The sequence below is a fragment of the Phascolarctos cinereus genome, unplaced genomic scaffold (assembly GCF_003287225.1).
Source record: "Phascolarctos cinereus isolate Bilbo 61053 unplaced genomic scaffold, phaCin_HiC Scaffold_726;HRSCAF=1367, whole genome shotgun sequence".
Lineage (NCBI taxonomy): Eukaryota > Metazoa > Chordata > Mammalia > Diprotodontia > Phascolarctidae > Phascolarctos > Phascolarctos cinereus.
Window position 1 is genome coordinate 269,552,484 of NW_027556098.1, and position 72,089 is coordinate 269,624,572.

General features: G+C 41.1%; 1 protein-coding gene across 1 annotated transcript; it reads left to right on the forward strand.

Annotated features, from left to right (window-relative positions):
* Positions 1-13,639: 13,639 nt before the first annotated feature.
* On the forward strand, positions 13,640-42,676 carry ADAMTS8 (ADAM metallopeptidase with thrombospondin type 1 motif 8). Its single transcript, XM_020963811.2, is given in 10 exon segments — positions 13,640-14,978; positions 25,179-25,317; positions 25,320-25,417; positions 29,097-29,229; positions 31,390-31,557; positions 32,984-33,285; positions 35,437-35,620; positions 39,059-39,231; positions 39,345-39,523; positions 41,497-42,676. Coding segments are annotated over 10 exon segments (2,718 nt in total). The 5' UTR covers positions 13,640-14,204; the 3' UTR covers positions 42,065-42,676.
* The last annotated feature ends 29,413 nt before the right edge of the window (positions 42,677-72,089 follow it).

The following is a 72,089-nucleotide window of genomic DNA, read 5'->3' on the forward strand; positions in this document are numbered from 1 at the left end:
TCTATATTTTTATTTCATACATTTAATGGAACTTTATTCTGAGGAGTCCATAGACTTCACCAGACTGTTGAAGAGGGTCACGAACCAAAAACGAACAAAAAAAAAGATTAAGAATCTCTGTTCTGCCACAATCTCATCCTTTATTTGAATATTTTCAGTAATGGAGGAGTCAATACTTCCACAAAGTCTCCCTGTCCCCCCCAACAAACAAAAAAAAAAATCTCCCAACCTAGGGTCACAATGTTTGAAATTTCAGCATTAGAAGAATATTTAAGATTGTAAGATCATAGATTTAGAATTGAAAAAGATCTTAGAAGTCTATCTCCTCATTTTACAAATCAGGAAATTTAGACACAGAAGGGCCACATGACTTGCCCAATTCCATATAGTTGGCAGAATCTAAATTTGAATGTAGATCTTGTGACTCTGAATCCATCAATCTGGCTTCTTCTCCAAATCCTGCAAACACTGCTGGGAGGGTTAGGCATTAAACCAGGCTGTTAATGATTTATTAGATCCAGCCCAACACCCCTTCCCCAGGGAAAAGGGAAAAGGAGACAGAAATAGGAGTGGGAGTGGCACCCAAATCAAAATTTGCCTCCTTAATAACTTTCCCTCCAGTCAGCGCTACTCCAGAGGAGTTGGGTAAGTACAAAATTTTTCAAACGGTTCAAGGTGCCAGTGAGGAAACTCCCTCCATCAATACAGACTGGCACTATCCTGCAATTCGCCATTTTAATGAGTTGCCAAGGTCCTAAGAGGTTAATGGATTTGACCAATCTCAGAAACAGTACTTGAGTTAAGGTACTGAGGCTGGTTCTCTATCCATTATGAACTCATTGCCTCTTTTATGAACATTAAGTAGAGAGTAAGGAAAACCTGAATGTCATTCATGGACATTCTCCCACAGAAAGATATGATTTTGCAACAACATCATTAGTGCATTATAACTGAACCACTCCATTTTGTTGTCATTATTCAGTCATGTCCAACTCTCTGTGACCCCATTTGAGATTTTCTTGGCAAACATACTGAAGTGGTTTGCCATTTCCTTCTCCAGCTCATTTTACAGATGAGGAAACTGAGGTAAACAGGGTTTAGTGAGTTGCCCAGGGTCACACAGCTAGTAAATGTCTGAAGCCAGATTTGAACTCAAGTTTTCCTGATCCCAGGCCTGGCATTCTAACCACTGTGCCACCTAGCTGCCCCACTCCATACAGTCACTTTAAAAAAGGCTATCTTGGGGCAGCTAGGTGGCACAGTGGATAAAGCACCAACCCTGAAGTCAAGAGACCCTGAGTTCAAATCTAGCTTCAGACCAAACACTTGACACTTACTAGCTGTGTGACCCTGGGCAAGTCACTTAACTCCAATTGCCTTAAAAAAAAAAAAAGATATCTCTCTTAGCTCTTCTCAGTAATGCAAGGATCTAAGACATCTCCAAAAGTCTCACAATGGAAAATGCTATCCACATCCAGAGAAAGAACTATGGAGTCTGAATGCAGATCAAAGCATACTATTTGCTCTTTTTTTTCTGTTTTGTTTTGTTTCTTGTGGTTCCTCCTATTGGCTTTAATTCTTCTTTACAACATGACTAATGTGAAAATATGTTTAATGGGAATGTATATGTAGAGACTATATCAGATTGCATGCCATGTTGGGAAGGGAGGCGAGGAAGGAAGAGAGAGGGGGAGAAAATTTAAAACTCAAAAGCTTATGGAAGTGAATGTTGAAAATGAAAAATCAACTAATTATTTTTTTAATGATGTCTTTTAGCCTTAGTGCCCATTTATAACATTGTTATTATAGAATTAACATTGCCACCTTCTCCTACACACATAAACTTTACGTAGTTCCACCTAACATCATGTTTTCAAGGAATCAGTTAACAATGTGTGTTAGGAATGTGCTTAAACATGTACATATATACAATATCTGGAGATCAAACTTTCAGTTACTAATTCTGAACTGGTTGCTTAGCCACCTTGAATAAATTGGCTGTTCCAAGACTGAATTCCCCTAATTCATCTCATGTTCTGCCTCACTCACTTACCAGGATGGCACAAAGAGAAATGGATTGAGATGTACAAGTTGATCTAATTATAAGAAAACATATAGACAGACCTTCCTGACTCGAAGACCAACTCTCTACCCAGCTGGCCACACTGTCTCTTATACATATTTAGTCCAGACCTGTGATTTTTATCATTCAGGAAACTCCTAATGTGAACCAGTAAGGCCTTTGTAACTTGGTAATTCAGTGTCTTATGTTGTTGATATTATTGTTCAGTCATGTCCAACTCTTCCTCACTGCATTGGGGTTTTCTCAGCAGTTATACTGGAATAGTTTGCCATTTTCTTCTCCAATTCATTTTACAGATGAGGAAACTGAGGCAAACAAAGTTAAGTGATTTGCCCGGGAGGCCAGATCTGACTCCAGGCCCAGTGCTATCCACTTCACCTAGTGGCAGTGTCTCATAGTTTCCTAAAACTTGGCTGACATATGTTGTCCATCAATGAATCAGTAAGCATATATTAACTACTTATTTTGTGCCAGGCATCTATGCTGGGCACTGGGGGATATAAGGGCAAACCAATGAAATAATCCTTACCCTCAAGGAGCTTACAATTTAGTAAGAAATGTGGGCATAATAGATATATCCATAACATCTGGATATAAGATAAGGAGAAGGAACACTAACTGCTGGAAAGAATGAGTAAAGGCACCCCATTAAAGGTGGCACTGGAGCTGAGCTCTGAAGGAAGCTGGGAATTCTAAGAAGCAGATAGAAAGAAGGAGTTCATTCCAGGCATGGAAGATGATAGGCAAAACTATAAAACACTGTGTGTAAGGAAAGCCATGAGTCAGTTAGACCTGCCCTGCCTGTGGTCATTGAGTAACCTATGTCAGAGACAGAACTTGAAATCAGATCATCCTGACATCTAGAATATCCCTTTATCTCACATATTATACTGCCTGTCATACATATATATAGACAGGTAGGATAGATAGATAGATAGATAGATAGATAGATAGATAGATAGATAGATAGACAGAGAGAGAGATACAGAGATAGAAAGATAGATGGATGGAGAGAGAGACAGAGAGAGATAGATGGTTAGAAAGATGGGTGAATGGATGGATGAATGGATGGATGATGGATGGACAGACAGATAGATAGATAGAAAGATGGATAAGAGCTAAATAAACAAAGATTATATGGATAGAAATGATACAGACAAGGACATAGATATAGAGAAAGCAAAAAATGAGTTACTTTGGGGAGATGATAAAAGAGTACTAATTTTGGGAGGCAGCTAGATTTAGAACCAGAGATCCTGGGTTCAAATTCTGACTTCTATTTAGTATTACATGATTTCAGAAAAGTCTCATCATATCTCAGTCCTCAGGTCCTACCTATAAAATAAGGGGATTGTACTAAATCATCTCAAAAGTTCCTTTGCTTCAAATCTCTGAGCTTGCTCAGAGGTATTTCAAAACATTCTTTAACCAGAAACAAAGGTCTGTGGGACAAGACTCCCATCTGGTGGCTAGTACAAGTAATAAAAGTTTTGAAGAAATTTTTTTTCCTGGGGCTAATAACCTGAGGTGACTGAAATAATTTAGCCACAGGCTCTGTCTCTTTCGGTTTCTCCACCCTCCCCTGGTTTAAATTGTAAAAAGATGGTCTATAAAGGAGGAAGCAAGAGAAATGAGAGATGGAGGGAATGGAGAAGAGTAACTAGGAGAGAATATTGGAGCTTCACCTCCGTGCTAAAATGGGAGGGGATGTAGTTTTGAGGGTAGGAGAGAGCATGGACCTTGACTGGTCCTAAGCTGCTCATTCTCTCTTTGTGACTTCACCTGGTGTGTCTGGCTGATAACCAGCGTTGGGTTGTCTCCCTCTAACTCTTCTTTGACCTTCCAACCCCACCCTTTTTAGTCAAACTGTCCTCTGTCTACCAACCTTCTCCCTCCCCAAATGTTTTTGCCCTAGATGAAAGGATGCCTATGTTATGTTACATTCCTAGGTTAGGGTAGATGCTCATATTTGTGGAATACTTCACAGTTTCCCAAATACTTTCATCAGTTATTTTCTATGAGGTAGATATTTATAAGTATCATCATCTCATTTCAGAGATGAGGAAACAGACAGAAAGTAAACAACAGAGAAGTGGCTATGAATGTAGCAGAGCTAGGTTTTAAAGAGAGATCTCCAAAATATAAGCCCAGCACTCTTTCCATTACATCATTATGGCCCCTCAAATTAGAGGTTAATGATTCAGAAACCACTTGCTATGAGGATTGGCTGATAAGAAAAAGGATGAGCTTTTTAGTATACAGTGATCCAAAAGTCCTTAGTGCAGTCTTAAACTTTTATAATTCAAAACTTTCATAGGCTTTTATAAGTTAGAGTTGCACTAAGACTTTTGGGACACTCAGTACAGTTTCAAGCCACAGCTATCTGGGGCCTTCACTGTACACTATAGTGCACTATATACCTCATATACTTCATAATATACTATGTCACTATGGTAGCACTCCTTCATTCTTAGGAAATAACTACCTTTAAGAGAGATCAAGAAACATTTGTTGTTCAGTCTATTTTCTGTATCTGACCCTTTGTGACCCCATCTGGAGTTTTGGCAAAGATACTGAAGTGGTTTTCCATCTCCTTCTCCAGCTCATTTTACAGATGAAGAAACTGAGGCAAACAGAGTTAAGTGACTTGCTCAGGGTCAAATAGCTAATAAATGTCTGAGGCCAAATCAGAACACAAGAAGATGAGTCTTCCTGACTCCAGGCATAGCACTCTATCTATTGTGCCACCTAGCTGCCCAAAATAGGGAATATTTGTTATTCCCAGACTCTTGACACCTCTTCCATGAAGCCTTACCTGATCCCCCAGGTTTTTTTGTTCTCTGCTATTTTTTTTTAATTCCTCATTAGGATATAAGTGCTCTGAGGGGCAGAAAAAGTATAGTTTTGGGGTTTTGTTCTACAGTTACTAACAATTTCTTGTTGTTAAACCATTCAGTCGTGTCTGACTCTTCTCAACCCCATGAACCAAACTGTCCAAAGGATTTTCTTGGCAAAGACACGGGGGTAGTTTGCTATTTCCTTCTCCAGTGGATTAAGGCAAACAGAGGTTAAGTGACTTGCTTCAGGGTCACAGAACCAGTGTCTGAAGCCAAATTTGAACTCAGGTCTTCCTAACTACAGGTCCAGAATTCTATCTTTCTGATAGATAGAGCCATCTAGCTGTCTCTTCAACCTGTTAGTTGCTAGTCACAGAGGTTTTCAACATGGTGATCTAAACAATTCCCATGCATGCATCTGTAAGTGACAGGAATAGAGAAAAGACTTTTGTGTGTATGAATGCTGAATGTGGGAAACTCATTAAGTTTGGACCAAGGACACTTGGATTTGAGTCCGTTCTCTGATACTAGCTACCTTTGTGACTGTGGACAGGTCACTGCATCCTTCTAAGCCTTAGTTTCCTCATCTGTAAAATGAAGATAATAATATTTGCATTATGTTCCTCACAGAGTTGTTGTGAGGAAAGCATATAGAAACTTGAAAGTGCTATAGAAAGATGAGTTATTACAATGATTTAAAATTTCATTAGCAAATAAAATCAACCATCATTTTCAGCTCAATGCCCATGTCAATATCACAACAGATTTCTAAACTGATTCCCAAAGAACACTGAAGTTCTCTAAAGCAATGTAAATAATAATTTGATGACAAAATGTCTATCCTTATAATATTTATTCTTCTAAGGTATCAAATATGAAATTAGATATAAATAATCCTATTATGTGTGATCATATATGTTTAAATAAGTAGACTTAATTTTCTATATTTTACCCCCAAAATTTCCCAACCTCCTTCACATCTACCTATGATGGGAATAGCTCACACCTCCAGGTTGCCAGATTCTATCAATGAATTTCAAACCTAGAGATTTGTTTTGTGAACAAATTCATTTGAAATATACTGCTCTAGAAGTTCATCCTAAATCTAATGATTATTTAGTATTTTAATCAATAATTTGGCTAGTGGAATTGGAGAAAGCTCCATGTTTGAAGAATACCAAAGCATACAGATCAAGTTGAAATACTCAAGGTGAGTAGCCCTTTGAAAAAACAGGGTAACTAAATTTAAATTGAGCTCAACAATTTAGAAAAGTGATCAAATTTTACACAGTGAAATTTCCACGGATACAGGACCAATAAATAATTACATATATACAAGGTTGGAGGATGATTGAACAGAAGCAGGTACAAATAAAAAAGATCTGAGAATCAAAGATCATAAAATAAATGAATTAGACATTCAGTGCTTTAAAAGAGGAGGAAGGAAGAGGAGGATGAGGAGAAAGAGGAGGAGAAAAAGGAGGAGGAAGAGGAGGAGGAAGGAAACAGAAGAAGCAAAAGATGATGAAGAATTAGAAGCAGAAGAAGCAGAAGCAGCAGCAGCAGCAGCACAGCAGCAGCAGCAGCAGCAGCAGCAGAAGAAGAAGAAGAAGAGAAGAAGAGAAGAAGAAGAAGAAGAAGAAGAAGAAGAAGAAGCAGCTAGAAAAGGAGGAGGAGGAGGAGGAAGAAGACACTGAGGTATAACAACAGGAATGTGACATATAAGAACCAAGAAGTTCTCTGTCATTATATAGGACCATTTCCACAAGAGCCAGAACTGTAGAAAATGGGACTGAATAACAACAGAGGCGATCGAGATTAGAACTAAAAGAATTTCCTATTGTTATTTGAAGATTCAACCGCAGAATAGCATAGAGGTAACTGATTTTTTTTTTTTGCCACAACAACTATTAAGACCACCTTCTAAGTGACAGAAGAGTGGTGCTCAATCAGTAGCACTTAACATCTTTGAAATTATGGATCCTTGAAGTATTAAAGATATATTTGAAGCCTACCACAGACTCCTAAAAATGATATACAAATTCTTGACCTAGAGATCTTACAGAATCTTGTAGAATCTTCTAGTGTGTCTACCTTAAAGCAGAAGATTGGACTAGGCAGACTTTTAAGTTCCTTTCAATGACTCAATCCTTGATTTGCCCCAAAGAAAAGTTAATCCTCTATATTATTTCTCCTGCAGAAAAGCTTTCATTACACTCCCTAAGCATTTGTGAGGACCTGATTATATTAATATGCAGCCAGCATTAGGCAGCTCCCAGAGTCAGATACTTGTTTTTTCATGGAAATCAACAGTCCTACATGAAAGGAACTGAACAGCTCTATTTACAATAAACCCTTTCACCTCCATTATTCATGGTGGAAGGTAATAGGATGACTTAAAGTCTTGGAACCCAGCCTAAAGGTGAGCTGGGGTGAGATTATTAAATGTACACCACTTAAAGAGGATTTGTAGAAAAATCTCCCTCTCTCTCTCTCTCTCTCTCTCTCTCTCTCTCTCTCTCTCTCTCACACACACACACACACACACACACACACACACACACACACACACACACACACACCCAGAACAGTCTCATTAAGAAATCTTTATAATTTACACTTAAATGGAGTCAGTTTTAAATGAACAATGCTGTGTCTTTATACAATATTTGGGGGGTTGGGAGAAAATGCAATTACCATTTTTCCCCAAATTGTTGCCCAGCCCTTCTTCTAACCCCTGATAGTCATTACTATCACCAACACGGTGCAAGTGATGGTGGTAAGGTTTAGGAATCTGACAACATGCAATAATTTGCAGAGAGATATGAGAGGTGGGGGGAGAGGAAGAAAGAGACAGAGAGGAAAAAGGACTTGTAAGTACCACAGGTTTATAAACATTATAGAATTATATATTTTTATAATATTTAGTATAGTATGGATAGATAGTTAGATAGACAGCTTGCTTGTACATAGCTGTTTGCATGTTTTCTCCCTCATTAGACTGTTAGCTCTTTGAAAGAAGGGACTGGTGTTTGCCTTTCTTTGTAACCTCGGTACTTAACACAGAGCCTGACCATAGTAGGTGCTTAATAGATGCTTGCTGACTTTACTATAGGAAAAGCGTTAGACATATCATTAATGATATCTTAAATTTATATAGAACTTTATAGTTTTCAAATGTTTTTCCATAGGCATTATTTCACTTGATGCTCAGATCAAATATCTGTGAGGTATGTAGGATAGTTACGACTATCCTCATGGTAAAGAGCAGAAAACTAAAGTCTAGAGAGCAAAATGCCAACATCCCATAGTAAATTGGCAGAGCTGAGATTAAAACCTAGATTTTCTGCTTTCAAGTCCAGTACTCTTTCCTATAACACCTTGACTCTGTTAATACACAACAGTATTATATTCACAAATCTTTCCAGTGAGTAGATTAGACTAGATGTTCCCTAGAGTTTCTTCTAGTTCTAAATCATGTGAATCCCAGAAGTACACAGAAAGGAAAAAGGATTTTTAAAATTCTTATTCACTCCTTATCTTTCAAAACCCATGCTAATTTTCAGGGTAATTATGTATAACAGACATTCAACAATAGACTTTTTTTCAATTTTTTTCAATTTTTATTTATTTTTTTCAATTAACAAAAATCTATTTTCTTTCCCTCCCACCTCCTTCCTCCTCCATTGAGAAAAAAAAATCTCCCAACAAATATGCATAGTCAAGCAAAACAAATTCCTGCCATGCCCCCAAAACATACATCTCAATCTTCACATTGAGTCCATTACTTCTCAGTCAGGAAGGTGGCCAACATCATCGGGCTTCTGGAACTGTGATTGGTCAGTGCCTTTTTCTTAACTCTGAGTTAACTTTGTTGCCTATAGCTAAAAGGCAAATTTCTAGAAGGCATGCATCATCTCTTTCTCAGGTACCCTATATAAACAATACATTCAACAGCTATGAAGCTTCAGTAGTTTGGAATACTTCCACTAATGTCCTACCCCATCATGGCATGGAGGTGACCCTGAGTTTTCAAAGGCAGTTGCAGAGGAGTATGAACTCTGATAAAAAGGAAAGACTTCTGGTATAAGCCCAGAGGAAAACTATGTGCTTGGTGGTTAAATTGTCAACCTGAGCCTGGACAAGCTTATGACAAGAAAGCTGACCACCAGGCAACGGATTTCTTTTTTTTGGCCATAGCAGTTCATGAAGATGTCTACTAAGGCAAAGAGAAGCTGTTACCTTCATCAGCTGAGAGAGTACCCACTACGATGAATTCACAGATCTTTTAAAATATTAATGTAAATTTGGAATAATGGCAGTACAAGTCAGTTTGACTCAGTGAAAGCCTGAATAATTTTAAAAGAGCAGTTTTATAATTTCACATGGGAGACAATGGAGTATGATGGGAAAGTAACGAAGAGTCATAAGATCTGGCTTCTAGTCCCTGTTCAATTAACCTGTTTCAACTTTAGTTATTTTAAAAAATTAATTTAACAATCATCAAAAACATTACAATATACAAGAAATATTACAATATATGAAGAACAAAAAAGCAGAGTCTATATGAAATCTCAAACTTCTATAATGTATAATTTGTATATAAAGTGTCATATAATAAAATTAACATGGTAGTAACAAAATTGACTTGTTTGCACCTCCCTTCTGAACTTCTTTTTGTCTTCTTTGGTGTGTTTTAAAATGTTTTATTGATGCAATCTTCTTTTTTTTTTTTCATTTCTATCACTCCCCATTAACTCATCCCCAACAGAAGTCATCCATTGAAGCAAATAAGTTATGGTCAAGGGCTTGAGTTTCATAGAACTTTTCTGACTTGCAGCTGAAATCTCTTCTATGAATTTATTGCTTTTCTATTTGTATCCTCAATGTTTCATTCAGTGCTTTGCACATAACAAGTGCTCAAAAATGCCTTTTCACTCATTCATTCATTTGTATGATAGAGTTGTGGAGTTAGACTGGATCAGCAGTTCTCAAACTATGGTCTGAGAACCCGCTGGGTTCCTAAGACCCTTTCAGGGAGTCTACAAGGTCAAAACTATTTTCATAATAATACTAAGACATTTTAATTTCTAATATAGTATTGATAGATTGAAACTACATAAACAAAATTTCTTTGGGGGGTCCTCAATAATTTCAAGAATATAAAGGTATCCTGAGCCCTAAAAGTCCAGGAACCACTAAACTATATTCTCTAAGGTCCCCTTCATCAACAACAATCCATGAGTCTATAATACATAAAATAAACACTAAACTAAGAGATTAATAGAAACTATTAAGTAGCATTGTTGACTTGACTTCTACAAGCAATTCACTGTGTTGGATATTCCTATTAACAAGCCTGCATTGTATTATAATTCTTCACAAACACAAAAGTCTTTATGGGATTAATTACTGGGCAAAGATTTTATATGTTACTTATTTTAGATAAGATTCCTTTGCTTTTGAGCCAGATGCTAAAAATTAACTAAGAAGGCAATTATTTAAAACTTAAAAAAAACCTCAACAATAGTGTTGTGATAACAAATTTCAAATTTATTGACTTCAAATTAACAAGACTTTGTCATAATAGATGATGCTACATGTACTAGTTGTGGGGATAGAAATTATTACTGTGACAAGAAGAAAATCTATAATTGATATAGAACCTACACTAGAATATCTCTAGGTACTTTCATTTGTTTCCTCACTTCTCCTTCCTGCATGGTTTTATCCTTCTACCAGAATGTAAGCTTCTTTAGGACAGGGACATTTGGGCTTTTTTTATCCAACACAGGGAATTGCTTATAGAAATCAAATCAACAAGCATCTACTGCATGCCAGGCACTACGTTCATCACTGGGGAGATACATAGAAAGGCAAAAAAAAAACCACAACCCTGATCTCAAGGAAATCAAAGAATAATAGTAGTAAGTAGTAGTAGTAGTAGTAGTAGTAGTAGTAGTAGTAGTAGTAGTAGTAGTAGTAGTAGTAGTAGTAGTAGTAGTAGTAGTAGTAACAAAAAACAATAATAAACATTTGTTCAATTGAATTATATTAGTTCTACCTCTCTATCTTTCTTTCATTAGGAAGAGGTGGATTCATGCCCAGGCGTGCCTGAAGCTATTAACTGAGGCAAGCCTGACATCTTGTGGTTGACTTGGAAGTAGCAATTACCTCTACATTTTTTGGTTTTGTTTTCTTTTTTTCCCCAGGGACAAGTTTGCTGAAGCTCAAAGATGGGGCAGGCTTTGATATCATGATGGAGATGTTAGCTCACCAGAGCCATGGACTCAGCCAGCAATCTTCTCTTATTTTGTTTTTAAACGAGGAAAGAGGACAAATCTAAAATTTCCTAATATCTAAATTCTGAGGGAAAATCCAAAGAGACCTTCCATGGGAAAAGAAGGGAAAGTAGGTAGCTTCTTCCCTCAAAAGAGCTGAAAGCTCCATGGAGACTTGAAACTCTCACTGTCTTGTTTACAAGTCACCAATAATGGCCCCCTCTCCCCTTCACTGCCTACTATTTTTTTTTAAAAAGTGCAAATTGATGGAAATTGGATGGAGTGGGGTGAGGGGGAGGGAGTAGTAACAGAATCTGCTGCTCTAGCCCCTCTGGAGCCATAGTAGATTCAATAGCAATTTCAAAGGACAAGGAGAACCTGGAGAGGGAAGCTATAAAGTCCACTGGCTTTTAAAATGCAAGCATTTTACTCTTGAAGAAAAGGAGTCTGGGAAATGCTGAATGAGGGGCTTCCAGGAGCAAACGTTGATGTCAGAAACTTAGTAACAACCCAGAGCAAAGAATGATTACTCACTGTCCTTTTTCCCAGGTCAGCTTGTCCCCAGACCATTTAAACTGCTTGTGTAGATATGAGGTGTCTTGCTCATTTTGTTCCTCACAAATTCATAGAGTTCTCAGGCTTGGAAGGGAACTGTTGGAATCATTTCCATCCATCTTATTGTATCCCAGCAAATTTCCCCTAAAGCATCCTAGACACGCATGAGTTGTTTCTACCCTCAAAAGATCTCCGAAAAATCTCCCAGGTTTAAGAGTCCTCAATACTGTGTTGGAAAGTTCTTCCAAATGTCTAACTGGATGAGAACTGGGCTTGGACCCAGAAGACTGAGTTCTAATGTTGCTTCTACTACTTCCTAACTAATTTGACCAGGGCAAGTTCCCTGTCCATTCCATTTTCTCAACTGTCAGATAAGTGAGTTAGACTAGCAATCTTCTAAGGTCACTTCTAGCTCTAAGGTTGCCTGATTTTTTGAAGGAGTAAGCCCTAAGATTAGATGATTGCTATATAATTTCTCTTGAATATCAAGGAAAGGTCTGACCCTAGAAAGAGGTGATCGCTTTAAAATTTTTCTCTGAAGCCCAAGGGAGGATCTGACACTGGATTCAGCTGCCGCAAATGTGTTTTTGTTGTTGTTGTGATAGTGTTCTCTTTGAATTTAACAAGCCCTGAGAGCCTCATATGAGCTACAAACAATACTGGCTACCGCATGGAATCAACTGCTAATGAGAAGCAGAAATGACCTCAAGCCTCGGCTTTCCCTGGTCTGGGGGGGGGGGGCGGGAATGAAAGGAGGGGAATGCAGAGACAGAAGGGGGCTTCTGGCTTCTCCATTTTTCCTAAGTGTTGACCCCTAATGGATCCTAACCCACTGGGAACTGACAAAAGGGGGCAGAAGGGAGCCCCTAAACAAGGCAAGCATCTTCAAAATATATTCTGTAGATCCCCCCAGGCTTTGCAGCCTTGAGGAAGAAAGCACTGAATCAAGGACCTCTTCAATTGCTGTACCCCAGTCTCATTCCTTTCACCTAACCAGGACTGGAGGGGTCAAGAGGTGGCTGGCGTTGAAAAGACCCTCCCACTTTTGGAATCCAGAGTGTAAGGAACACCACAGGGACAAAAAGGAGGAAAAAACGGAGGCAAAGACGCGTGGGTAGGGTGAAAGAATACAACTTTCAAAAAGCAGGTCAGGCAATTTACACTATGCCAGACTTGAAGGATGAGTTTTCAGGGCCTCCAGCCAATGCTGCTCCTGAAGAGCACCTTCCTTTCCAAAGAAGAAGTCCAAAAACTACTGGCTGATTTTTTTTAAATCTTCTGGGGTGGTCCCACTTTGCTCCCATCTTTCCTTCCTCCACAGGGAGGGAAGCACTTGCCTGGTGGAAATGTGGCCCTCTGCCTGCTTCCCCACCCAGGCTGCAATGTCCATTGTGAATAGTGAAGCTAGTTGGGGCGGGATTTTCCAGAATCTCTGATTTAGGATGAGGATGAGGTTGTTATCGCGGTGAATTGGCTGTGTAGATCCCTTCTGTGCCTCCCACTTTGGGTTTGACAATTGAAATCCTGGAATCCCCCTTCCCTGGGCCCCAGGAATAAAAGCTGGAGCCATCTCTGGGGCGACACCTCAGACTGTGCAGGAATCTGGACAATGTTGCCGTGGCCAGAAAAGGGGACTTACCTGAGCTGCTGTCCTCAAGAAGGGAGGGGCAGAGGTGTCCATAAACACACTCCCTTGGGTGCCAGCCCAGCATTGTAAGGGTTAATATGGGAAAGCGGAAAAGGGGAAAAGGAAAAAAAAAGTTGGAGTTGACACTTAAAGGGGGGTGGGGGCGGGAGGGCGGGGAGGCGGGTCTCGCTAACTCCTGATTGGCTTTAAATTTCGTCCAAAACTTTTTTTTCCCCTCTCCCTCTTTTCAGCTTCTCTCTAGGATCCCAGGGGAGGGGAAACTGGAATAGTGAGAGATCAAAAATAAACCTCTTATGTCAAAGCCGGGAAGGAAGTATAAATACGGAGGGCTCGGCAGCCCACTCGGGTGCTTCCCAGGGTAGAGAGGCGGAGGCTCGGCAGGCAAGGCAGAGTCCGGGGGAAGGGGAGGAGGACGGATCCCACGCCTGGCCCACAGAGGCAGCTGCTCCCGCTCAGCCGGCTCCCCAGCTCGCTGCTGCTCGGGGAGGCAGGATCTCCGCAAAGAGGGAAACGGGCTGAGCCACTGAGCCGCCGGAGGGAGCCCAGAGCCCAGTCTTTCTCTCTCCCTTTGCCCTTCGCCTTGGCCTCTCGCATTGTTCTCAGAGTCCCAGCCCTGGGCTGCCTGCCTCCCTTCGCGTCCCCCCCCCGCAACTGCCCCTTAATCTGAATTCACTGGGTTGACTGGGGTTCTTCCGAGGTGACAGATCTTTCAGGTCCGTCCTATAGCAGCTCCCAGCACCTGCCCCACTGCCCTGGCCGGGCTTCTGTCTTCCTGTGCCAGTCGCACACCGAAGTCACCCATGCCCTCACCCTTCCCAGCCCTGCCCCGGGGCCCTGCCGCCTCCCCCTGGCCGAGGTCACCGCTGCTGCTGCCGCCGCCGCCGCTGCTGCTGCTGTCGCTGCTGCTGTTCTCGAGCGCCCTGGCCCTGCCCAGTCCGGGGGAGGAGGCCCATGAGCTGGTGGTGCCCACGAGGTTACTGGGCAGTGAGGGGGAGATTGCTCTCCACCTGTTTGCCTTCGGGAAGGCTTTTCTCCTGCGCCTGGCTCCCGACGCCAGCTTCCTGGCCCCAGAGTTCAAGATCGAGCACCTGGGCGGGGCAGGGGGGCCAGTGCGAGGCGAGGAGGGGCTGCGGAGCTGCTTTTACTCGGGCACAGTCAATGGGCAGCCCGAGTCGTTGGTGGCCGTCAGCCTGTGCGGAGGTCTGAGTGGCTCCTTCCTGCTGGACGGCGAAGAGTTCACAGTGCAGCCCTTGGGCCCGGCAGGCGCAGGGGACCCCCTGACCCAGCCACACCGACTGCTCCGCGGGGGGCTGGAGGAGCGTGCTAGCCTCCTGAGGCCGGGCTCTCCTGATGGAGGCCCTCTACGACTGGAGCCCGAGCAAGAGACGCAGGAGGGAGACCCCCAGGAGGAAGAGGAAGAGGAGGAAGAGGAAGAAGCGGAAGGAGCCAGTGAGTCCCCGCCGCCCCTGGGGGCCACCAGCAGGACCAAGCGCTTTGTGTCAGAGGCTCGATACGTGGAGACACTGCTGGTGGCGGACGCCTCGATGGCCCGTTTCTATGGCTCGGACCTGAAGGTAGGAGCGCGCTTTCCGTCCTTACCAGAGGCTCGTAATGCCTTTCCTCACTGCTTTAGCCTGCATCCCCAAACAACCTCACCTCCTTCCAGTCTTCCCTCAGGAAGAACTTTCTGCTTGCCTTAGCTACTCCTTCATTTATTTTTAATCTTCTAGACACTTTTCTCTCTCCATCTCTCCTTTACTCAGGAAAGTGTTAACTCTTTCTAATCTTCACTTTTCCACCTGGACCATATCTCACTTCTTCATTAATTTCATCACTAGTTTTACTTACAAAGTTCCTGGAAAAATAGCTTTTCTTTTTCCTCATACCACTCATTCTGAAATCCTGGAAGCACCTGGCAAGATTGCGTGTGGGGGTGAATTCCCCTCCTAAGTTCCTCTCAATATCTCCTCTCCATGCAGATTAACCGGGAACGTCTTGGGTGGACATCCCTACTTCCTAATTTGTCCCAAAGAAACTAAAGGAACCCAAGGAAATGAAGATAGGGAGGAGTAAACAGCTATAGCTTCTCAACCTTAGAACTCAGATTGCATTAAAGAAAAGGGCATGGGGGGGGGGCACCGGGAAGAGTAGGTGACCCAAAACCTCTCTATCTGCTCAGCCGAATTTGATGGGGGTGAAAGGGTGGTATAGAACATATTTGCCAACCTGGATCATAGCCCCAGCAAAACTGGGTTGTGCCCACAACCAACATGAGATGGGAGGAGAATGGGACCTTTGCCTGGGGACTGTGTGCCTGGCAGAGTGGGAAACTCCACTCTGGAAACTAGAGCTTAAGTGGAAAAGGGAGGGAAGAATAGTTGGGTGTTAACCCTTTGGATGGTGTGTATGTGTCTGTGTGTGTTATAAATGTATGAGTATAGTATAAGCCCATCTTTCTAAAGCCTCGTACTTTGTGTGTCCTTGCTGGTCTCAGATCACAGACACAGCCGCCTTCAAGTGGGACACAGGAAGTAGCCCTAGAAGTAAGTAAATTGTACCCAAACCACTTGTAGTCAAAATGGACAAAGCAGGACATATCTGTTTTCCCCAAGACTCACCACCTCTCCAAAGTATGGAGGACCCAAGTTGGTAGAGAGGGTGCCAGAGACAGGGGGGAGCTATCCTCTCTCTGCTCCTAGGGAAAAATAGAACCAGGACCTGTGCCAGGAATGGAGAAACTGATCCCTTGGAGCACTGAGCATGTAGAAATCAGTTCCAAACCAAGGGCATCCACTGGCTGCCAATCAATCCAGACTCCCAGGAACCTCAATCTGTGCCCTTCAGAGTCGGCATGAAGCTAAGAGACCAAGGGTACTTATGACAGCCTAAAGGAAAGAAGCCATGGGAAAGGAAATAGGCTTACCTTCCACTTCTTCACCCCACCTTCCCACTCCCTCTTGTCATTAAGAAATTCATTCAAGCCTGATTGTCATATGGAGTATTACGGGATAAGAGTTCTACTTGATACTTGTGATTACCACAAAAACCCCGGCTAAGCCTCAGCCACTCAAACCTGCTCTCTCCCTTGGTACTGTTTTCTTCTAGAGCACAGGTAGGCAGCTCTACCTCACCCAGACAGTCTATCCACATGGGTTGGGTTTGGGTCTATGTTGCTTACATTTTCCACATTGGTCATGGAATCAGAGGCAGGTGCCGGCTTGCTCAGTCAACCTACCTTCTTCCTCTAATTCCCACAGAAAGAAGGCTCCAGAGAGTAGATACCAGAAATATGCTTAAGGGGACTGCTGCTTTCACTCCCTCATTTTAGGTACTTCTGCCCTGGGAGCCCTACCAGTAAGAGAGCATAACAGATTCACTCTAAACTCATTTTCCCCACCCACCCCCAAGGCTGGTTTCTGGCTTATATGTCAAAATGATAATGATAAAGAGAAGGGGAGGGGGAGGGAAAGTGGAGGAAGAAACCCTATGAAAAATGAGAGGGAGAAAACATAAAAAGCAGATCTAATCTAGGGGTCTTTATAGCCAAACTGAAGCTTCAAGGTCCTGTTTTTAACAAATACCTGTCATCACTGGGCATTACAGCTGGCCAGAGACAGACAAGCTTTGGTGTCTAACCCATAAGTTCCAAATGCTTTCAAGCAAGTGGATTGAGCTGAGATAGCCCTTGTTTTTCCTAGGCTGAAGAAAATTCATTTTGGCAGTAAAATGGGTAGGGATTTTGGGTAAAGGAGAGGTGAAACTTAGTTCCTCTCCCATAGCCCCTTCTTCCTAGGCTAGTATTAATGCCCTCAGATCCCTTATGTTCAAGCCCACTGCAAAAAGTCAAAAGAAGTCTATAGTATCTGGCATGTTAGCTATTTCTCACTGGCTGTGCCTGCCAATAGCATTTCAGTTCTTTGTGATCATGGCTTGAGTGACCTAATGCTTTAGAGTCACACTCAGCACATCTGTATACAGACATTTTCTCTATCTCTGTCCCCCACATTATACACAGGCACTTCTGGGCATATATACCCAGTGGCATAGGGAAACTTACCTGAAAAAGCATTAAGCTTTTCTCCTCTCTTTGAGTCAGTCTGTCCATTTCTGGGGCTGCTTCTGAAGTTAATCCTAAAAGGAAAAAAAACTTCTCAGCTCCACTAGCCCCTCTGTCTCCACCTTGATCTCGTTATATCACTGAGTATCTCTTCCTCTGCTGTCACCACTTTGGTGAAGCTGGGGTTTGGAGGGGAGAGAAAGGACTGAGGCATAGCTGTTCCCATGACCGCCCACTGGCCTCTTTCGACTGACGTCCTCCCTGGCTGTGGAGATGCTACAGAACCAAGCTGATGATGTGCAGAACACAACAGACAAGCTGTGTTCTGCTCAATGCCTTTTCCCTCCTCTCCACCCCTTCCAGGGCACTCCTGGAAGAATAAATGAAAACACAGCTAGGAGAGCAGGACAAAGAAGAGAAGCAGATTCGTAGAGCCCCGTGTAGCTTTGGTCACAGGGTCATCCCCGGGGCCAGGACACCCTTTCCATATAGGCACTTTAAAAAATATAACATAGCATAATATACCTCTTCAAGCAGTTTCCCAAAGACTTCTTCCATTAATGAGAGGTTGAATAACAGAGCATGAAAGATACAGGACTATGAATTGGGAGACCTGAGTTCTAACCTTAATCTTCCGCTGTTTATTCCAATTTCCCATTTTACTTCTGAGAGCAATCCTGCCTCCAGAAGCCCATGTCCCTAACCTAGGGGAAGTAGGCATCTCAATAAATAAAAAGGGGGGAGGGCAGGTTGTGTTAGCACTCTACTTATCTGAATATGGTCTCCTCTCTTATGGGAACGGACAATTAAAGCTAACCATTCAAAAAGCCCATATCTGGACTTTTACCTTCATGGGAAGCTCGCTTCTCTGCCCTATCCTAAAAAGCAGTAACCCTCAAGGATGAGGGAGGGAGGGAGGAATTAAACTTGCCCTGGGCAGGTCTCACTGTCAGGCGCCTATGAAGTTTTCCAGAACCCATGCAATTGAGTTCACTTAATCCTTTGACAAAAGGGGCCCCCTGCCTCCCACCTCCTTATCTGATTTCAGAGTTAAGGGGCTCTAACAAAGGGGCTTTCTGAAAGGGAGGGGACCACCTCAGAAGATTCAATTAACTCTGGCTACATCCGGCTCCTGCTAATTGTAACCCTGGATGAAACTGGAGCAAGAAAGGACTGGGTGGCAGATTGATTGGTGCCCCCAAGTCTTTCAGCATGGGAACCCCTAGGTGAGAGTCCAGCTTGTCATTGTATCTACGGTAAGGCTGGTCTTCTGAATTCTCTTCTGTCCTTTTGGAGCTCTCAGGCATGGAGTTGGAAAACCTCTCCAAAGCATTCTGAGCTAATCTCTTGATGCCTAACCACCACAGGACTGTTTCTAGGGGCAGGTCACTAATGTCTCCTTTCCTCATCCTGCTTATTCTCTAGGGGGAAAAAAAAGTGCTAAATGGCTACCCCACAAGCCCTGAGACAAATGTCCCCAATTCCTTTATGACAATCTAAATCGACCTAGGAGAAGGTAGGATAGCCTTTAAAACAAGAGTTCTTAACCTGGGGTCCATGAACACACACACACACACACACACACATATATAAAATATATATATATATATATATATATATATATATAAAATGTGTGTGTGTGTGTTTTATATATATAATATATATAAATATAAAAATTGTATTTCAATATAACTAGTTCCTTTTGTAACCCTACATATTTTATTTTATGCATCATTCTGAGAAGCAGTCCATAGGCTCCAACAGACTACCAATGAGGACCATAACACAAAAAAAGTTTAAGATCACCTGCTTTAAACTGTAAGCTACATTCTGCCTATTGTTCTTTTCTACACCCTATCCTATACTGTCAGATATAGTTGTTCAAATCAACACAGTCAAAAGATAAGGGAACTTTCCCAGCTCTTTTCACCTCTACCCCATACACATCCCAAACATGTCTACCATTGTTCTCCCAATTATAATAACAGCTTACATTTCCATAGCACTCTAGAATTTACAAGGCCCCTTCCTTACAATAAATCTTCAAGGTAGGCAGTACAAATACTATACCTATTTTACAGATGAAAAAAATGAGGTTTCTACAGATGAAATAACTTTCCTAAATTCCCATAGCTAAGGGAAAAAAATGAGAATCAAGCAAAAGTTTCTTTCAGTTGAAGAAAATAAATGGACACCATAGAAAATAACCTTAAATTACAATAGGAAGACCTGTGGCCAGATATCAGGAAGTGCTTCAGGACAATGAGAGTCAACCACACGAAGGAGGTCAGAAGATCTACATATATTTGCCTATGATAGTTTGAAAGCAGCCCTGTCTTAAATGAAGGGATACGACTGCACAATAACTCACATTTATAGATTGTGTTTCCTCAAGGCAACCTAAGATGGTGTAAACATTGTTGTCCCCATTTTACAAATAAGAAAACTGAGGCTGAGAGCTTAAATGATTTTCTAGCTATGTGGTCATGAGTAGCAGATCTGCTTCTGGATCTTAAACCCAATATTCCTTTCTCTTTCATTGTGCCAGACAGAGTCATTGTCATAGATATAAATAGCAAGAGGAGACAGCTTTTGACTTCTGACAGGTACTGCTGCTTAGCAGAGGTGGCTGCCCTCTGTGGGTACTGATGGGACAGCTCATCAGTGAAGTAAGTCTATTTTAAAGGCACAAACCCATAGATCATTAGCTATTATTTTCTAAACTTTGCCATCTCGGATGGTTCAGGTAGGATTCCCACCAGAAAGGAGCGGACATGTGCCATGATCTATGCAGTAACTTCAATTTTTCCCTAGCACAGATGTGTGATATGGAAGGGAGAAGGTGATATGTTTGAAGGTAATCCTCTGGTGTTTAATCTACTTTCTGCCTCAGACACTTACTGGCTGTGTGACCCTGAGCAAGTTACTTAACCCATTTCTGCCTCAGTTTCCTCATTTATAAAATGGGGATAATAACAGCACCTATCTCAGAGGATTGTCATGAGATGTCAAATGAGATGACATACTTAAAGTGCTTTTCAAACCTTAAAGGGCTATATAAATGCTAGCTATTATTGTTATTAAAATAACCTGCTTTGGAGAGGTGATTTCCCTTTGTTCTGGCTAAGGGTATTTCAAGGATCTGAAAACCTTTGAACTCATGAGGAAGGAAGGATGAAAGCAGTTCTTCCTGGACCTTCTCTTTTCTTTTCATCACTCTATTCTTTCTAAGCCCTCCTGCCACCCTACCCTTCAGAATTATTTCAGGTTCTAGGAGATCAGTCTCAGAAAAAGGAGTTGTCTGGGGCTAAAGCAAAAAAATATTTCTTCTTTGTGACCCATCCAGTAGGAAAAAGCATAGTATCAAAGGATGTCATTCACCGTTTACTTTTGGTTGTCAGTTGGCTCTCTTAGAAGATTTCCCTTCTGGTGCCTAAAGGAATCAAAGGCTAGGTTATATCCAAGGTGGTCCAGTAGAACATCAAGGTCGGGAGCAGGGAACCTGGGGCCTCGAGGCCACGTGTGGCCCTGCAGGTCTTCAAGAGTGGCCTTTTGACTAAATTCAAATTTCACAGAAGAAATCCCTTTAATAAAAGGATTTGTCCTGTAAAACTTGGATTCGGTCAAAAGGCTGCATCCAAGGACCTAGGAGGCCACATATGGCCCAAGGCCGAAGGTTCCTTATCCCTGGTTAAGGTCATTCCCAGAGCCTGGGAACCGCAAATGGAGGAGACCTATCTAGATGTCAAACCTTTCCCTAAAGTGTCTCAAGGGACTAAAATCTTCTAATTCAGCCCATCATAAGTACCTATGACACCTATAACACTGTCTGGTGGTGGGGTATCATGAGATTTGGTCTGACTTTCCTTATAATCTATGTAAGAAAAAAAAACTTAAGAAGTATCCAATAGTAGAATGGGTTGCCTGCCTTGAAAAGTAAGGCTCCCTCCCCTGCCCCCACTGAAGATCTTCAAGGGGTACAAAAGGACCACTTGTCTATATATAGATATAAAGATAGATAGATAGATAGATAGATAGATAGATAGATAGATAGATAGATAGATAGATAGATAGATAGATGGATAGATAGATAGATAGATGGATAGATAGATAGATAGATAGATAGATAGATAGATAGATAGATAGATAGATAGATAGATAGATAGATAGATAGAAGGGATTCTTGATCAGGTTCAGGTTGAGACTACATGGTATCTAAAGTCTTTCCAACTCTGAGAATCTGCAGTCAAGGATGCCACTTAGGTGTGAGGGTCAAGGCACAGAGGCTGACTCCCTAGAGTTGGTCCAGCCACTGATGCCTCATTCCACCCACCCAAGCTCCCTCATCTCTTCTTCTCCACCTCCTGTGGACTCTGCTGGGGCCCAGACCAGCCCAGGGAGACAGGATCTTGTTCGTTCCTCAGCAGCACATACTTATTCTGTAGGCAGGGGGAGTATAAATAGATACCAGATGGTAAAACAAGTGAACTTGACCTTTTCCTTGGCCAGCTGCTGAGCCTACCTACCGAGGGTGGCTTTCTAGGTTGAGCATGGGCCCAGACCCAAAGAATTAGCAGGGATTCAGAGGTTCCCCTGCCTCTGGGTGCCACTGCTGTTGCCAGCTAAGCTACCTCAGTTCCGTGCCTTCTTAATTCTTCCTCCCAAAGGCCTGTCTCCAAGAAGAAGTTTAAGTACCCATCAAAGCTAAGAAAGAGTCAAGAGCTAAGGTGACAAGTGATGGAGAAGGGAAGGAGGTTCAGCAAAGGGAATTAAGCTTCCGTCTTTCCATTTCAATAGGTGCTGACAGATAATCTCTAGAAATCACAAGAAGACCTTAAGATGTCATGTTGTTAGGAGTCAGTACTTCATAGTGGAAAGCATCTCAAACTCAGAGCCAGACTTGTCTTTGAGTCCCAGCTCTGATACTATCTTTACAACTATGAACAAGTCAAGCTTTCAGAGCCTCAGTTTTCTTACCTGAAAATGGGAATGATAAAGTTGACACTGATAGTATATAGAGGACTGGCCTTGGAGTCAGGATGACCTGGGTTCAAGTCCCTACCACTGAAATATACTAGCTACCTTAAGACTATTAATTGAAGAACAATTGTAGATATACCCCAGTAGAGGGAGTTTCCTCACCAGGAGCTCCCATACTGATGAAATCATAGGACTTAGGGAGGAAAAAAAAAACAACTTTATACTACTTATAGGATTGTTCTGAGGAAAGCGCTTTGTAAATTGCTATATAAATGTGAGTTTTTATTCCATAGTCCAATCTCCTACCTCAAGGTAAATTTGCAATTCTAAGGGCTTCCCTTGTGTTCAAATATCTTAAGGCTTTTATTGATAGGAAGTTCTTCCCAGAGTCTACCCTCAGTCTTTCCTATTGGAACTAAATACCATTCCCTCCTGTTCTATCCTCTGAAGAAGCCATCTGTATTTTCTTCAGGGTAGCTAGGTAGCACAGTAGATAGAGCGTCATGCCTGGAGTCAGGAAGACTCATCTTCCTGAGTTCAAATCCAGCCTCAGACACTTACTAGCTGTGACCTTGGGCAAGTCACTTAACCTGTTTGCCTCAGTTTCCTCATCTGTAAAATGAGCTGGAGATGAAATGGTAAACCGTTCTAATATCTTTGTCAAGAAAACCCTATATGATGTCATGAAGAGTTGGGAATAACTAGATGACAAATATTTTCTTCAGAGAAAACTTGTGCTTGACTTTCAGTCTTGTGTGTTTGTGGGGTGGGGCAGGGAAAGCAGAGACTACTCTTATTTCTTAAAGCCTTTAATACCATGTGCTCAACCATTGTGGCTAGCACTAAACAACTAACATCTGCTACTTCCCTCATCCTCACAACTCCTATGAAAGTCATCATCACTCCTTGACAGATGATAATAATAATAGCTAACACTTATATGGTGCTTACTCTGCGCCAGGCCCTATGCCAAGTAGTTTACAATTATTATGTCATCTGATAGTTCCAACAACCCTGGGAAGTAGGTGCTATTATTAACCCCATTTTACAGTTGAGGAAACTGAGACAAAGAGAGGTTAGGTAACTTGCCCAGGGTCACACAGCTATTAAGTGTCTGAGGCCAAATTTGAACTCAGGACTTTGGAAACAGATCCAGAAAAGGGTTATCATTTGGGAGCAATCACCTTCATAAACCTGTAAAGAAATCCTAGGGAGCTGTTCTTGTTCTATCAGACCCTCCGCCTCCCTTCTCCAGAAGACAAGTGCCTCTTTTTGTCCCTCTGAACACCCTCTTAAAAAAAGGATCCGGTCTGGGAACGAGCCCCTGACAGCTACTGCCTGAGTCCTTGGCCTAGGGTTGCATAATAATTGCCTTTTTTCTCATGAATATGACTCCAAGAGCCAGTGCCAAGTTCTAGCATTGCTGATAAGATGTTTACATCAGCCTAAACATTGCTGGAGTGCTTGACATGCTAAGTAACCTCCCAACCCCATGTCTGTGGGGCTGTCCAAATACCTGGCTCTCGGCCCAAGAGGTGCATGGACAAATCCCATTCACAAATAATGGGATTTGTCTGGAACTCCCACACATGGCTTTAGCCTGTGGAATGTCCCTTTCCGGATTTTCCTCTGCAGTCCTCACCACCCTCCCACCTTCCTGACCACAGAGGAGAAGGGAGATAGAATTACATGACTCGGAGGATGCAGGATGCTGTCCTGAGGACAGGGAGCCAGGGTCCTAGTTCCCCAGTCAGTTCTGAACTATCACTCTGCCCCTTCCCCTCTCCCTGTGTCGACTGGTCCAAGAGGGCCAGCTTGAAAAAGACCCTGAGAAAAGAAAAGACACTAGGGAATCTGGCTTGTTCTCAAACCCCTGGAATCTAGCATGGAAGCAATTGGCAATTTGGGAATAGGACCGTGGCCAGACTATGATCTCTGTGCCTTCAGCCTTCCCTGGGAGGAACTGAAAGCAGGTGTGATCCTGAGCTGCCTCATTCTTATTAGACTCACTCATTTCTTTTAAGGCCTGAGCAGATCCTCAAAACTGTGCACACAGAAGCTCATGACACCAGGCCACCAAGCAGGCAGTCTCCAATGTCAGAAGCTCAATGTTGCTCCCTATTTCCTGAAAAGTACAGGTTACTCCATAGACCACCAGGCAAATTTCTTTTGGGGGGATGGAAGAGCCCCTACTTGCCTTGGATACAGGATCAGTTGCTTTTTTCTAAGAAAATGTCTATGCCATGGGAAGGTGTTAGAAGAGTTGACTAGTTTAGCTCCAACGAAGGAAGAAATAAGAAAGACACTCCTCTTATGCAAGAACATAGGTATGAAGTGCTACATAAAAGGTCAAACTTTTAGATGTGTTGGTTCCTTTTGCTGAATTGGCTTTTTCCCCCACTTTGTCGTAAGGGATGAGTCTCTAGTTAGGGGAGAGTGAAAGAATGAATACACTGGTAAAAGAGTAATCCAAATTTATTTTAAAAATAACTACTCAAAGTAGTCTAGAGGAAGTATGTCCTAGTGGATAGAACACTGCACTTGGAGTCAGAAAGACCCGAGTTCAGATTCTGCCTCAGACACTCACTAGCCGTGTGACCCTGGATGATTCACATCATCTCTATCTGCCTCTATTTCCTCATTATAGCATGGAACTGTTTGACAATCAATTGCATTCTTGGTTCCTCCTCTCAGCATTTAACCTTTTATTTCTCCTGGTGTCTTTTCCTCCCGGCAGAATCACATTCTGACACTGATGTCAGTGGCGGCTCGGATCTACAAGCACCCCAGCCTGAAGAACTCCATCAACCTAGTCGTGGTCAAGGTGTTGGTGGTGGAAGATGAAAAGTGGGGGCCAGAAGTGTCAGACAATGGGGGCTCACCCTTCGCAATTTCTGCAGCTGGCAACAGCGTTTCAATCCCACCAGTGACCGCCACCCTGAACACTATGATACCGCCATTCTGCTCACCAGACAGGTTTGTGGTCCTGGCTTCAGGAAGCCTTGGTGCTTAAAGGAGAACAGGAGGAAAGCAGACAAAAGAGAGCCCTAGCAGGCCTACTCACAGGAGGGATAGGTCTCCTGTCTAGTCCATCTGAAGGCCAAAATTCTCATGAGTGGGAAGAGTCAGGGTAAACATCTTAGTGTAGGGTATTTGGAAAAGAAAGAGCCAGTCTTATTTGGAGCTCCGTGACTAGCTGTCCACTCAAGTCCTCACTACAAAGGAGAGTAAATGACAGCTTGTGGACTTTAAGTTAGCTATAAGAAAGAATTTCTGCTAGAGATGATTGTTTAGACAGGAACTGGTAGGCGAGGGATCTTGTCTATAGCCTTATAAAATTAGGAGAGGTGCTATGTCAAATGTGGTTTTAATGCATTCTCCCCTAAAGGCAAATGAGGTTATTAAATAGCCTTTAAATGTAAAGGTATGTTCTAGCCCACAGATGCCCTGAATTCAGATGGAAAAAAAAAAACCACTTCCAACTAAAGCAAAAGAGGAGAGAGATCTCAAGTGACAAGATTTCAGTTATCCAGATTTCTGCTGGAGCTGTCTCATTCTCTCTTCATCTCTGTCTCATTCTCTCCCTGTCTCATTCTTTCTCTCTCATTCTCTCTGCCTCATTGTCTGATTGTCTCTTTCTGTCTCTTCTTCCCCCACACCACCCCAACCCTGCAAAAAAAAAAAAAAAGCAGAACTGCTAATAATTTCTTGGCTTACCTCAGTGATAATTTCACCCTTCAGAAGGGAGAGAGACCAAAAAGGAACTGAACCTGATTCATAGCAACAAAAAGATCTGGCTGCTGAGGTAGAAATTGGGACAATCTGACAAGAAAATGACCATTCCTTTTTGGCATTTGTGATACAGGAGAAGAAAATTGGTCACTGTCACACGTGCTTTGGAAAGAGCAGATTTCAGAGGTTTCAGAGAAAGGATAGGTAGAATCCAATAATTTAAAAATCTGCAGGAGAAATCAGCCCAAGAAAAGACAGAACAAAGTGGTCAATAAGGAGATGACACTCAAGATAAAGAATGGAGACTGTGAGGCCCTTCAGATGTTCTTATTCATGGCTAGCATTGTGCTGCTTCCATCAGGTGCTGGCACATTGCATTTCTTCCTAAATGAGACCTAGAATCATTCCAAAAAGTTCAGCCTAACTATCCACAAAGAAAAAAGAGAGTAAATGAAAAATGCCTCTTGTTCCAACTGATGTGTGGCTGGATGCATGACCCATAGTGCTGGTCCACAAGGATAGTTAGCTTGGTCAGACTGTACAGATCTAAAGAGGAGGGAGGAAATGAGTTGCATTGCATTTAAAACATTCTACAATGCTTTTTAATAATGCCAAGCTTCTCCCTAAAACAAAGGCCCAGCTTTTTTACCAAAACCAATATTCTTCAGGTGATGCTTTAAGACTGTTAATTATAGGATACCATAGTCTCTGAAAAATTAAATTTGTGGGTCACCCAAAAGGCAATAGAGATGGAGAACATAAATGAGCTTCAGCATATTGCTAATGAAAAAGTGCAAATCAAAAAAAATCATCAAAGAAATCTGCCATAAGAAAAGGAGGGCAGTCATGTACCAAGAACAAGGGGTAACTGATGGACAGCCTGTGTGTTCCACTGGTAGTCATATAATGACAAGAAATTTACAGGAAGGCCTCCAGGGGGCCTGTTGCCTGTAGGCCCGTGATATGATAGATACCGCATGACCCCCACCCCCCCACCATGGAGGATATACAGAAAGACATGGACAAGAACTACATAGCATAAGAAGTCATGGATAGGTTGTGATCTCTACTGCTGGAGGGAGTACCCATGGTGATAAGATCAAAACTCAACCGAATTATCAAAGTATAGATTGGCGCATTAAAGGAATGCTTTGGATGATATCACTTAGATATTAACAAAGTATCTGACAGAGACTCTTGTTCTTCTTGAGATCAAGATGGAGAGATGTGGGTTAGAACACAGGATTGAAGATTCTGGGCTGGGAAAGATCTTAGAAGTCATCTAGTCAAACCCTCTCTATTTTTTGCAAATGAGAAAATTGAGGCCCAGAGAAGTAACTTGTCAAAAAGACAAAGGCAAGTGACAGAGCCAGAATCTGATCCCAGGTCCTCTAGTTCCAAACCCCATGTTCTTTCTGCTAATTATTCTAATAATATAGTTGGATTGATTCTGTACTGGTTGGATGCTCAAACCTAAAAAGTAGTCATTAATAGTTTGATGTCAGCTTCAAAGTTTTCCAAGTACCGTGCCTTTATGCATCTGTATTTGGCCCTATGCTATTTACTGCTTTTTGTCAATCACTTAGTAAAATACATTGATGGCATTTGCATGTGAGACAAATTCAGGATCCAAAATTTAAAATCTCAACCAGCTAGAGAGCACTGGACCAGATCTAGGTTGAAATTCAACAGAAATTTTTTTTTTTGAAGCACTTGGGGTTAAGTGACCTGCCCAGGCTCACATGCCCGAGGACAAATTTGAACTCATGTCCTCCTGACTCCAGGGCCCATGCTCCATCCATAGCACCACCTCTTTGCCCCAAAATAAATTTAAAATTTGGGACTGAAAAATCAACCACAAAGGTGAAAAGTAGGAAAGATGTGGGCTAGACAGCCATTCCTATGAAAAAAGATTTAGGAGTTTCCATGTCCTATAAGCTTAATGAGGTAATATGTGATGTGGCGATCCAAAAAGCTGTATCCGTCTTAGGTACCATTAAGATAGCAAAAGCATCCAGGATAAGTGAGGTGATAGTTGTTTTCAATTATTTGAAGGGCCTCAATAATGAGACTGCACAGGTCCAAACTAAGAGCAGTGAATGGAGGTTGCAAAGAGGCAGATTTAGACTTTGCAGAAAAGCAAATTTCCTTATAATGAGCGCCAACCAAAAACAGAATGGGTTTCCATGGATGGTAGCAGTTTTTCCTTCACTAGATGTCTTCAAACTGAGCCTGACTGTCTACTTGCGGAGTGTATTGGGAAGAGGAATTTTATTCAAGTGTAGACGACATGATCGCTGACATCCTTTCTCGTTCAGAGGCTCTAGAAAAGGAGGCTGACCTCTATTTGTAGTCATTGCAATTAAAGTGATCAAGAAAACCAAGGATTTCACTTGTATGAAAAATTGAGTTTACTTTTGTGCTGGCCCCTGGGGCTTCACTGAGAAGGAAGTAGAAATCTCTGCGTCATCTCTTACATCATCCAGAACTCCATCATCCTTCCACATCTTGATGACTGATGAATCCCTAAGGAAAAACAGCAGGAGTCTGGGTATAACTGGGAAAATACACCAAAGTAGGTTCTAATCCTGGCTCTCTCATTAACTGGCAAATTACTTAATCTCTCTGAGCCTCAGTTTCCTCATCTGTAAAATGAGGAGCTTGAACTAAAAGGTGCCTTCTAACTCTAAATATCAGATTCTATCATGGGATTCAAGTAGTAGAAGACCTAGGAATAATAGGCTGCTAATAATACTCTTCAGCTTCTACGAGAATAGTTTAGAAAATACAAATTGCTCTATAAGTCACTGTACAAGTATTCTCTGGGTTAGAAGCCCTAAGCAGGAGAGTAAAGGGGCTAACATTCTTCTGGCTGCCCCTCCGTGAGAGTGTCTTCCTTACAAACTGTCTTCCCGCCAACCAGGATTTCTGTGGGCAACAGAGCTGTGACACCTTGGGTGTGGCCGACATTGGAACTATATGTGACCCAGACAAGAGCTGTTCTGTGATCGAGGATGAGGGACTCCAGGCTGCCTACACTCTGGCTCATGAATTAGGTGAGTTTTTCTTGCAGAGAAGTAGCAGCTATAGCAATAGAGGAGGCTTCCTGGTCTATCTGCTGTCTGCTGTCCCATGTACTGAGGAAATCATAGGCCTCCTGCTCAGCCACAACCAGATTATTGTTATCAGAGAACTCAGAGCACATACACACACACACACATATAGATATAGATATAGATATGTAGATATATAGATATATATTTTTAGGCAATTGGGGTTCAGTGACTTGCCCAGAGTCACACAGCTATCGGAGCACATATTTACGTATGGCTCTAGGGTGGGCCTTGTTTGAATCAAGGGGATGTGCTGAAGGAGCACAGATCACTTGAGGGCCTCAGTCTAAGATGAAGGTTCTTAAACTTTTATAGTGTCATGGATCCCTTTAGCACTTTGGTGAAGTTTTATGAACCTTTTCTGGATCCCTTCTGGACATTTAAGAATGTTCTTAAATGCATAAAATAAAATACATAGGATGACAAAGGAAACCGAGAGGCAGCTAGGTGGCAAAGTGGCTAGGGTGCCAGGCCTAGAGTCAGGAAGACTCATCTTCCAGAGTTCAAATCAGGCCTCAGACACTAGATGTGTGACCCTGAGCAAATCACTTAACCCGTTTGCCTCAGTTTCCTCATCTGTAAAATAAGCTGGAGAAGGAAATAGCAAACCACTTCAGTATCTGCCAAGAAAACCTACATGGAGTAACAAATGACCGAACAACACCCCAAAGGAAACCAATCATATTTAAATATTGTTATAAGGAAAAAAAAATACATATATATATATATATCCACACACACACACACACACACACACACGTGTGTGTGTGTTGTGTGTGTGTGTGTGTGTGTGTAAAGTTCACTGACTTCAAGTTAAGAACTCCCAGTCTAAGACCAAAAGACTAGTATGGACAAACACAAATGGATATGCATATAGCTACAAAGGCAATACATTCTAGTAGAAAGACTCAGTAAAAAGGAAAAGACCTAGATTTGAATCCCAGCTCTGCCATTAACCAGTTGTATGACCTTAAGCGAATTACTCACCTCTCTATGACTCAGTTTCCTCATCTGTAAAAGGAGGAAGTTGACTTAGATAATGCATTTTTTTTTTGAGATTTTGAGCCTCATTCAGGCTGGACTTCAGTAGACCCAATCCCATTGCCTATTGGTCTGAAAGCTTTGACTTAACTCTGTTTCTGACCTAAGCCAGTTTGCCCTTACCTAGGTAGCTTAGTGGCTGTCCACTCCCAGAAACTCACTAGAATGGTACTGGACTTTATGCAGATACCCAATTACACAGCAGCTCAGACAATCCCAGTAGCAGGTATTATATGTGTGTACCATCTAGATAATTTCTAAGGTCCCTTCTAGCTGTAAAAAAAAATTTTTTTTGAAAACTATAGATTCATAGCAATGAATCATCAAGCATTTATTGCTCTGGGGATATAAATAAAAAGCAAAAATAGTCCCTGCCCTCAAGGAGCTTACATTCTAATGAGGAAGACAACATGTACATAAATGGGAAGGTACAAGACACATACCAAGTATGTGTGTAATCAAATAAGTGAAATTTTTAACATTACACACAAGTAAAGCCATAAAGGCTTTTTTTCAGGGTGATGAATAAAGAGGTGTATTTTTAAGACAGAGTGAAGTGAGTTGAAGTGGGAAATCAATGCTTCTCTTCTAAGTAATCCCAGAAGGCATACTGAAGCAGGTAGCATCTCAAGATCCACTATGAACCTGGGTTGGGAAAAACATTCTAGGGCTATGATGCTGCCAGAAAATATTGTTGAGACAGGGTAAGAAAGGGATGAACTTGATCCTGAGACAGCTTTCACCTGTGATAATAAGTCACTCAGTTAACTAATCAAGTAGCATTTGTGAAACACCATGTTCAAGGCACTAGCTAAGCCCTGGGGATGCAAAGAAAGGCATAAGAAAGTCTCTGCCCTCGAGGAGCTCACAGTCTAATGCAGTAAGAACTTCAGTTGTAAAACTGATGAACAGCCTTTCCACTAAGCTCAGCTCCCCCGAAGGGTTTGCACTAAGGGGGAGTACCCTAAGGTCGGATGGGATGGTATGTGCAGATTGGGGACAGGACAGGGATGGAGATTGGGAGACTGGCATGTAACTAATGCGATGTGTCTTTTTCCCTAGGACATGTCCTTAGCATGCCTCATGACGACTCCAAAACCTGTGAGCGACTGTTTGGGCCTATGGGCAAGCACCACATGATGGCTCCTCTCTTTGTCCACCTGAACAAGACAGTGCCCTGGTCTCCTTGTAGTGCCAAATATATCACAGAGTTCCTGGATGGAGGACATGGTAGGCATCACCTAAACTACCTCTCTTTTCTTCTGAGCTGGTGACACCTAGAATTTTCGCCACAAGAGAAAGCCTTCGACCTGAATCTTCCCTGGAGTCAAAGAATCATAGAATTTTGGAATTGGAAGGGATTTTAGAGATCTGAATCAAATCATGCTTCCGTCCACCCCTCCCCAGGGCTACTACTGGTCTACTGTCTAGTTACCCTTATCTTCTAGCAATCCAAACTCCAAGGCTAATGTGCCACTTACAGGGAAATGAGAAATGGGGGAAATGAGTCCAGAAAAGCTCCCTGAGGAAGGTGAGTGTTGAGCAGAGTTTGAAGGACAGTGCGAAGGGTAGCCCAAACGGTGGCAATAGCCTATGTAATGAATGAAACAATGGGAGGACAAAATAGGGAAAGTTATGGATTTAGGGAGAAGCTTCATGTGAATGAGTGAAGAATTCCAACACGTAAATAGGGATAGGACATCAATAACCCTTGCTTCTCTATCCTAGTAGAGGGGAGCAATGACACTACTTCCTAATAATCCAAATGTCGTATTTCTTTGACTATAGGATGTCTGACTTATTTTTTCCCAGCAAATTATATTTGTTATTTTTTACTGAGATTAATATCCCTCTACACAAGTCCTACTTCAATCCCAATTATGACAAGAAGGTGATGCTAAGTTCTCCAAGGTTACATCCAGGGAAAGATAAGCTCTAGAAAGAGTCTCCCAAGCTGGAAGGGCCAAATGTCTATCATATGAGCATCAGGCCAATTTCAAAAAAGTTGAAGGTTGGCCCAGATCACCAGAAGGCTGGCCACTAGAAGATGGGTTTGAGGATTTGTTGTGTTAGGTTTGGTTTTTGGGTCCCTCAAGAACACCTTTTGTTAAATAAGGTATAAAAGGGTTTGAGATAAGCATCAGTGGAAAAAAACCTTGCCTTTTGAAATTTAAAGAAGATTAAATATTAACATTACCTTTCATTACCTAGGTTTACAATAACTAGCTGGGAGGGCTTAGGGACTGGGGGAAGCAGGGAAATGTCTGAGAATTGTGCTGCAAGTGGAACAAGAAAGTCAACTCAAAATATGACTTTACTGCTGATCCAAAAAAAGTAGATGATATGCATGTAGATGATCAAGAATTGGTGTTAATTTCTGGGGCAGCTAGGTGGCGCAGTGGATAGAGCACCGACCCTGAAGTCAGGAGGACCTGAGATCAAATCTGGCCTCAGAAACTTGACACTTACTAGCTGTGTGACAGTGGGCAAGTCATTTACCCCAATTGCCTTAAAAAAAAAAAAGAATTGGTGTTAATTCAATTGTAGAGGAGAAGGAAAACATTATTGGTAATAAAGAAGCCAGGAAGTCCATAGTTAGGAATTTGTATTTGATGTAGAGAATTATTGAAGTCTTGTTCCTTTCTCTTCCAACTAGGTCATTGCCTACTAGATGCCCCAACTGCAGCTATCCCCTTACCTTCCAACCTCCCAGGCCGTGAGGCCCTCTATAAGTTGGACGGGCAATGCCAGCAGATCTTTGGACCAGGCTTCCGCCACTGTCCCAACACCTCAGCCCAGGACATCTGTGCCCAGCTCTGGTGCCGTACAGATGCTGCGGAACCACTCTGCCACACCAAGAATGGCAGCCTGCCCTGGGCTGATGGAACACCCTGCAGAGATGGCCATCTATGTTGGGATGGTAGCTGTCTGCCTGAAGAGGAAGTGATGAGGCCAAAGGTGAGTAATGAGGCTACTCAGGATCACATTAGTAAAAAAAGGTGGGCCTCCAGATGTTTATAGTAAATTATAACCCACATTCATACAGCATCTTAGGATTTACAAAGGGTGAGATACGTAGTACAGATATTTTTATCCCCATTTTTCAGATGACAAAAACCAAGGCTCGGAGAATAAGGTCTGATTGTTGTTGTTCAGTTGTTTCAATCATGTCTAATTCTTTATGATACCATTTGAGGTTTTCTTGGCATAGTTTGCCATTTCCTTCCCCAGCTCATTTTACAGAAGAGGAAACTAAGGCAAACAGTGCTAAGTGACTTGCCCAGGGTCACACAGTTGGTAAGTGTCTGAGGCCAGATTTGAACTCAGGAAGATGAGTCTTCCTGACTTTAGGCCCCACATTCAATCCACTGCCCCATCTAGCTAGCCCTGAGGCCTAAAAATAATAGCTAATATTTATATAGCACTTCAAGATTTACAAAGTATTTTGCATCTGTAACAATCCTGTGAGGTAGGTTCTATTATGATTCTCATCTTTACAGATAAGGACACAGAGGCTAAGTGATTTGCTCAGAGTCATGCAGCTTATTTCTGACTTGACCTTCAGGTCTTCCTGAGTCCCAGTCCTGTGTTTCAGTCACCTAGCTGCCTCTAAGGGAAGTCTAGAGACTTGCTCATGCTCATCCAGTTACTAAGTAAAAGAGGCAGGCTGGACTTGAATCCAGCTCTTGTACTTCTAAGACCAACTCTCTTTCCATTATACCACACTTCTTCCACTACCCTCCAGCATCTGATAACACGTACATAATACTAAGCTGATCACACAGATGTGATCCCTACTCCCTGACCACTTGCAGTTTAAGACAGGCATCCTGCAGTTAGAACAGAAGCATTACATCTAGATACAAGTGTCTGTTATTTGCATCTGAAATAGACAAGAAGAATAGGGCCCTGTAAAGAAGAAGAAAGACTTTCCAGACCTACTGAGGGATTTGAGAAAGCAGGTCACCAGGATTACACATACTTGAAGGATACGTTTTCCCCAGTACAAATGAGGCTTTTAATTTCTTTGTTCTTTGCACAGTTTCTTCTACCTTAGGATGATGAGGTTTCTTATATTTGGGAGGTAGCTGTGACAAGAGAAAAGGAAAAAAACAAAACAAAAACTTTGGAATCAAACCCAGGAGACTTGACTTTGAAGCCCTGATGTGACACTTCCTAGCTATGTGATCTTGGGCAAGCCAATAAACTCCTAGATCTTCATTTTCCTCATCTGCAAAATGAGGATGATAATGCCTCTAGTACCTATTTTATGGGGCTGTTGTAAAGAATTCAGTGAGATAATACAGGGTGGTCCAAAGGTCTTATAGCTTCAGATTGCAAGAAGACTTTTGGGCCACCCAGTATATAAAAGTCTGGAAACCTCAAAGCACTATACAAATGTCTGGTGTGATTATTCCTTTTCATTCTGAGCCCTTTTTGGAGTTCACTGGGCTGGTCCCTTTCATCATTCAGCCTCAGTTAGTTTTACATCCTGCTTCTACACACTGATCTAATAGGAGTAATCTAGGAAAACCCAGAAGGGTGCAGCTCTGCAGAGTGTCTTATGCACCACACTTTACCAGCCTATTTAGTCAGGCCATTTCATATAATTTCCTAAGCCTACACATCATCTGCACTTTGGATACTTATCTACTTCGTTGCCCCCACCAATCCCAGAGACATTCTCCTGCACAACTTTTGCCAGGGTTGAACTCTGTACCCTAAAAGAATCCCTGGAAATTCTGACCAGTGGCTTGGCCTTATGGATATTGGTGCCATGTAGAAACTTTAGGCTATCAGCCTCCAACAGTTAGAGGCCATATTGTATTAAGACTAGTCCTTTTAGATACACACAAGTGTTTGTTGGGTCTCAGAGGTCAATGACTCAACTGAAAGCATTTGTAAGTGCACCATCCGTCCCATCAACACCTCCTAGAATATCCATCAGGGCGACCTTTCCACTAGAGACGGCAACTTAGATATAAGATTTCCCAAGTAACTAGGCTGAGACTCAGGAGACCTCATGCCCACACTAGGTATGTGACCTAGTACAGAGAATTCAAGCCTCTTGCCTCTGTACCAGACTCACTAAGGTTTCCTGTGTTGCAGCCTGTCGTGGATGGAGGCTGGGCCCCATGGGGACCATGGGGAGAGTGTTCCCGAACATGTGGAGGAGGAGTTCAGTTCTCCTACCGAGACTGCAAGGATCCTGAGCCGAGGAATGGAGGCCGGTACTGCATGGGCCAGAGAGCCAAGTATCGGTCCTGCCACACTGAGGAATGTCCACCTGATGGTAACTGGCTGTTTACAGGCAATGCTCGTAGTAGGGGCTGCTCCTGCTATATATCACCAGGAGCACAATGGGGGCAGGTCTCCAGGAATGGAGTTCTAAGCCTGAGATGAAAGGGTTCTTTGTCCTGACATCAGTGGTTACAAGAAGGCACCAAGTATGGAAACAAGCTGCAGGAAACTCGGGAAACCCAATTTCTTGGGACCAGACATTGCCCTGAAAAAAATCTAACAAAGGGCTGAGGGGGAGAGGACGTAGGGCATTGAAAAGCTGTCCAGACAACAAGGTCACTCCAAACCCCAGCTGTTCTTATGGAGTGGCTAGGATAGTAACCCATCTTGTGGCTGCCAATCCCCCTCTGTAAGTTTGGAAAGACTTTCCACAGAGGGTTTAGAGCCAAAGCCTCAATGACTAACCAGCCAACACTCAGTCCAGGGCAGAGGGAGGATTTCTGAGTCTGTCACTCACATTCTTTCTGAGAATAGTTGACCATCTTCCCTTGGGTCCATAGTATGGACCTGATTGAGCCTTCCAGTGAAGAGATGACAATTCTACCTCTCCTGGCCACATTCCTATCCTTGGTACCTATTAGGAAAAAAGCACGGAAGTGTACTTGAATAGGGGAACAGTACTAAAGGACAATAGCATGGGGGAGAGGGAAGAGGGAGGGGAAAAGAGAGAGAAAATCAGTCCTTTTCCCCATAGTCACCCCACATTTACTTCCCTCTTGATTTCCTAGAAATATTAACAAACATTAGAAGATAGACAGAACTTTAGGAGTGATTTACCTGAGTACAGAGGGTAAAAAGGGTCTGTCTCCAGAGGCAATCAGTCATCTGCTGCTGCATTGTTTTGCATTTTTTTAAGAAGGAAGGGGGTTTGTCAGTGACTTTTACTCTTAGAAACCCTGGCCAGTGGTATGGCATTGTGGAAATTTGCCTGGCCTGGTATGTGGAATATGTCCAATGCTATATAGGAAAAAAATACACAGAGTGGGAAGTAGCCTGAGGAGCAGGTCAGATGAATAATTCTGTTGCCATTCAGTATATATTATGTGCCTGTTACTACGCTAGGTATTATGGGGGATAGAGAAGAAATACAGGACATGCTCCCCACCTTTCTCCAGTAGGAGAAATAAGACACAACACATATGATGAATGAGGAGTTAACAAAGTGTGTGGTACAGATTCTAAGGGCAGTTGGTGTTCAGGGAAAGACCATCATGCAGGCAGGAACAAAGGACTCTGTGAAAGGAAGCCATCTTTTCTATGATGCCCCCCTGTCAGTAAAGATACCTCCCCACCTCAGACCTGATATAGTACTTATTTTGTACCCCTGTCAAACCATTCTCCCATATTATTTTATAGTAGGTGCACTCGTTTGTATTATGTTCCCTCATTCCATGACTGAGGAATTTTTGTTAGTCTTTTAATCCCATAATACACAAGACTGTGAGTCCATCAGTTAGCAAGCATTTATTAAGTGCTTACTATGAGCTTCACAAGGACAAGCACCATGTAATGTTTAATCTTTTTGTCTCTCCCAGTTCCTACCGTTGTGTTCTGTATATTGGACTTGAGATGAGCCTAGACAAATAGGTGCCATTTTGACAGGTAGAAAGGTGAGGAGAGGTATTCCAGGTGAGAGAGACTGGCATGGGAGTTGGCATGGAGGTGGGAATGAGCATGGAATACGTTAAAGACTTGATGTCAACTCTGGCAGAGGAGAGTGTAGTTTGGAGTATCAAGGCTCTATTACAGAGGGGTTTTTATAACAAGGACTTTGTAAATGAGGTGGAAGACAATAAGGAATCATTGTCCTTATCAACCTGAGAGTGACATAATGAAAGCAGTATTTTAGGAAGATCAGTCAGGCAATCATATACAAGATGGACTGAAGGACAGACTGGAGGCTGGAAGGGCCAGCTAGGAGACTGTTACAATCATTCAGGTATATGGTGATAAGGGCCTGTACTCAGGCAGTGAAAAAGAGGCTAGATGACCTTTTATTTTTGGTGGGGAGGGAGGAGCTCCACCCCTGTGACTTCATTGGCATGAGGAATTCCTGGTGCTGAAAATTCCTCCATCAAGTCATCTGTAACTGGTAGTCTTAGAGGGTTGCCTGGGGGACTGAGAGTGAATTTCCTACAGTGACATTTGTACATGTGTCAGAGACAGAATTTACACTCAGTTGTTCCTGCTTCAAAAGCCAACTCCCATTATGCCATACTGTTTCTCAAACAGATGGAATAAGAGGGATAAATGAGAGAAAAAAGGCAAAGATAGCTCAAGATTTTCAGCCTTGGAAACTGGAAAAATAGTAGTACCGTGAATAGAAATGGGGACTTTAGGAAGAGAAGCGTGTTAGTTTTGGACACGTTGAGCTGGAGGTCCTAAGATCATTGATTTATAGCTTGAAAGGAACTTATGAGGCCAACTGATCCAACTCCGCAATTTTACAGTTGAGGAAACTGAGGTCCAGGGAAGATAAATGATTTGCCCAAGATCACAAAGATAGGGTCAGAGGTGGGATTTGAACTCAGATCTTTTGCTCAAGGTGCCAGTCCTCTTTCCATTGTACCAGCACCATCATATAGAATGTTAGAACTGGAAAGAATATTAGAAGTCATCCAGTACAATGCCCTTATTTAATAGAAGCAAACAAATCATTTATTCAGAACCACAGAAATAGGTCTGTGATCTAAGTATCTTGAATCCAAAGTCTAGTATACATTCCAAATGGAGATGTCCTATATAAAGTTGGAAATATTGGACTTGCAGAAGAGGTCGGGACTAAAGATATAGTTTGAGGAATTGTTGGCATGGAGGTGCTAGTTGGAGCCATGAGAATAGATTAGGAAACTACGAGAGTGACTGTATGGAGGAGAGAAACTAAAGCTATCTTCTGTTCTGGGAGAAGCTCCTTGATTTGTGGTATACTCTCAGATTTATCAAATGGTTTCCTATTCCTTAAGTAACATCACAAATTTAGAGTTAAAATGAACCTTAGAATCCAACAGGTGCAACACACCTTCCCCCCATTTTACGTATGCAAAAATTGAGTCCCAGAAAGGTTGATTCGACCAAGATCACACTGGTCATAAGAGGTCATGAGAAGAGGGATTTGAACCTTGTAACCTATTCATCTATAAAATGGAAATAATGAAGATCTTCCCAAAGCTGTTAATAAATAAGAATGTGTTGAACAGTTTTGCAACTGAGTCGTGAGTATGATGGTGGTCAAGGGTTCTCTCTTAATTTACAGAATCATAGAATTATAGAGATGGAAGAGGTCTTCTAGTCAGTCCCCTACCCAAAGTGTGAATCCTAGTTGTAGTATCCCAAATGGCCATATAGCCTCAAAGTGTTTTGTCCTCCCTAAAAGTTCCCAGAATTCCACATCCTCTTCAGCACCCAAACCCCTTCCTCTTGCTTTTTTTAGGAAAGAGTTTCAGAGAGCAGCAATGTGAGAAGTACAATGCCTACAACTTCACTGATGATGATGGGAATCTCCTTCAGTGGGTCCCCAAGTATGCAGGGGTGTCTCCCCGGGACCGTTGCAAGCTGTTCTGCAGAGCTCGAGGAAGGAGTGAGTTCAAAGTATTCGAAACCAAAGTAAGAATCCTCAGACTCAGAATTCAGAAGGAAAGTGAAACCTCCCCATGCTTAAGTTGGCCTCCTTTGGATTTACCACGAATTCTGCTTTTCTTTGCCTCTCCCCATTACAGGTGATAGATGGAACCCTGTGTGGGCCAGAGACTCTATCCATCTGTGTCCATGGCCAATGTGTCAAGGCTGGCTGCGATCATGTGGTAGACTCCCCTAGGAAACTGGACAAGTGTGGCGTGTGTGGGGGCAGCGGCGGCTCTTCATGCAGGAAGATCTCAGGCTCACTCAACCACTCCAAGTGAGTCTCTCCAAACTCTTATGCCTAAGATTAGTGGCCAGGTGGGGAAATTAGGTCATAGGCAGAACTGGACTCCCTCTGAAATACATTTCCCTAAAATGACCCAGATTTCCTTTGTCTTTCCTTTTTGTACTTCTAAAGTAGGAGAGAACAGCAATTGCCTGAACCCTTGGATGCTCTCCCTAGTGGCCTAGCAATATGAGGACTTTTCCAAGTATTCTTTCAGAAGGTGGTCCCATCTTTGGCATGGGGAGTCCTATTCTTTCTGCTTGCAGCCCTTAGTTTCATCAAAACACAGAAGACATCTCTTTTTGGTCCTCTTCTAAGAACTCTAAGCACTTTACTCACATATAAGAATACCTCACATTTGTGTAATACTTGGTACAATGCTTGTGTGTTCATTTCTATGGTCTCATTTGACTCTCAAAATAATTGCGTGAGGTAAGTATGATGAGGAAAATAAAACAAAGGGAGACTAAGTGACTCACCCAAGATCAGCTTGCTAATTAATGATAGAGCCAGGACTAGAGCCCAACTCTCTTGGAAGGTCCCAGGTCCATTTTTCTTTCCCTTTTGCATTTTGAGGAGTTAAAAGCCATCACTGTGCCAGGGAGCCTCATACCAGGAATGCTGGTCCTCGATATTTGAGATGTATGTTATACCTTCCACATGCCACGCTGACCCAGAGCTTATTAAGATAATCACTAGAAAATTTGGAACTCAAAGTTTTTTGAAAATGTTAAAAATTGTCTTTACATGTAATTAGGAAAAATAAAACCACTTAAAAAAGAAAATCAGTAGACGTAGCAAATTGATGCCACATAAACATTTCTTTCATTGTCCTCAGTGAATGAGTCTTTGAGAAACATTTGAAGATACCCTGCTTAGCAAATTTACACTTGCTCCCACTCCATCCCATCCTGTTCTCCCATTTCACTACACTAAGGGAATACAATCTGCCTAAGACAAACATGCTCAAGAGTTTCCTCCTATTTCTAAGCCCAAAGGAAATAGAAAGCTGAAGCAAAGGATTTTTTGCTTTCCCTGGCAATGACTTTAAATCCTTCTGTGTGATTTTGTTTTAGTCCTTAATCATTTGAACTGAAGGATCGTAGGGCCCTAGATTAAGCAATCTATCTCACTCCTATCCCAACATCCCTCCCCAGGCTAGAAAGACAGAGAATTGGAATAGTTCTCATCCTCCTTTCTCCATTCTTCCCCAGAGGAAGAAAGGAGGAGAGAGGTAATAAAGGTTCAACCCTAATCCAACCAGCCTCAAGTTCTACACCTCAACATTTTTTCCCACATTTTCTCAGAGGATTATCACAACACCCAACAAACCCCTACCTCCTGACATTCTATCCAGACCTCCTTGTAAGAAAGTTTTATCTCACTAGTTCCTGTCCTGAAACAATATTAACCAAGTGGACACTATCCCAACTCTAGTAGCAGATTGATCCAGAGGTGGAATGACATTTCCATATTCACAGGGTTCTGGAATGGTTCTCTGGAACTGATTTTTCCATGTGGTTTTGAGCTCTATGTGCTGAAGTGGCCAAACAAAGTTTAATACCAGTGCACTGAACTGGATTTATTGAGAACTCATTTAAACTGAGAGGTGGCAGGTTTGGCAACACCAGGATGCTTCTCAAAGCTCTCTGGGCTTGCTCTCCTACTCTCTGGGCTAGCTAGAGATAGACATATCTAAAATTTCAACTCAATAATTTGGAACATAATTGCCAGATTAAGCAAAAAACTTTAAAAGCTGAATGGCAAGTATTCCTTCTGCCCCTAAAGTTGATTTCTTAAGGACTTTTTGAGCCTTTTCTAAATGCCTTGCTTTCTTCACTCATCTCCAACCTTGTATGAGAGAAAATGTTTTTTCCAGCAGTCACAAGCATTCTAATTCCTGGGCCACAATCACAGTCTGGATTCTCTGGCCACTACCCTTAAGTGTCCCTCTCTCCCCATAGGTACGGATACAATGACATAGTCACCATTCCAGCTGGGGCCACCAACATTGATGTGAAACAGCGAAGCCACGGGGGAGTTCGGAACGACGGCAACTATCTGGCCTTGAAGACTGCCAATGGGCGGTACCTGCTCAATGGAGACCTGGCCATCTCAGCCATGGAACAAGACATCCTCCTAAAGGGGACCATCCTTAAGTACAGCGGCTCTATTGCTACCCTCGAACGGCTCCAGAGCTTCAGACCACTGCCAGAACCCTTGACTGTCCAGCTGCTGACTGTTTCCAGTGAGGTCTTTCCCCCAAAAGTCAAGTACACCTTCTTTATTCCCAAGAATGTGGTCTTCAAACCAAAAGGAAAGGAGAAGACAACCACCAACATCATCCAGCCCCTGTTAAATGTGCAGTGGGTGCTGGGGGACTGGACTGAATGCTCCAGCACCTGTGGGTCTGGCTGGCAGAGGCGGACAGTGGAGTGCAGGGACCCCTCTGGCCAAGCCTCATCTACCTGCAATAAGGCTCTGAAGCCAGAGGACACCAAGCCCTGTGGAAACCGACCCTGCCCCCTGTGACCCAGTAAACATCTATGGTCCTCATGCTCATGGACATGGTACTGGGGAATGGACAAGGGCAGCCACCTATGATGACAACATTAGTTGGGGCAATGCATCCCACCCTGGCCTCCTATTGCCACAGCCCCCTGGGGACTACAAAAATGAAAACGGGGAGGAGGGGAAAGGCACAGATCATAAAGGCTGTTGAGTGGACCTTGTTTGGGTTCAGATAGAGGGTATAGGTTTAAAGGCAAAAATGCACTTACTGACCTAAGTATAGACTTGGTGTCAATCTGTTTTCAAAGGACTATATCAGACTAAAAATGTTCAAGGAGGAAGAACAAATTGCTATCTGTTTGGTTTCCCCCATAGATAATCTACCTCTAGTGGAAAGGGAAGGGAAAGAAAAGCTCTTTCAGAATAAGGGACATTAAATATGTCCCTTGAGCTGTCTTTAAAAAGATGACAATGATATCCTCAGTATTAAACTCCATTGCCTGAAAGATTACAAGTAATAAGGGAGAGTGGGTGGCCAGATGTTCTCAAAACATCCGCCTAAAGGAGAGAAATCCTTTTCAAGTATTTATGCAAATGTGTGTCGGACTAAAGTGTGATCTTGTACTAATGTAATGAGCTTGATCTGGTTCATTATTTCCTTGGAAGGGGTAAGGGAAGCAGAGCCCATGGATGGGGCTGCCACTCCAGGAAAGAGGCTGGCTCTATTGGAGCACACACAGAGAGAAGCCAGCATCTTTGGACAAATCCCCTCCCCTCCATGGGCCTTAGTTTCCTCATTTATAAAAGAAGGGGGTTGGAAGAGATGCTTTCTAAGAACCCTTCCAACTCTAGTATTGTCCAGGTCTCTCCTGACTTCTGTCCAAAGAAAGTGGCAAAAAGTTTCCTGGTTCAGACTCTGAATATGACAGATGAACCTAAGTCATAGTAGCAACAGTGTGCCTAGATTGGTTTCGGGTGTTTCAGGTTCAAACTATCAGTTTTGTGTCACCCATGTGCCTCTTCAAGGCTAATCATTTTAATTGGGTGTCTCCTATCCTACACACACACACACACACACACACACACACACACACACACACACACACAGACACGGATCCTCAGAGTTGGGAGGCTGAAGGGGGAAACAGTTGAATCCAAAAATCATCTGAAAGTGGAGCTATGGACCTTGTCTCCCACCCTCCCTTCCTGGATGCATTTGCACAGAATGGCATTCCCTATCTAGCAGTCCAGGGACCAACCAGAGGCCAGCCAGCATTCTCAGAGCCATCTTCTGTCCTCTCTCTTCCTTGTTTTGGCTCTACTATAAGTCTCCTGGCTCTTTGCCATCCACTCCTAACATAAGGGGCTCTAAATCAATGATTATGAGTGGGTGAGAAGCAACAAAGATAAGCAAAAATAAGAAATAACATTCAGAAGAGGGAAGAAAACCATAACAGTCTGTTTCCATCCTGCAGCTTCTTTATCTTCTAATCTTTGACTCCCCTTCCCTTCCCCTTCTTCTCCTACAAGCACAGACAAGAGGGTGGGTTACTTCTTTCTCTCTCTACTCATTTTCTAGAAAGCGCATTCAGTCCACTCTGTTCTGCCTTTTTTTAAAGTGTACAGTAGAAATCCAGGTTTACGTAGACCAACATGTGTAAAACATTGAAAACAAGAATGCCGGAGCTGCTGGATATGACAGCTCTACCTGAGTGACAGTAGCAGCAATACACCTAGATCACTTTCTCAGACAGTCTTCCTTCATCCACCCAAACTCTCAAATTAATCCCCCAAAACAGTCATGCTGGGATGTTCTCTTGACTCGTTCACACTGGTCCAGCTGAAGCATCTCTGCTCCCTACATCATTACCAATCACAGAGACTGCCCCTGGAATTCAGCTGGCAGTGGGGCTGATGATGTGCAAAGCAGAATGGAATCCAACTTGGCTCTTCCCTCACTGTGTGGGCTCAGCAGGGCTAACAGGATAAATGCTTATTTGTGTCTGGAAACCCAACAGCTGTGGCTCAGAGGCTCATAAAGAACAGATCTAAAAAGGGAGACCGGGCCATTGTTGCCCTGAACTAACCACCACGCACCCCTTGCAGAGCAGGGGAAGAGATGATGGGTGTGTTATCCAGCAGGGTATCTTTTATGCACTCACTCTCACTGTGCTGAAATTGTCCATTCCCCAACCTGAAGTCCAAATGGATGTTGGTATGGGTGTTTCATAACAGGAAATCCTTAGGGGCCTTGTTTGGGAAGCTAGTCATTAGACTAATGCCTTTGAACATATCACTCATTTAGAATCACAGAATCTCCGAATTTCTCCCGATGCATGAATGAATCCTCTCTGCAACATCTTTGACCAGCGGTTTCCAGCCTCTGCTTGAATATTTCAAAGAAAATTGCTGGCACAAATGATTCTTTCCTCCTTTCCCTCCTTATTACAAGTGGGTCTTATGCCTGGGAATAATTCCTGTCCTTTACTCCCCTAACTCTGCCTGGAGGCCTCTCTTGGCCTTTAACGGTAGTGTTGTGTTTTGTTTTTAAATTTACAAAGACTTGCAACATTCCTCTTCTCCCACCCACATCAGCTCCCCCTTAGTGAAACAATTCCCTCGTGGTGATGGGCCATCTCCTTGTCAAAGCCATATCCTAATCTCTGCAGACACCTGTCAGGCAGTGTCCTTTGTGTTTTTTTTAACCCAGCTGGGTGCCCTCCCTATGAAGCCTATTCCTGAACCCTGTTTTCCAACTATTTAGTCACTTTCCTTGCTCTCCTCTGGGCCTCTCTCCAGTTTTTCCACATTCTCCTAAACAAGCATGACTAATGCCAAGAATAGTGGGAGGATTCCTAGTATTATGTTGGCTCTATTTTTTAAAACATCACAGTTGTGTCCTGACTTATTTTAAGCTTGTGGTCTAAGACAGGGCTGGAGAAAGGCTATGTTACTATTAAATTGCTAAAATTTTATTAAACAGTTTGCATACTGATGGGGGTTCAGAGATCCTGGAGCAGTAGGGCCCTCACACAGAGTCTGAGGTTCGCAAATGCCAAATTTCTTCTGGTCAGCAAGGGTTAGGTTTAGGAAACCTCCAGAACCCTTGCCCTAGGCCCTCTAATCCACATCATCAGCGGTGGGCCAGGATATTTGGTCACATACTACAGAGTCTATCAAATCAGAGGTTTTCCTTCCACAGATTGGGAAGCTAGAGGTTGACCACTTTATACCCACAAGTAGAAATTAAAGACTTACTCCCCACAGAGTTATTCATTCTTCAGCTTCCAATTTCAGATACCCACTTTATGGTCACATCACTGCCCTGAGAAGAACCTAAATTATATTGTAGCACCGGTGCTACATATATGGGTCCCAAGAAAGCTATTCCAGGTTTAAGGAAACTTGTGGGTGAGCATCCACTCCAAACCATAACTCTTGAGCCCCTACCAAATGTGTTTACTTTTACTAAGTCAACCAGAGGAGATAATTCATAGGAAAAGACGTTTTGTCGACTGGAATAGCAAAACAAGTGACAAAGATTTCCCCAATATACAATTACTACCAGAAGACACACATGAAGGGACACGTGTGTAACCAGAAGACACACATGAAGAGACACGTGTGTGGCTGGGAACAAATATGGCTAGAGAACATGTGTGATTAGGATGGCTCAGGCCCCCAATGATGCAGTTGCCAATGTCCTCTGGAAGTCACCATGTTGCTCTCTGCTTCCATCTACTGGTTGTCAGTAGCAATTTGGCATCTTCCCAAAAGGGGGAAGAGTACTAGCTTTTTAACTAACAGCCTCAAGAGCTATATTTAGCTCTTTAAAAAAAAAAAAATTTCAAACCCCAGCCAACTACACCAAGCCTGATAGCTAGACAAGTCGGACATTCTTAAGTCTGATTTTGAACTGTTCTTTCTCTGGGTGACATTCAGACTTTCTGAGTTCATCTGAAATTCCTTTTAATTCCCATCACCTTTCTCAATTTCATATTCAACAAAGCTATGCACTGAGGATACCTCAAGTTGATTCAGCTAAACAAAGTTCTCTAGCCTGGGTTGCCCACTGCAGTCCATCCACCAAGCAGATTAGAGCATGCCTGGAGCTTTTGAGGAAATACATATTTAAGGGAAAACTGACCCAAGTTGCATGGGGGCAGGTGTTAGGATACTGCTGCCACCACACTAGGGATTCTATTCAATGAAACTGAAAAGGAATTGGGATGAGGAGATTTGTTTCACCCCCAATAATGCCCTTGGGTGCCAAGCAAACCAATTCAGAAGCAAGAACAAAAAGGATTATGTAGAACTGGTGAAGTTGATGACCTTTGCCTTATATTTCCCCATCACTTCACTTGCTACAATATGATGAATTGAAGTCACTTCCATGATCAGGTCACCAGAAAACAGTTCAAGATTATTAGGCAAGCTGGAAACAATGAATGCAACCTATTGAATAAGGCTTAAATTACTGCTGCTGATCCCCCAGCTCCCATTCCATTCAGCTGGGAAGTGATGATGATCATCTTAGTGAAAAATGGCCTGCCTCTATCTTAGCATTGTCCATTCCAATTTCAACCATTGGTAGGTTGGTCAATTGCCATTGTGTATTGATAATCTATTGTTTACAGGTACTACAATGTCATACAAAGGAGAGCAGAGACCTGGTTTGGTCCCTGCCCTGGGAGAAAATATATAGCAGGGATGTGTAATTACTCACATACCCTTTACTAAAGAGTGGTGAATAGGGAAAGCTCATCCCCTTCAAGTAATGAACCCATGACTTTAAAAAAGACATTCATGTAGTTAGATAAATCAACCCTAGCTATCAGTGAGGGCACAGAAGTCTCTATCAGAGCTCCCTCACATTCAGAAAATCTATAAAACACATAAAAACCTAATAGAGTGATGGGGAGATTAATATGTAAACGTTTAGTGAATGGATTAGTACGTCAGGATTCCAGGTCTTTTCCTTATATGTTTTTGCCTACCTAGCCATATTGCTTTTTTCAGAAATTTATCAGGGAGGGATTACTTCCCAACGTATCTCTTTGTTTTCTAGATAACCCCTTCCAAACAACTTGATCAAATCTACCAGACCAGATTTGCACTTTTCAGACTCAATGGCTACATTACATTTCACTAATTCATATTCTTCCAGGTGAAGAAGATCACTGATAACATTGCCTTTCTAAATAGGGACCAGTTGGCCTCCCCTGTTATTAAACCTTCCCAACCCCACAAAATAATAGCATCAGAGCTTCTAATAGATATTGCTAACCATGTTTCTCCTCAGGGAAGAAAGTGAAAAAGAAAAGAGAAAGAACATAAATCATAGCCAAGCATATACAATCTGGTACCAATGCAGGAAAGGTGAAGGAAACTCACAAATCACTGAACTCCCCTCATCTTGAGGCTGTCACTCTTAAAATCTATTCTCCCTGCAGGCCTGAGATCACCGAAATGAGACAGGAAGGTTCTAGCTATCCTTCCAGTACTCCTAGCCTGCCAAGTCTATCCCTGGCAAGTTCACAATTATCCCGGAAACAGAGTGTGGTGGGCTGAGCAGGGATTGTAGAGCACTGCAGTAAAACCTCCTTAGACCTCAAGGGTTCCGCGTTCCAAACATCTCATAAGGCTCTGGAGGATCAGGAAGAGTTTACACTTAGCCAAACACAACTTCCTGCTTCTAAGAAAGGGAAGAAAAAAATAGTTAAAAGGCTTTTTGGACACCAGAGATTTCAAGTTAGAGTAAACAGAAATGAATCAGACACATGTGGAATGAATTTCTCCGGAAGTAAGGAAAGACTCTGTGTGTTCCACATGTAGGACCAGAATGCAGGAAAAGGGGAGCTGAGATGAGGGGATGAGGGAGGAGAGAAAGCATGTGGAGACTTATATTGGAAATGAGTCAGAGGTGATAGAGGGTTCAAGAGCTAGTGCCACGTTTTGGGTGATTTTCAAAATAATAACAACTTGAACAAGAGGTGATCTAGAATGTATTGAAAAGCCACCAGCCGTGCTATTGATGACAGGTAAGCACTCCTGCTTCTGAGTTCTTTTATACGAGTCTGTAGCAGGGGAGGGTGGAAGGAGAAAGGGAACATTCCCAATGAGACTGAAGGCAGAACATTCTTGGAGGGCTGTCTCAGATGTAGCGGAGCCTAAACCACATCTCTCAATCAAATATTCAGCAACCTCTATGGCAGGGGAACATGAAGAGAGTCTCATTGAAGACTTAAGTCACCTTGGTTTTGGGGGTTGATATGAAAAGATTGCAGAAACAAGGGAAGACCTGGGGAGATCAGAAAGAAGTGAGGGAAACAGGGTTGTTTAGTGAAAGTAGTGATTAATGAGTAGCTATGTGGCACAGTGGCCCTGGAGCCAGGAGGAACTGAGTTCAAATCCGGCCTCAGACCAAACACTTGACACTTAACTAGCTGTGTGACCCCTGGGCAAGTCACTTAACCTCAATTGCCTAAAAATTAAAAAAAAAGTTTTTAATAGAAAAAAAAGAAAATAGTGGTTAAAATATACATATGTATATATAAACTAAAATACATACTGTAATATATAATATACATATATGTAATTAATCCAGAATTGAGTCTCCAGCTTTGACAGCCATAACCCTCACTGTCTATACATTAGAATCTCTTTCCATTCTGATGGCTCTCTTTGGGTCCTCACCTTTCCCCCTGCAGCTGTTGACCTTTACAGCATGGATGCCGCAACGTGCTTAACACACTCATCCTGATGGTCCCATCTTTCCATTATGCCTCTGGTGATATTTTTATAAGTCTGCCTGTGTGGTTGGGGAGGCTGGGACTAATGTCAAATTCCTACTCCATGGAAAGGGAACTGACCTTTCCACCCTCAGAACATATCTGAGCACACTGAGAAAGGCCACCCTAGATCATTTGAACTCCAGAAAGGTTAACTTGCCTGGTGATCACGCCAGATCTAACAAGAAACCAGACAAAAGGGAGTAGCACTGTTTCCCAGTATGGGACCACCTCAGAACAGAGGCTGGTGGGACAATGCCAAGTGGCCTCCATAAGAATCAGAACTTCTCCTAAATGAAGACTTTTCCCTGGTAATATACCATGAGAAATTACAAGTCCCTTGAATCCCACCCTAAAATCCCATTCCCTGGAAGAGGAGTTCTATCTTACCAATACCAACACCATCAATATAAACATTTTAGTGAGTTAGAAACTTTTACTATCTTCACACTTATGTCCACTCCATTTTCTACATCCGGCATCTTAAGCATTGGTAAGTCAGAGGGAGAATAGAAGTAGCCATAAGAAGCCTGGAAGGAGGTCACTATGAATGCGAAACATACTTCCAGGTAGATTAAGTATGCCTACAGTGCCTTCCAGGTTGGAAGGTATGTTTCAAGGTTGTGAGGCATTCCAGTCTAATTATGCCCCTACACGGTCTTAGTTTACCGACAGAAATTCCAATTAGCTAATATGCTTGGCATTTTTCTTCTCTGTCCTCTGTGCCCCCTGTTAACCTCATTTATTTAGGCTTGGTGTTCCTGCTGATAAATTGAAAGCTTCAATGGAACCTACTGGTGCTTCAGAGGGCAGCCAGGTGGCACAATAGATAGAGTACCAGGCCTGGAGTCAGGAAGACCCTAATTCAAATCCAGCCTCAGACACTTACTAGCAGTGTGAACTTGGGCAAGTTACTTCACCATATTTGCCTCAGTTTTCTCATCTGTAAAATGAGCTGGAGAAAGAAATGGCAAACCACTCGTGTCTTTGTCAAGAAAATCCCAAGTGAGGTCGTGAAGAGTCGGGCACGACTGAAATGACTGAACAGCAATGTGCTTCAGAAACATTCCCCGTCTAACCAAATCCCCAATATTAAGTATGCGTCTCAAAGGTTAAGTATAACAGCTAAAAAGGGCTTAAGAGGATAGAAAGTATTTATGATGTCTCACAGAAGCACAGATTTAGACCTAGAAAGGCCCTTATGGGTCATCTAATGCAACTCCCTTCATGTTACAGATAAGGAAACTGAGGTCCAATGAGAGGTGTCTTGCCTAAGTAAGATAGTAAACAGTAGAGGCAGGACTCAAACGCACAGCTCTCTCCACCATCTCATACTCACTGGATCTGCACTTCACATAGGAGTAAATGTCTGAGATTTATCCTCCTCATTCTAATCCAAGTGGCTCCCACAGAATGTATGTGTGCACGTGAAGCCATTTTTGGCATTTTGTTTTTGTTTTGGTTCTTAGAATAAAGGAAAGGGATCAAGTGAGGCAGACAAGGTTAGGGAATATGACAAGCAAAGGTTAGAACTGGAAATAGTTGACTGAATATTGAATACCAGGGACTGAGTTCAACCGCAAGATGGGCAAAGAGATTGTACCAGAGACATTGGTACGGTAAAGATGGTGGAAAGATGGCTGAGGTCTGTGTGTGGCAGGCGGGGAGTGGGGAGGTAGGGAGGAAGATGTAAAAGAAAAGGAGTTGATGACAGAAAGACTATAGCAGGATAGAGGTGGAGGTGAGATTGTGCCAGGTGGTGGTAGTGTGAGTGACAGTGTAGAGAGGTAAGAAAGTGCTATGGAGGCCTTTCTCTAACATTTTTGGGTGAAGTCCCGATGTTTAAATAGATACCACTGAATAGGAAACCACATGGGACAGAAAAATAAAGAGTATTGAATCTTTATTAGTGGGTGATAAGATGAAGCCACAGTGAGAGATATATAGACTTCACCACAAACATCATTCGGTCCTCTTTGGGGGAACTGCCAGACTTCTCCCACTCCTCTTTCCTTCCCACCTCCCATTTGGAGTGATTTGATTTCATAGGATGTTCCAATGCTCTGTTTTGCATTTGGTCTTGTGGAACAGCCACCCCTGGCCTTCCAGTTCCTGCTCAGGAATTGAAGTGCCAACGGCACAAGGAAAGAACAGGGCTTGGGCAAGATCACAAATGCCAAAGATTTTGCCACCAAGCCTCATCTACTAAGACTGCCAGGAGAATTTTGCAAACGGAGTTCATCTGAATGTAGCTGATGAAAAACATCTGAACAAAAGAAGCCAGTACAAACAGAAGAGTTGAGTTAGTTTCCCACTGCAATTACCTCAAGTGGGTTTTCCAAAGTTTCTATGACAGCAGCTTTTACCCTTGTTTGCCAGAGAGGGACACTGGTCTCCTAAGAGAAACCTTTCCTGACTACCCCTTTAACTGAAAAATATGTCCTTAAGTCTCTCTAGAACTTGGAATTATAGAATCTTAGCACAAAAGGGAACTTGGTGGTCATCTGATCCAGCCCCAAACTGAGAGCATGAATCTTCCTTACAACATCCCTAATAAATCATGATTGTAGCCCCTACTCGTAGACCTCTAGTAGCAGGAAACTTGCTGTGGCCCAAGGAGAACTGGATTGTTTTTGAACACCTCCAATTATCAGGAGGTTCTTCCTTCCTTGTATTAAGACTGAACCTGCCTGCTTATAACTTCTGCCTACTGGCCCAGGTTCTACCCTTACTTCTTCCATATGACAGTCACCAACAGGACAGGTGGGTTAGCATAGCCAAAGCAGCAAGGCACCCTGAGACAGACAGGAGGGTCAAACTACCACCACCACCTCAGCCACCATCTCCACTCAAACCCAGCAAGTACAGCCTCATACCCTGAGCCCAAGAGCTCCCGCCACAGCAGTGCCCCTCAGATCACCAGCCCTGCTTCTACTCCAGTTCCTGCAGCCATTATTGAGAGGGGCAACCCCTGTGCAGATGTGACCTGGCAAGAAAGGTCTTTCCCCCAAAGTCCTTAGCACTGTCAAATGATTCAATGTGAGAGGCAGACATGGTTTTATCAATGGAACTGGCATTTAAAAATATACATTGCTATCTTCTATAATCTATCTAAGAATCATGGGGCCTTTTCATCTGACTTGCAGCTGAAATGTCTTATACATGTTGTCTCCTCTGTTTTGGGAAGTAGATGCTATTATTACCCCTGGTTACAGTTGAGGAAACTGAGGCAAACAGAGGTTTGAGTCACAGAGCTAGTAATAATAGTAATACTATTACTAATAGCAATATAAATAATAATAATGGCAATAAATGGTAATAAATAGCTAATAATAGCAATAAATAGCATTTATATGTGCTAGCTATTATTACCTCTCTACATATTTGATTGTTTCACCTGTATAAATTCCATCTTGTTAGAGATGCTGTACAGTGAATTCCTTCATCAAGCAAGGAGTGGAAATAGATGATCCCTGACATAGCTTCCAGTTCTGGAATACACTTTGTTTCTTGTCCTTTCTCTCTGGTGCTTTGTTCCGAGTGGGCACAAAGTCATTGCTGACTGACAGAGAACCGAGAAGGCCTTGAGCTACCTTGTCCGCTCAATGCGATGGCCCAAGCTGGGTGTACAGCAGCTGCCCTTGCTTCTCTGTTCTTTGGCAAAAACTTATCTGTGTGTTACACTGTGCATAAACAGTGTGCTGACCTTGATCCAGGAATTTAAACAGTGTCACTAAATGTAAACACTGACAAATACTTTCTTACTTAAGTCACCAGAGTTCAGGATAGGCTAGGGCGGCTTTCCTTCACTCCAGATGTACATAGGGACACTTGGGCTTTTGAACGATTCAGGTTTGCGTTTCTTCTGGAGGAAGAGATGGTCATCAAGATCGCTTGGCTTTTAGATCACCAGCTTACAGGGTGGAGGGAGCCCTCTGCTGATGACTCAGATAAAACTTCACAGTTCCAGGCAAGGTAAGCTAGATAAAGATTTTGAAATTCTGGATTCTTAGAATTAACATCTAGCTCTAATGTGGTCTTTCCAGTTTCCAGAGATACCCTTAGAGTTTAGTAAGTACTCATGTACTGAGTGCTCATATAATTTCTTCATTGTTTCCTTCAACCACTGGAACAGAAGGGCTCTTGAAAAGGTTCTCCCTGTACAAAATTGCTCAGGCATTCTTGAGCAATGGACTACACACACCTATGCACTCCTACACTTCCTGCAGTGGCAGTATCTTAGTCCATCGAATTCTATGCTCTGTGAGTGCATGAATATACATGAATATACATGAATATACATATATATATATATATATATATATATATATACACACACACACACACATACACACACATACATATATACATATATATTTGTATGTATGTATATGTTTATATGTGGATGAGTATGCATGTACACATACACACACACACACACACACACACACACACACACACACACACACACACAAATAGAGAGAGAGAGAGAATCCCAGGACTGGAAGGAATATTTAGAGACCATCAGATTCACCTCCAGTATGTGTATCCAGATAAAGAACTCCTATGATGCCACAGCTTGAAAAAGGAATTCTTCTTAGCAGCTGGTGCCTTGATGCTGGAGGTTAGCAGCTTAACACCAGGGTGTGGTGCCCAATTTTGAACTCCGAAAATTACTGCCGATAAGGGCAGGATGGCTGCCAAGGCCCGTGGTGTGAATCCCAGGAGAAGCACCCTCTATTTTAAGCACTCACTCAGTCCATTGCACTGTCATGTGTATTGGCTCATGCTGTGCTCTTCCTCTCTGTCTGTTCTTCTCTCTCTCTCTCTCTTTCTCTCTCTCTTCCCTTTCCCTCCCTCTCTCTCGCTCCCTCACTCCCCACCCAATTTCCTCCCAGGTTTCAACTCGCTGCACAATGATGACAGCCAACTCTCTGACTGTCCTACTTTTAGAAATGTCTCACTCTGTAGTGATATACATGACATGCATCAAATCAGCCTGGAGGTCATTATGGTCCTGGAGGTCATTAAACAGAACAAATTATATTATCATGGCATTCCTTTGCAAAAGATAAAAGGAGGAAAAAATGGAGAAGAAGAAAATGTAAAGGAAGATTTTTCAAATGGTGCTATTTAAAGTACAAACTTGTGCATATGGCAGGGGAGAAGAGTCCCTGGCAATAGAAAGTCTCATTTTGGAGAAGGCTTCACAGGGAGATACAAACGAAACATTATTCATCATACAGTAGGACTGACACATCTAACAATTCACCTGCTTTCTGCAGGCAAAAAAAAAAGCCCCTTTAGGGTTACCTTTTGAGAATAAGAAAGATCAGAAGGAAAGGTAGCTCACTTTAAAGCCAGGAATGAACAAGATCATGTGGGTGGGAACACAGGAGAATAAACAAGAACTTAGGACTTAGAGATCAACTATCCAACTACTCATTTTACAGAAAGAAACAGATAGATGACTTGCCCAAGGTCATATTGCTAGTTAATAATAGAACTGGAAAAGTGGAACCAAGATGTCACAGTCCTCCAATACAACCACTCCACAAAGATCTGGAAAATGCACCAAACCAAGTCCTAATGGGGAAATCCAAGAAAAAGTCACAGTGAGTAATTTTTCCAGCCCAATCCAAAATAAGGAGACAGAGATTTCTATGGACCTTAGAGATAGCCAGGGGTGCAAAATGGGAGGCATACAGGGACTGAAAGAGGACTGAGGTATCAGGGTATCCCAAGGATACAAGAACAGGTGCCAGTTGTAAGCTCTGTCATTCCTTACCCAGTTCTGGGTAACTGAGGAAGGAACCTGAGCCTAGGGGTGGTGATTCAAAGTGAGAAGCAGTCACTACCATTTTACTGTTTTAAGAACAAATTCAGAAGCAAACAGTTTCTGCATGGCAGACCTCAGGAGCAGAGCTGGGACTCAGTTCTAGCTTCCAGCATAGTCTGAAGCCTTCAGTGGAATAATCAGAGCAGAAAGCCTTCAGTTCTGTCACTCTAAACCAGCAGAGTTTTCTAGCTGGCTGATAGAGGCTGAGTTTGGGATAGTCTACTAGAACTTCTAACCAGGGATGAACCCACAGGAGTGTTGCTCAGACTCAAACCTAAGGGAAGGTAGTGCTCAGACTTCACCCTGGATCAGACCACTAGTGGAACACTAGAAGCTTGCAGTCCACAGTCTAAGCTGACCTTGAGATCCTGAAATGACACAACACTCAATACCCCAAGAAAGTAGCAAAAGGACCCACAAGGACAAATGCTTAGTTCAAACATTCCTCCCAAACTAACTTAAATTGCAAACTCCCTAACTTAATTAACTTAAATTATAAACTCCTTAACTTAAATTCCAAAATCAAAAACTAGGATGGAAGGATGAACAAAGAAAAAGAAAATAATTCCACCATAAAGAACTATTATGAGGACAGAGATGCTCAAGACACAAACCAAAAAGAGAATGACTCCAAAAACATATACAAGCAAAGCCTCAAAGTAAATCACAGCTTGGGAACAAGTCCAACCAGAATTCCTGGAAGAGACGAAGCAAGAGGTTTTTTGTTTGTTTGTTTGTTTTATAAGTAAAAATGATTTTTAAAGCCAACTAACAAGGCTGGTGGAAAAAATGGCGGGGGGGGGGAATGAGAACTGTGGAAAAAAGATTTGGAAAGAGAATTATCAGTTTTAGAACAAGAGGCACAAAACCTTACCCAAGAAAAAGACTTCCTAAAAGTTAGAACTGACCAAATAACAGCTAATTACTTCATGAGTCAAGAAATATTAAAACAAAGTCAAAAGACCAAAAAAAGTAGAAAATATAAGTTATCTCAAAGCAAAAACAACTGACCTGGAAAACAGATCAAGGAAAGATGATTTAAGAATCAATGGACTATCTGAAAGCCATGACCAAAAGAAAAGCCTAAACATCATATTTCAAGAAATGATAAAAGGAGGCTGCCAGATTTCTTAGAATCAGAGACAAAATAAAAGAATCCATTGCTACTTTCAATAAACCCCAAAATGAAAACTCCCAGGAACATTCTAGCAGAAATCCAGAGCTTCCAGGTCAAAAAAAAAATACTTCAAATAGCCAAAAAGAAAGAATTAAGTACCAAGGTGCTAGTCAGGATCACACAGATTTAGCAGCTATCACTATATAGGAGTAAAATGCCTGGAATATATTCCAAAAGGCAAAACATATAGGCTTAGAACAAAGAATAACTTACCTAACAAAACTAAGTATAATCTCATGAGGAAAAAATAGACAAAATAGAAGATTCCTCATTATTCTTGATGAAAAGAAGAGCTGCATAGCCACTCTGAAATAAAAACATAGGAGTCAAGAGAAGCATGAAAAGTTAAACATGAGCAAGCCATCATAAGGCACTAAACATGGATAAGCTGTTTACATTCTTGTAATAGGAGATAATACATGTAGGTATGTAATACATGTTATATATAGTATGTATTCATGTGATAACATGTGTAGTGCAATACTTATAGAGATATACGTCTCAGAACTCTATCACCATCAGGGGACACAGAGGAGTCTAATCAAACACAGGAAATGGGAATGTTATGTTTTGATGATCTTAAAAGAAGAATGGAAACGGAGGGTAAGAGAAATACACAGAGTAGTAAAGAGGAAAATGGGGGAAATTATCTCAAAATTAGTGTGCAACTAGAAATCTATACAAAGACAAAAGGGTGGGAGGCGGAGCAGGCAACACTTCAACAGCACTCTCATCTGAACTGGTCAAAGGGGGAAAGGATGTACACACACACACACACACACACACACAACACACACACACACACCCCTACACAGAAAGAGTTCAGTAGAAAAATATATTTTACTCAACCAGGAAACAGGAGTTAAAAGGGCAAAGGGAGAGAGAAGAATTAAAAAGGAGGGTAATTAAGGGAAGGATTAGTCTTGGGCAAAATAAACTAGTTAGCAGGAGGCATGGAACAAAGAGAAGGAAAAGTATAAAAGAATACAATGGAGGGATACGTACGCAATAATCAGAACTGTGACTGTGGCCTGAAGAAGTTTAGCCTATTTTAATTTTGGCCCCTACCTACTGCCAAGTTGTGTAGGTCTGATGTAGAGCATAAAAATCTCACAGAAAATTGCAGAAAAACAGAAATATTAAGCATATCTTTTATACACCACAATGCAAAATTATATTCATTAAGATTTGTAAAGAAAAGATTAAAAATTAAGTGGAGACTATATAACTTAATCCTAAAAAACGGGTGGCTCCAAGAACAAACCATAGAAACAATCCATAATTTCATTTAAGATAATACAACGATGAGATATCATACCAAAATTTTGGGGATTAGCCAAAGTGGTACTTATGTTATATCTCTAAATATTTTCATTAGTAAAAGAAAGAAAGAGCACATCAATGAAATAGGCGTGCATCTAAAGACACTTGAAAAACCAACAAATTTTTTTTGTAATTATATGCATTTTATTTTATGCATTTAGAAACACTACTTTGTTTTTTTAAATTTTAATATAAATTTATTTATTTTTAGTTTTCAACATTCCCTTCCACAAGTTTTTGAGTTTCAAATTTTCACCCCGTCTCCCCCCTCCCCCCACCCCAAGATGTCATGCATTCTGATTATCCCTTCCCCTACTCTGTCCTCTCTTCTATCTCTCTCCCCTTCTCTTATCCCCTTCCCCTTCTACTTTCCTGTAGGGCAGGATAGACTTCTGTACCCCATTTCCTATATTTATTTCCCAGTAGCATGTGAAAACATTTTTTTTAAACATATGTTTTTAAAACTTTAGGTTTCAAATTTTCTCTCTTCCTCCCTCCCCACCCACCCTCATTGAAAAGGCAAGCAACTCAATATAAGTTGTACATGTGCAGTTATGCAAAACACGTCCATAGTAGACATGTTGTGAAAAACTAACTCTATTTCCCTTAATCCTATCCTGCCCTCCCATTTATTCTATTCTTTCTTTTGACCCTGTCCCTCCTCAGAAGTATTTACTTCTGATTAACCCCTTTCCCAATCTGCCCTCCTCTCTATCATCCCCCTGCTCTCTTGTCCCCTTTCCCCCTATTTTCCTGTAGGGTAAGACAGATTTCCATACCCAATTGAATGTGTATGTTATTCCCTCCTTAAGCCAAATCCTATGAGAATAAGATTCACTCATTCCCTCTCACCTTCCCCTGTTTCCCCTTCCACTGTAAGAGACTTTTCTGTTTTTTTTTTGTGAGATAATTTACCCCATTCTACCTCTCCCTTTCTTCTTCTCCGAGTATAATCCTCTCTCATCCCTTAATTTTATTCTCCAGATATGACCCTTAATCTTCAATCACCCTGTGCCCTCTATCTATCTACATATACATACATATAATTTTTTTCCTCCAACTACCCTGATACTGACAAAGGTCTCATGAGTTATAAATATCATCTTTCCATGCAGGAATGTAAACAGTTCAATCTTAATAAGTCTCTTATGATTTCTCTTTCCTGTTTACCTCTTCATGTTCCACTGGAGTCCTGTATTTGAAAGTCAAATTTTCTATTCAGCTCTGGTTTTTCATCAGGAATGCTTGAAAGTCCTCTATTTCACTGAATGACCATTTTTTCCCCTGAAGGATTATACTCAGTTTTGCTGGGTAGGTGATTCTTGGTTGTAATCCTATCTCCTTTGCCCTCCGAATATTATATTCCATGCCCTGCAGTCCTTTAATGTAGAAGCTGCTAAATCTTGTGTTATCCTGATTGTGTTCCCACAGTACTTGAACTGTTTCCTTCTGGCAGCTTGTAATATTTTCTCCTTGACCTGGGAACTCTGGAATTTGGCTACAATATTCCTAGGAGTTTTCCTTTGGGGATCTCTTTCAGGAAGATCTGTGGATTCTTTCAATTTCTATTTTGCCCTCTGGTTCTAATATATCAGGGCAGTTTTCCTTGATAATTTCTTGAAAGATGATGTCTAGGCTCTTTTTTTGATCATGGCTTTCAGATAGTCCAATAATTTTTAAATTCTCTCTCCTGGATCTATTTTCCAGGTCAGTTGTTTTTCCAATGAGATATTTCACATTGTTTTCTAATTTTTCATTCTTTTGGATTTGTTCTACTGTGTCGTGATTTCTCATAAAGTCACTATCTTCCAATTGCTCTATTCTAATTTTTAAGGAAGTATTTTCTTCAGTAAGCTTTTGGACTTCCTTTTCCATCTGGCCAATTTTGCTTTTTAGGGCATTTTTCTCCTCATTGGCTTTTTGGACCTCTTTTGCCATTTGGGTTAGGCTATTTTTTAAGGTGTTATTTTCTTCAGTATTTTTTTGGGTCTCCTTTAGCATCACTCTCAGTTTTTCCTCTACTTCTCTAACTTGCTTCTCAAAATTGTTTTTGAGCTCTTCCATGGCCTGGGACCAATTCATATTTTTCTTGGAGGCTTTGGATGTAGGGGCTTTGACTTTGTTGTCTTCTTCTGGTTGTATATGTTGGTCTTCTTTTTCACCAAAGTAAGATAATATAGTCTGACTCTTTTTGCTCTGCTTGCTCATGATCCCGGCCAATTACTTGAGTTTTAAACTCTTTTGTTAAGGTACGAATCTGCTTACAATGTGGAGAATGTACTGTCCCAAGCTTCGGGGGTTTGTACAGCTGTTTTCAGAGATACTTGTAGGGACCTGTAAATTTTCAGTTCTTCCAAGGTGGTATGATAAGGGGCAAGGTGTTTACTCCTTTCCTGGCCTGCCACTACAAGTACTCCTTTCTGTCCTGTAACTGTGAGGAGGGGCTTCTCTCCGCAATCACTACAAGCTCCACTAAGCCAGCACTCCTCCTCACCCCAGCACTACTGCCCAGAACTGCGGCCCAGATCCAAACATGGGCAAAGGAAGAGATTCGTGCCTCAGCACTGGCAAAGAGATCCCTGCAATCCCTCTCTGATCAGCCACTGGATTCCCCCTCAGTCTGTGGGCCCAAAGCTCGGGAAGCAGCTGCCCCCTCTCACAGGGCCACGCTCTTGGGGAATGGAGCTGAAACCCCGCCTTCCTTTCTCAGGCACCAACAGAAACAGACTTTTCCCACTGACCTTCTAATTTGTCTTTGGCATTGGTGGATTGAGGAATCTGGAAACCTCCACAGCTGCCCGAGATTCAGTCCTCTGAGGTCTGCTCCAGGTTTGCTGCAGCCTGTGCGCCCACGCTGCGGCCTATGCACCCACGCCGTGCTGTACTGTGCTCCCAGCCCGGCACGATACACCTTTCTGATCAATCATCCACGTTGTCTTGGGCTGGAAATTTGTTTCACTCTGTCTTTTTGTGGGTTCTGCTGCTTCAGAATTTGTTCAGAGCCATTTTTTATGAGTATTTGGAGGGGTTTGGAGGAGAGCTCAAGCAAGTCACTGCTTTCACTCTGCCATTTTGGCTCCGCCCCCCCAAAACCAACAAATTTTAAAGCCCCAATTAAACACCAAAATGGAAGTACTGAAGATCTAAGAAGAAATTAACAAAATGAAAAGCAAACAACTCTTTCAATTAATAAATAGAACTAGAAACTTTTAAAAAATCAATTAAATAGATAAACCATTAGCTAATTTGATGTTAAAAAAGAAAGAAGAAAACCCAATTACTAGTATCAAAAATTTTAAAGGTGAAATCTAAACTAATAAAAAAGAAATAAAGTAAATTGTTAGGAATTCTTTCACCTAATTATATGCCAATAAAACTGACCGTCTAAATGAAATAGATGAGTATTTACAAAAATATTTACAAAAAAAAATTAAAAGAGGAAATAGAAGAGTTAAGTAATCTAATCTTACAAAAAAAAAAGATATCGAACAAACCATAAATGAACTCCCAAAGAAAAAACTCTAGGACCAGATGGGTTTACAAGCAAATTCTATCAAACATTTAGAGAACAACTAACTGCAATACTACATAAACTGTTCAAAAAAATGGGAAAGAAAGAGATCCTCGCAAATTTCTCCTATGATACAAATGTGGTCTTGATACTTAAACCAGAGAGAATCAAATCAGAGAAGGAAAATTATAAACCAATATCCCTAATGAATATTGATGCAAATATTTTAAACAAAATAGTAGCAAGAAGACTCTAGCAATGTATCACAAGGATTATATACTATGGCCAGGCTAGATTTATCAAGTGAATTTATTACCAGTCCAGATTTATATCAAGAATGCAAGGCTGGTGAAATACTAGGAAAACCATAAATATAACTGAACATATTGATAACTAAAACAACAAAAATCACATGATTATATCATAGATTCAGGAAAAGTTTTTGACAAGATACAATGCCCATTCTTATTTTTAAAAAAGCACTAGAAAGCACAGGAAAACATAGATCCTTTCTTAATATGATAAATTGTATATACCTATAATTAAGAGTTAGCATTATCTGCAACGGGGATAAACTAGAAAGCTTTCCAATAAGATCAGGGGTAAAGCAAGTATGTCCATTATAATCATTACCATTCAATATAACGCTAGAAATGCTAGCTACAGCAACAAGACAAGAAAAAGAAACTGAAAGAACAATAGACAAAATGACCACTTTTTGCAGATGATATGATAGCTTACTTAGAGAGCCTTAGAGAGTCAACTAAAATCTAATTGAAACAATTATCAAACTCAATAAAATTGCAGGATATAAAATAAAAACACACAAATCATTAGCATGCCTGTATATTATTTTTTTAAATCAGCAGGAAGGGATAGGAAGAGAAATTCCATGTAAAATAACTACAGAATAATGGCCATGCTTTTTCAATGAGTAGGGGAAAGGCTGGAGGGAGGGAGAGAATTTGGAACTTAAAATTTTAAAATAAATGTTAAAATAAATAGGTGAAATAAAGTAACTATAGAAAATATAAAGTTCTTGGAAGTTTACCTGTCAAAAGACACACAAGACCTTTATGAACATAAGTACAAAACATTCTTTACACATATAAAAACATATCTAAACAATTGGAGAAATATTAATTGCTCATGGGTAGCACAAGCAAATAATGAAAATTACAATACTACCTAAACTAATGTACTTATTCAGTGCCACATGAAACTACTGACAGATAACTTTAGAGAGTCAGAAAAAAATAATAACAAAATTCATCTGGAAAAATAAAAGGTCAATAATATCAAGGAAATTAATGGAGGGGGGAGTAGGAAGGAAGGGGGCCTAGCAGTGCCAGATCTTAAACTATACTATAAAGCAGTGATAATTAAAATAATTTCATACTGAGCAAGAAACAGGTTAATCAGTGGAACAAATTAGGTACATTATATACAGAAACGTATATGAGCATAGTAGCTTAGAATCTGATAAATTCCCAAATCCCAACTATTGGGGCAAGAAATCACTATTTGAGAAAAAAAAAACCATTGAGAAAACTAGAAGGAGGTATGGCAGGAACTAGATATAAACCAGCATCTTACATAGCGTACCAAGACAAACTCCAAATGGGTAAATTACTTAGACATAAAGGATGACATCATAAACAAATTAGAGGAACAAGGAAGAAATTACCTGTCAGATCTATGGATAGAAGAAGAGTTCATGGTCAAACAAGAAATAAAGAAGACCATGAGTGGTATAGTGTACAATTTTAATGACATAAAATTTAAAAGGCTTTGAACAAACAAAACCAATGCATTTAAAATTAGAAGAGAAGTAGGAAACTGGTGGAGATGGGAGGGTAGATCTTTGCAGTAAGTTTCTCTTATAGAAATTTCATTTCTAAGATATATAGAGTACTAAGTCAAATATATAAGAATAATATCCTTTCCCCAATTGATTTTACATCATAAATCTTTTAGAAATGTGATGGATCATTGTATTCATCAGAGTTCCTAAGTCTTTCATCTTTACAATATGGCAGCTCCACCAACAGCCTTTCCAGCATTTGTTATTTTCTTTTTTTGTGAACTTTGCCAGTCTAGTGGGTATGAGGTTGTACCTCAGAGTTGTTTTAATTTGTATTTCTCTAATTATTAGAGATTTAAAATATCTCATAGCATATGCCAAGATAAGCCCAAAATGGGCATATGATTTAGACATAAAGGGTAATATGCATAGATCTAACAGGTAATTTTTCCTATGGCTCCTAATTTGCTTATGATATCACCCTTTATGTCTAAATCATGTACTCATTTTGAATTTATCTTGGCATACAGTATGTGATGTTGGTCTATGCCTAGTTTCTGCCAGACTACTTTCGATTTTTCCCAATAGTTTTTGTTAAATGGTGAGTTCTTGCCCGAAGAGCTGGGATCTTTGTGTTTATCAAACACTAGGCTAACTACTGTGCTCATTTGCAATGTATATTGTGTACCATTGTGTGCCAATGTATATTGTGTACCAATGTATTCAACTGATAAACCACTCTATTTCTTAAGCAAGACTAAATTGTTTTGATAATTACTGCTTTGTAATATAGTTTGAAATCTGGTACTGCTAGGCCCCCTTCCTTCACATTTTTTTTTCATTGATACTCTTGATGGTCTTGACCTTCTGTTCCTCCAGATAAATTTTATGATTTTCTCTCTCTGTGCAGTAATTTTTGGGTAATTTGTTTGGTATGGCACTTTTAGGTGGTATTGTCATTTTTATTATATTGGTTCAGCCTACCCATGAGCAATGAATATTTCTCCAATTATTTAGTTCTGTCTTTATTTGTGTAAAGAGTGTTTTGTAACTGTGTTCATATTGTTCCCATGCGTGTCTTGGCAAGTAGACTCCCAAGCATTTTATAGTGTTTGCAGTTATTTTTTTTCCTTTTATTTTTTTAATTTTTTTTTCCATATGCTTTTGAGTTGAAAATTTTTTCTCCCTTTTTCTCCCCCCCCACCCTCCCCCAAGACGGTGCACAATCTGACCTAGGCTTTACATTTACATACCCATTAAACATATTTTCAGATTAGTGAAGTTGTAAGTAAAAATTAAAACCAATAGGAGGAACCATCAGAAAGATGAAACAAAACTCAACAGAAGGTAAAAATAAGTGAGAGCGATTCGACTTCCATAGCTCTTTCTTTGGATGTGGACAGCATTTTCCATCCCGAGGCCTCTGGAGATGTCTTAGATCCTGGTAATGCTGAGAAAGGTTCAGTTTAACATTCTTAGTCATTGCATAACGTGGCTGCTATTGTATACAAAGTCCTCTTGGTTCTGCTCACTTCACTCAGCATCAGACCATGTAAGTCTTCCCAGGTTTTTCTGAAGTCAGCCTGTTCATCATTTCTTATAGAACAATAGTATTCCATTACATTCATATACCACAACTTGCTCAACCATTCCCCAATTGATGGGCATCCTCTCAATTTCCAATTCTTTGCCATCACAAAAAGAGCTGCTATGAATATTTTTGTACATGTGGGTCCTTTTCCCATTTGTTTGATCTCTTTCGGATATAGCCCTAGAAGTGCTATTGTTTGCAGTTATTTTAAATGGAATTTCTCTTTCTATCTCTTCCTGCTGAGTTTTGTTGGCAATATCACCACAGTTTTTCTTGGGCACAAATGACTCTCAAGCAATGAGGCTATTTTAATCCATCAGAACTTACACATCTAAGTCAGTCTTTGGCTTCCATGCATTCACCTTAGGCCATTATGAACTTCCTCCAAAACTAACTACCTTTGCTCAAAATACTTATAGAATTCCTCTTTAGGAATTTGCCTTCAAAACTAATTTAGGAGCCATACCAGAAAATCAGTCATTACTTTACAAGTCATACCTTGTTTTTAATCCAATTCAACAAACAGTTATTAAAAGGTTACTATATATGTGAGGCACCATGGTAAGTGCTGGAGTTGCAAAGAGAAAACAAAATTTATCCTTGCCTTTGAGAAGCCTGCATTCTGCTGGTAGATACATGTACATAATAAGCAAATACAAAGTAATTTGAGGAGGGAAAGGAGTACTAACTAAGGCAGGGGTTCTTAATCCGGGGGTCTGTGGATTGATTACAGGGGGTCTGTGAAATTTAATGGAGAAAGAAATCTCTATTTTCACTAACCTTTGGTTTCCTACATAATCCTCTGTATTTTATTTTATGCATTTAAAAATATTCTGAGAAATGGTCCATAAGTTTCACTGCCAAAGTGGTCAGAAAAGTTTTATAACTTCTGAACTGGGGGTTTAGAGGAGGCTTATTCAATAGGTGCCTCCTCCACAGCTGCACCTGAGTGGAAGTTTGAAGGAAATGAAGGATTCTAAGAGATGGAGGTGAGAGGGGAGTGCATTCCAGGCATAAGGGACAGACTGTGCAAAGACAGAAGAAGGAATGCTGAGTTGAGGAAACAACAAGTGGTCCAGTTTGTCTGGAACATAGAGTAAATATAGGAAAATAACATAAAGTGAAGTTGGAGAGGCAGACTGTCCCCAGATTATAAAGGGTTTCGGATGCCAAGGTGAGGAGTTTGTATTTTGTCCCAAAAGCAATACAGAGATACTGAAGAAATCAAAGATTTTTTAACAGACTTATAATATGGTAAGACATGTTTCTTAGAAAGATGATTTTGGCAGGTCTGTGGAGGATGGTTTGCAAAAGGAAAAGCCTGGAACCTGGGAGACTGTCTCACCAGTTCAGTCACAAAGCGATGAGGCTAATGAGTGGAGAGAAGGGGACTGATGTGAGAGATGCTAGAAAGGCAGAATCAACAAGATTTGGCAACTGATTATATGTGGGATGAGATGTGAGATGAGAAATGGAGATGTGAAGGATGATTCAAAGATGGTAAACCAGGGTGACAAGAAGGATGATGATGCCATCATTATTCATAGAGACACATGAAAGGACACTTAGCCCATATAACCCAACACCCTATCCCATGGTTATACTCCTTCTACAACACCCTCCCAAAGTGGTTGGTCACATAACCGCTGTTCAAAAATTCCCAGGAATGGAGAACTTATTACGTCACAAAGAAATGTATTGCACTTTTTTGGATAACTCAATTTATCCAGCTTGGTAATTCCATTTATTCATCTGAAACGGCTCCAGGTTACTTTTTGGCTATATCCAAACATCAAATCTACTTGAAATATTTGCTCTGACAGAGGTATGCAAAAGAATGAATAATTCCAAAAGAGGAACTCCAAAAATACATTGAGCAATGGTAGCATCTTTGGAATAGGTATATAGCCTCCCAAGGCAACTACTTTGAAAGGGGAAACATTCATTTAGATGTGTTAGTTATATAATGTTTATTTAGAATCGTTTACTCTGTGTTCACATTTTGGTAATATTATCATTCATTCATCCATTCATTCACGCACACACATATGGTCTCTTAACAGTGTCAGAGAGGTGAGATCATACAATCTCAGCGCCAGAAGGGAATTCATTATTGATCTAGTCCAGAGGTTCTGAAACTTATTTGGCCTACCCCTTTTTCAAAAAAAATTACTCAATGTCCCCCTGGAAATGTACTTTCTTTAACCCTTTAACAGTTTTTTTAAAATTTGCATCATTTCAAAAAAATATATAATTTTTAATTATGCATCTTAAATTTAACAATTTATTGTAAATTTGTGGAGTTTTTTCCTACATTGAAAATTTTGATGATACAATATCATGTCGTTACCCATACGGTGTTGTATTATAAACAAGTCCATTACATGCACATATTCTGGTCAATGTATGCTGGACTTCCTGATGGGTGACACACTGGCCTGCCAACATTTTCTTGTTAAGACCTATAGGTGGACTTGACCACTGATCAGTTATAACTTGCACTCTGTGTGTTTATTTGGAAAATAATGTAATCACTATGACTTTTAACTCATTATATAATAGATGAAACATGCACAGTTTTTCAAATTTTTCTTATCTTCTCTCCTTTCCTTCTGCTTCCATCACCCCCTTATTTTGATTCAATGCCCCCTAATTGCACCCAAGCTACTACCACCCCCCTGGATCATTCCATCGCCCTCCAGGGGGCAGTATAGCCCACTTTGGGAACCTATGACTAGTCCAACCCACACCTGAAGTAGAAGGAACCCTATCACATCTGCAATAAGTGTTCTTTGCTCAAAGATCTCAAAGAAAAGGCTCTCATTCCTTCTCCAACCAGACCACTCTTTTTTCCAAAGCCCTAATTCTTTTTTTTTAATTAAATTCAGCACATTTATTAAGCACTAACTGTCTAAGGCACTGTTTTGAGCCTTAGCGATAAAAATATAATTTTTTTTATATAAATTTATTTATTTTTAGTTTTCAAAATTCACTTCCACAAGTTTTTGAGTTCCAAATTTTCACCCCGTCTCATCCCTTCCTCCACCCCAAGATGGCATTCTGAATACCCCTTCCCCTAGTCTGCCTTCTCTTCTATCTCTCCCCCCCTTCTCTTATCCCCTTTCCCTTCTATTTTCCTGTAGAGCAGGATAGACTTCTGTACCCCATTTCCTGTATTTCTTATTTCCCAATTGCATGTGAAAACATTTTTTTTAAAACATGTGTTTTTAAAACTTTGAGTTCCAAATTTTCTCCCTTCTTCCCTCCCTACCCACCCTCATTGAAAAGGCAAGCAACTCAATATAGGTTGTACACGTGCAGTTATGCAAAACACTTTCATAGTAGACATGTTGTGAAAAACTAACTCTGTCTCCTTTAATCCTATCCTGCCCTCGCATTTATTCTATTCTTTCTTTTGACCCTGTCCCTCCTCAGAAGTATTTACTTCTGATTACCCTCTTTCCCAATCTGCCCTCCTCTCTATCATCCCTCTGCTCTCTTGTCCCCTTCTCCCCCTATTTTCCTGTACGGTAAGACACATTTCCACATCCAATTGAATGTGTATGTTATTCTCTCCTTAAGCCAAATCCTATGAGAATAAGATTCACTCATTCCCTCTCACCTTCCCCTGTTTCCCTTCCACTGTAAGAGACTTTTCTTTTCTGTTTTTTTTTTTGTGAGATAATTTACCCCATTCTACCTCTCCCTTTCTTCTTCTCCGAGTATCATCCTCTCTCATCCCTTAATTTTATTCTCCAGATATGACCCCTTAATCTTCAACTCACCCTGTGCCCTCTATCTATCTACATATACATACATATAATTTTTTTCCTTCAACTACCCTAATACTGACAAAGTTCTCATGAGTTACAAATATCATCTTTCCATGCAGGAATGTAAACAGTTAAATCTTAATAAGTCTCTTATGATTTCTCTTTCCTGTTTACCTCTTCATGTTCCACTGGAGTCCTGTATTTGAAAGTCAAATTTTCTATTCAGCTCTGGTGTTTTCATCAGGAATGCTTGAAAGTCCTCTATTTCACTGAATGACCATTTTTTCCCCTGAAGGATTATACTCAGTTTTGCTGGGTAGGTGATTCTTGGTTGTAATCCTATCTCCTTTGCCCTCCGGAATATTATATTCCATGCCCTGCAGTCCTTTAATGTAGAAGCTGCTAAATCTTGTGTTATCCTGATTGTGTTTCCACAGTACTTGAATTGTTTCCTTCTGGCAGCTTGTAATATTTTCTCCTTGACCTGGGAACTCTGGAATTTGGCTACAATATTCCTAGGAGTTTTCCTTTGGGGATCTCTTTCAGGAGGAGATCTGTGGATTCTTTCAATTTCTATTTTGCCCTCTGGTTCTACTATATCAGGGCAGTTTTCCTTGATAATTTCTTGAAAGATGATGTCTAGGCTCTTTTTTTGATCATGGCTTTCAGATAGTCCAATAATTTTTAAATTCTCTCTCCTGGATCTATTTTCCAGGTCAGTTGTTTTTCCAATGAGATATTTCACATTGTTTTCTAATTTTTCATTCTTTTGGATTTGTTTTACAGTGTCTTGATTTCTCGTAAAGTCACTAGCTTCCAGTTGCTCTATCCTAATTTTTAAGGAAGTATTTTCTTCAGTAATCTTTTGGACTTCCTTTTCCATTTGGCCAATTTTTCTTTTTAGGGCATTTTTCTCCTCATTGGCTTTTTGGACCTCTTTTGCCATTTGGGTTAGGCTATTTTTTAAGGTGTTATTTTCTTCAGTATTTTTTTGGGTCTCCTTTAGTAAGCTGTTGACTTGGTTTTCATGATTTTCTTGCATCGCTCCCAGTTTTTCCTCTCCTTCCCTTACTTGCTTCTCAAAATCCCTTTTGAGCTCTTCCAAGAACTGGGACTGATTCATATTTTTCTTGGAGGCTTTGGATGTAGGAGCAAAGCCCTAATTCTTAGTGTTGTTTCCTCCTTACATCAAAATGAAATCTTCCTTTTTGAAACTTCCCTCCATTGTTCCTAGATCTGCCCTCAGCAGGCAAGCAGAACAAGTCTTCTATGTTGGTAGTACTGTAGATATAGTGCTGAACCTAGAGGCAGAAAGACCTGAGTTCAAATTCCATCTCAGACACTTATGATCTAGGCAGGTCACTTAATTTCTATCTGCCTCAGTTTCTTCAACTGTAAAATGGGGATAATAATAGTACCTACCTTCCAGAATTATTGTGAGGATTAAATGAGCTAATATTTGTAACATGCTTGGCACAGTGACTGGCACATACTTAGGCACTTAATAAATGCTTGTTTCCTTCCTTCTACTTGACAATCATTCAAATGCCTTAAGACAGCTATTATGTTCCCCCAAAATCTTTTCTTCTCTAGTCTAACTATCACTAGTTCTTTCAACCAATCCTCCTATGGCATGATTTCAAGTCATCTATATATCCTGGTCTCTTTCCTCTAGACAAGGTCTAATTTTTCAATTTCATTCCTAAAGTATGGCACCCAGAACTAAACACAGTAATCCATATGTGTTCTAATTAAATGAAGAGTGCAACAGGACTATGCTCCCCTTTATCTGGAATACTACAGTTACATTTATACAGACAAACCCTGCAAGGTTTTTGTCCACAATGTTGTACTTTTGTCCATTCACCAAAAACTGCATGTCTCTTTCACACAAATTGCTGTATAGCCAATACTTGTGCAGTCAATTTTTTTTGAGCCTGAGTGAAAAATGTTACACTTACTAAATTTTACTTTGATTTGGACCAATCTGCCTAGCCTGATGATATCTTTTTAGATCCTGATTCTGTCATCTAATATACTAATTATTCCTCCCAGTTTCATGTCATTATCACATTTGATAAGTATGCCATGTACGTTTTCATCCAAATCAAATACAAAAAATGTTGAATAGCACCAGTCCAAGAAAAAAGCACTCTGGCACTCCATATAGTAGAAGTTCAATAAATATTTACTGATTGACTACTTCAGGAGATAGGTGAAGCAGTGCATAGAATAAAGACAAGATAGCAATATTCATCAGATTCACATCAAGACCTAAAAATAACTTTAAGATGTTACCAAAACCTGATTGCTAACAGTATAACTTGTAGATCCAAGTAGTAACCCACTTGGTCCCAACATCATTCCAGAGCTTAATGGAATGATATTCTCTAAGACAGACCTAGAGATCATCCTTAACTGTTTCTAAATATTTTCATGTTACAGAGCTAAACCAGAGAAAAATCTTCCCTGGCACTAGTATCTCTTCAAATCAATTTTATCTCTCCTATCTTCTTCTCTTCACAGACAAACTTTCAGAATGAATACTTGCCCCCTTCACTTCCATACCATGTACTCCTTAACCCCTTGTAGTTTGGCTTCTGTCCTCACCACTCTACTGAAATTCTCCCTATTCCATGAGGCCTCTTTTTAAATGCCAAATCTAATCATCTTTTTTCAGTCCTCATCCTCCTTCACTTTTCTTTAGCACTTGAAATGGCTGACCACCTCTCCCATGATACTCACTCTTCCGCTGGTATCTATGACACCAGTCTTTTCTGGTTCAATCTCTTAGGCTCAAACTCATATTTCTCAATCTGTCTTTCTAGCTTCTCTTCTTTCAACTTCATTCTTTAAATGTAAGCACCTCCTCCAAAGCCCTGTTCTCAGCTCTCTTTTCTTCTCTCCCTATAATTTCTCCCATGACAGTAACATCTCCCATAGCATCAATTATTGATTGGAACATAGAAAGTACCTAATAAATGCTTATTGATTGATTGGCCACCTCTATTTATATGATTTCCAAATATGTATCTCCATAGATGATTTCTCTCCTCAATTCTGATAGGGAAGAGGAAGGGGAGGAAATAAGTATTAATACAGTACCTTTTACCCTACGCTTACCAGATTGTCTAATATGACCAAAAAGGAAAATGACAAACATCAGAGGGGATGTAGAAAAATTGAGACACTAATGCACTATTGGTGAAGTTGTATACAGATTCAACCGTTCTACAGAACAATTTGGAACTTTGCCCAAAGGCATATATATGCATGCATATGCTTTGACCCAGCAATATAACCTACTAGATCCATATCTCAAAGAGATAAAAAAACAAAAAGTAAAAGGAGCTATATGTACAAAAAATAGTTATAACAGCTCTTTTAGTGGTGGCAAAGAATTGGAAATTGAGGGGATGCCCATCAATTGGGGAACGGGTGAACAAACTGTTGTATGTGACTATGATGGAATACTATTGTGCCAAAAGAAATGATGAGCAGGATGCTCTCAGAAAAACCTGGAAAGACTTAAATGAACTGATGCAAAGTGAAATGAGCAGACCCAGGAGAACACCGTATACAGTAACAGCAATATTATCTGACAGTCAACTGTGAATAACTTAGCTATTCTCAGCAATACAATGATCCAAGATAATTCTGAAGGATTTATGATAAACAATGCTCTCCATCTCCAGAGAAAGAACTGATGGAGTCTGAATGAAGATTAAAGCACACTTTTTCTTTATTTTTCTTGAGGGTTTTTTTTGTCTGTGTTTTCTTTCACAATATGACAAATATGGAAATGTTTTGCATGACTGTCTGTACATGTATAACCTACATCAAATTGCTTGCCCTCTCAATGAGAAGGGAAGGAAAGAAAGAATTTGGAACTCGAAATTTTTAAATGAATGTTAAAAATTGCTTTTACATATAATTGGGGGAAAATAAGATATTAATTTTTTTAAAAAATAAAGTACTAGTATCCCTTTAAAAAATATAGCACCTATTATGCGCCAGGCACTTTCTAAGCACTTTACAAATGTAAATGTGATCCTCACAACAACCCTGCAAGGTAGTTGTTATCATTATCTCCATTTTATAGTTGAGAAAACTGAGGTAAACAAAGATTAAATGACTTGCCCAGGGTCACACAGCTAGAAGTATGTGAGGCCAGATTTTAATTCAGGTCTCCTTGACTCCAGGCCCAGAGCCCTATACACTTGTCATCAGCTGCCTC